Genomic DNA, 60,948 nt, shown 5'->3' with positions numbered 1-60,948 from the left:
TGTAAGAAGGGTTGTAGGGACTCAAAAGCTCTCAAGATTATGTCATCAAGGAATTGTGTGCAGATCGGAACCAGCTGATTCGAATGCAACACTAGAATCAGCTTTCTTCAGGTAGTGCCAACAGATAACGACAAAGGCTACGATCGGCGCTGGAACAAAGCATGTTGGACTCTACAAAAAGAGAAAGATTAGAGTCTAAGTTATTTTAAATTAGGAATGTTTTCTCTAGGGCTAAAGATTGTGATGAGTCATGCTTTGATAGGAGTCATGCGTAGGTCGAGGGTATAAATATCAAACCCCGGCTATTGTAAAAAGACACACAACCAATCAAATACAAGTTACTTACTTTTTTGGCTCTAGCCACCCCTTAGGAGTAGGAGTAGAGTAGATCTCGGTGAGGTCTTCAGCAAGTATGACTGCATCGATCCGGTCGACCTTCACTGCTTGTCTGTAAGTACTGTCATGGCTTATACTTCTGTCTGTACGGCTGCATCGATCTGGTCGACCTTCACTACGACTCTAGTATAAGTTAGTTATCGATTCTTATCTAGTTTAAGTAAGGCTGCATTGATTCGGTCGACCTCCACTACTCGAACTAGATTAAGGTCAAGTTATCGGCTCTATCTAAGGGTGGTGTTCCTTCAGATAGATTCATTAATTTACCGATATTACTTATTGCTTCCATTATTTATTTAATTACAGCAATATCACTTCGCCCAATTGGGATTAATCTAGATCGTCCTTATATCTTATTTAACCCATCGTTTGTTAATCTAAACTAATCTAATCTGCACTTTAATCGATGAGTTATGTTTTATCGACTATTTTATATCAATCTTGATCATGCATAGTGTACGGTTAAAGCATGTCTGATCTCGAGTAGATCTATTGGCTAGCAAAAACTATTTCATGGCCTATTATCATGGCATATGTGATTCTACCTCACACCCCACTGTTAGCACCACGGAGTGGGGATCGTTATTTGGAAGATCTGTTCCTAAGAGGGCATGACCTTAACTGTGCGCTATGCCTGAATCGGTTGTTTAAGCCGATATCGAGTGCTTTCATGAATAGTTCACGTCATGAGACCATTAAAGTAGAGATAGGTTGAAAGATGTGTTAGTCCTATGATCTTATTATTGTATTATGGCCTGTATGATTCTGCCTCATGCTCCACAGATATTGGTAATAAGTTAGGGTCGTCGAATCTATTGTTGTTTCTATGGCCTACATGATTCTACCTCATGCCCCACTGGTTATAGTGATAGATAAGATCTAATATGTTCATTAGATTTATCTTTATTAAATGGTTAAATGATGATGAACTATTTCTTTTATATGAAAAGGGATTTGGTTACTTGTAGTCATTGGCTTAGCATAAACTAATCATTGTTGACATCCTTTTGCCATTGACCAATATTTGTTTAAATAATGATATTCATCCTGAATGATAACCGATTCTTTTTACACAACCCCACAAGCTTTAACTGATTTATTCTTATGAATATGCTAGAATCGACTATTTAGTCGATCTCCTTTCATATCGGCTCTTAGAGCCACAAATTCGGGACTGTCTGGCAACACTAGCATGTTCCTCCCTAAATTACTGATAAACTTTCTCTCCTTATCAATTGTTGGGTCAAATTGACTGGCACATCTTGGGAGGAGTGCGCAGGATCGACCATCCTTGTGCTGAAGCTAGGTGAATCTTCAGCTCCATCGAGCGGACCCTTCTAGCTTGCTCGTGTGCCCTCGGCATGGGGCGAAATTTCATACTGACACACATTTCTAGCACACCCGGTGGGACCCCACAATCATCATGGCGGTTCACAACAACAATGACATCCTTATGGTACATTCTAAAGATCTACCTAATGGAGATAAAGATGTCATCGACAAAGCTATAGAAGAATTTGTAGACATATAGTTGAAGCTGAAGACATACAGTTGAAGCTAAAGACAAACGTTTCTTTACATAAATTGTAGACAAATTTGTTTGTGATGCCATATAAAGCCATAATGAAGCTTTCTTGGACATATTCCACAACGCCATGAAAGAGGCGATTCATGGGTTTCCAGTTGGTCAAGTTGGGCCAGCTTATTACAACATTCCACATCCGGTGACCCAAGGGACTAATCAAGTCAGTACCAGCCATCAAGAAGCAGCATCAACTGATAATGATGATGTCCAGGCAGTTTAGGGTTCATCTGAATAAGCTCAATGAACTACTACGAATTAGATATAGTATAATCATGCTTGTCTGTAAGTACCATCATGGCTTATACTTCTGTTCGTATGGCTGCATCGATTTGGTCCACCTTCACTGCGACTCTGGTATAAGCTAGTTATCGCTTCTTGTCTAGTTCAAGTACGGCTGCATCAATCTAGCTGACCTCCACTACTTGAACTAGATTAAGGTCAAGTTATTGGCTCTATCTAAGGGTGGCGTTCCTTCGGATAGATTCATTAAGTTAGCGATATTGCTTATTGCTTCCATTGTTTATCTAATTACAGCAATATCACTTCGTCCGACTGGGATTTATCTAGATTGGCCTTATATCCTTTTTAACCCATCATTTGTTAATCCGAATTTGATCTAATCTGCATCTTAAACGATGAGTTATATTTTATCGGCCATTTTATGTCAATCTTGATCATACACAGCGTGTGGTTAAGGCATGTCTGATCTCGAATAGATCTATTGGCTAGCGAAAACCATTCTATGGCTCGTTATCATGGCCTGTGTGATTCTGCCTCACACCCCACTATTAGCATCATGGAGTGGGGATCATTATTTGGTAGATCCGTTCCTAAGAGGGCATACCTTAACTATGCACTATGCCTGAATCGACTGTTTTAGCCGATATCGAGCGCTTTCACGAATAGTTCACATCATGAGATCGTTGAAGTAGAGATAGGTTGAAAGATGTGTTAGCACTATGATCTTATTATTGTATTATGGCCTGCATGATTCTGCCTCATGCCCCACTGATATTAGTAATAAGTTAGGGTCATCGAGTCTATTGTTGTTTCTACGGCCTGCATGATTCTACCTCATGCCCCACTAGTCATAGCGATAGATGAGATCTAATATGTTTATTAGATTTATTTTTATTAAATGGTTGAATGATGATGAGTTGTTTCTTTTATAAAAGGGGTTCGGTTACTCGTAGTCATTGGCTTAGCATAGTTTAATCATTGTTGACATTTTTTTGCCATTGACCGATATTTGTCCAAATAATGATATTCATTCTGAACGATAACCGATTCTTCTTACACAACTCCATGAGCTTTAACTAATTTACTCTTATGAATATGCTAGAATCGACTATTTAGTCAATCTTCTTTCATATCGGCTCTTAGAGCCGCACATTCGGGACTGTCCGGTAACACCGGCACGTTCTGTCCTAAATTACAGATAAACTTTCTCTCCTTATCAATTGTAGGGTCAAATTGACTGGCACGTCTCGGGAGGAGTGTGTAGGATCGACCATCCCTGCGCTGAAGCTAGGCGGATCTCCAACTCCATCGAGCGGACCCTTTTAGCTTGCTCGTGTGCCCTCAACACATGTTTCTAGCACACGGTGGGACCCCACAATCATCACAACAACAATGACATCCTTATGGTACATTATAAAGATCTACCTGATGAAGATAGAGGTGTCATCAGCAAAGCTATAGAAGACTTCAGAACAAGTGTTTGTTGTCCTACTCCAAAACACATGACAACACAATTGTTCAGAAATATCCACTACCAAGAGTTTTATTGTATGGGCAGACAGATACAATTGAAGCTAAAGACAGACGTTTCTTTATGAAAGTTGTAGACAAATCTGTTCGTGATGCCATATCAAGCCATAATAAAGCTTTCTTGGACACATTCCACAACGCCATGAAAGAGGCAATTCATGGGTTTCCGACTGGTCAAGTTGGGCCAGCTTATTACAACATTCCACATCCGGCAACCTAAGAGACTAATCAGGTTGGTACTAGCCATCAAGAAGCAGCATCAGCTAGTAATGATGATGTCCAGGCAGTTCAGGGTTCATCTGAACGAGCTCAAAGAACTACTACGAATCAGATATAGTATAATCCTGAACCGTCAATACAGCATGTGCAATAGCCAGTGAGGCAAGGTCAGAACTAAGTGATTAATTTTGGCACATCAGGCCACATACCGTTGTTGGCTCAAAAAATAGCACCATCAATGTAAAGGATCTATAGAGATATAGATCATCATGTCTACAATCAGAGACTTCAAGCAGCAAGCCAGCAAAGGACCCAACAGATAGAGATTCCACAAGGGTATCATTATGGCACAGATTATAACACCATTCACATGATTACGAATCTAGGGTATCAAGGCACATGAGATTTCAATCCACAGATGGGTCAGTAGGTGTAGGGAAAACCAAATTCACATGCTGACGAGTTGTTGCTAAAGGTGACCGAGGTGATGAAGGATCAGCTCGGACTGAAGCTAAAATGGCTGACCTTTTTGTACAAACGCCCATATCCAAAATGATATGATTTGATCGCTCTTCCTGCAAATTATATGCTTCCAAAGTTTGCTAAGTTCACTGGCCAAGATAGTACAAGCATGATAGAACATGTCAGTTGGTATCTCACATAATTGGGCGAGGCATCAGTTGAGGAGGTCCATTAAGTTCGTTTCTTCTCCTTATCCCTATCAGTGCCAACCTTCACTTGGTTTTCATCATTGTCGGTCAACTCCATTACCAACTGGGCTGACCTCGAGAAGATATTTCAAACATATTTTTATACTAGGACTAGAGAAAAGAAAATTACCAATTTGACAACTATAAGGCAGAAGACTAATGAATCGAGCACTGAGTTTCTTTAGAGGTTCCGAGAAACTAGGAACTTATACTTCTCCTTAAACTTGGCTGATGATCAGCTAGCTACTTTAGCCATTTAGGGATTGCTGCCGATGTGGAAAGAAAAGCTACTAGGACAAGAATTTGAGAACTTGGGTCAATTGGCTCAATGAGTGGCAGCACTTAATAGCCAATTCCAGAGTATGTGCAGAGATACCCAATTTTAGAAGAGTACCACAGTGGCCGAAGCTTATAATCCATACTCAGTCGATGATGGCTATGAAGATAAAGAAGAAGAGGTTGTTGCGGCTAAATGGAATTAGGGCAAGAAGACAGTAATGGTGCCAAATCCTTGGGGAAGAAGAGTCAAGGAGAGCTATGACTTTGATGTCACAAAATCAAACAAGCTCTTAGATTTCTTGCTTGAGAAGGGGCAGATCAAGTTGCCCGATAATCATGTTATCTTGCCCCCTGATCAGTTGAAGAATAAAAAGTTCTACAAGTTCCATAACGCTACTTCTCATTCCACAAATGAATGCAGAATTTTCCAATAGCATATAAAGAGGGTTATTCAGCAAGGAAGGCTCAAATTTGATACGCCTCAGAAAATGAAAGTTGATGATAATCCTTTCCCAGGAGATCAAAACAAGGTCAATGCTAGGCTGCTCAAAGGAAAGACTAAGCTCCTAACACCAACCAGATCAAGAGAAGCTAGAACAGTCGATCCCAAGATGCAAATATCGGCCGACGAATACAGGGAAATTAAAAGGCGTCGTGATAAGCAAAAGAGCCGATATGAGCAGGGGGAAACATCAAAAGCAAGGGCGACAAAGCCATGGGTTACATCTCAAATTATGTTAAATAAATGGCAGCGATAGAAGGAAAAGGGTTATCAGCATTGGTTAAAGGATCAAGAATACTAGCGTCAACTGGAAAAAGAGAGGTATGAAAGGAAACAAACCGAATCACATTGGAATTGTCCTTTCTTCAGACATTTCTAGAATGAAGGTTTAAAGTTGCCTACCAGACATGACTGTCCAGAATGCAGTGATCAATATTGGGAGTTCAGGCAATCTCAAACCAACCGCCGCTCTATCCATGCTCAAGATGCATATCACCATAATAACATGGATCAGCGTTTAAAAAATAAAAGTGTTCATGGTCAACTTAGAAAATGAGTTGTTGATCAAGACTGGGCTGATTATGAAGAAAAAGGCAATAAGAGAAAATATGTTTGGTAGGAAGGCCAATGGTGTCCAGAAGGTTTAACAAGAAGCTAGAAGAGAAGGATGCAACACCTAAGGAATAAAGAGTTAGAACAGACTCAGGCATACGGTAAACCTCTAGTATGGCATACTAAGCAAACAGCCGATAGAAAGCGACCATCAGCTAATATCCAAACGGCTTTTCTATTGCCATCAGAATTCAGAGCTCCGACAGATCAAGAAGTTTATTCGGATTTTGATGAATCAGAGTATGAGGAGATAGTTGCCAAGTTAACGATTGTACAACAAGCAATATTTGATAAACCAGTCAAGCATCGGTACTTAAAGGCTTTATATATGAAAGGTTTTGTTGATGGGAAACCGATGAAAAAGATGTTGGTGGACGAAGGTGCTTCTATCAATCTTATGCCTGACACCACTTTTCGTAAACTTAGCAAAGGACTAGGAGATCTGATGGAGACTGACATGATGCTTAAGAATTTTAGAGGTAATGCGTCTAAGACCTGGGGGGCAATAAACGTCGAACTAACAATCAGGAGTAAGACTCTGCTCACCATATTCTTCATCATTGATGGAAAAGGGTCATACAGTTTGCTCCTTGGTCATAATTGGATTCAAGTGAACTATTGTGTACCATCGACCATGCATCAATGTTTGATTTAATGGCATGGAGATGATGTCGAACAGGTTCGCGCTGATAAATCTATGACCATCGCAACAGTCGATCTAGTCTTCTAGGAACTAGGAGACTTCAAATGCTTTTCTGGCAAGTTATGGGAAGGAGACTTCATTAAGATCAACAATGAAAGCCAGCAGCCGATGCAAGCAATTGGCTCTGAGAGTTTGTTTTAGTTAGAAGTCATGGCTTCGCGTCGGTCGTTGGAATAAAGAAAAGTATTAGTTCTGAATATGGGTTTAGGTCAACGTATGAATGCTAAATGGAATCCTAAGTACAGGTCAGAATTGATGAATTTCTTAAATGAAGTTTTGTTGCACTTGATGAGATGCTTGCTCTGGATCGATCGATCGTTTAACCTTTGGTTTGAAGAGTTCTGGTGCAACCTATTAATAGCAATCGATGAAACATGTTTGAAAGAATATTATACTAGCATTTGATTAATACTTGATAGCCGATTCATTTAGTCATCGGCTCTAATAGCCGGTACCAGAAGGGTATCGCCTCTAGTTCAAAAAATAAAGGGTCTTCAAAAACATAAAAGCCAATACGATATGTATCGCCTCCAGAGCAAGAAATAAAAAAGATAGTTATACACAAGGGCATTGCACTAAGACACATTCATGAAAGAACATGAGTCTTTGTTCATCGGATTACCCTAAGTACAAACTAATCAAAGACCTTGTTCATTACATCCTGAGCGGATGTAATGTCCACAATGGCCTATGCAGCAACGATGAATTCTTCGAGCAGGTCCTCATGTCCCTCAGGGCCATCGCTCATCGGGAAGCCAGCCTCCATGGTGTGGAGGTCATACCCGGTCCGAACTTGCGCCACGGTTAGCGCCACCGACGCGTCGTGATAAACGCCATGGAGGGCGATCTCCTAAGTGTGGGTTGGGATGTCTTAGAGGCAAACATTGATGAGGGAATACCAAGCATTGACAATGTATATGGCCATGTTCACTGCCAGTTGGAGAGACTCCGACTGCACCGTTAGGGCTGGCAATCACAGAAGACTATCAAGATAAAGACGGTGGAAATCAGAATAAAAGCATTCTTGGAACTCGTCTTACCTGCCACCGCAACATCACACTTAGCCAGCTGTGCTCGAATGGCGCTGGCCTCCTCCTTGACCGCATTAAGGGCAGCTTGGAAGACCCCTAGACGGATCTCAAGCTGGCCATTTTTCTGAATCACCTCAGAATAGCGGTCCTCGACCGCCCTCCATTCTCAGAAGAAGCGCCAGGCTTTGTCGCCGTTATACGAGTTGGAAGAATCCGACAACGAAGCCGGCACAAAAGATGCAACGTCAGAGGGTTTGCTGGCCCTAGGATGGGACGGAGGCTATCACTCACAATGAACCTATAGGTGAGTTAGAAAAGATCATCATCATGAATAGAGGATGTCAATCTTACCTCATGCATCGGAGGCGTTGGTTCATCAGTATGTTCTCCTCTAGGACCTCCTCCGCCACACGCTTGCCATGGTTCTCGCTGGCCATGAAGTTGATCGAATCTACAGGAAGAGAGAAAGGCCTCTACAGAGTTCTGTGAGGGCGGAGAAAAGCAAAGAAACAGGAATGGTTGCAAGTGCGGATGTGTTCAAGGCTAGAGCCCTCGGCCAGTATTTGAAGCCATGGAACGAAGGGGTGGACGCCTTGGGTTGTGCAAAAGGCAATCGCAATTAATAGGAGGCGAAGCATCACCTTGCTAATATCAAAGAGAGTATGGTGCCGGATGACTAAGGATAGAAGATCGAAGAGCTCTCTTAATAAAGGCCATATTTTTAGACCTAAATAGAATTAAGACCGGGAGTCTAGAATCGACTATTTTCAAAACTGGCTCTTTAGCCAGAACAAAGGTGATCAATCGACTCTGATAGTTCTTTAAGCCTCTTGCCTGTTCAAGTTCCCCTTGGCCAAAAGAGTTTCATGATCAAACAGACTCCTCTAAGCCTGTTTCACCTTTAGGACCTGATCTTCAAAAATGGAAAAGGGAGACAAGACTCTGGAGAGGGCTAGGGATGGATTACCCTTGATGGCCAAGAGCAAAAGAGCTAATATGGTCACCTTATGAACTTGTGTGTAGACATAATGCATGTAACACCCCTGGTGTTATGAGCTCGTTTAGCACCACGATTTAGGCCTAAGTAAAATTTCTGAAATGAGTTTCTTGGATTTTTGGATTTAAAACGTACTCGACGTGATGAACGAATCCTGTGTGACTTAATTTTTGTGGACTCGAATCAATGTCCAAGTTAAATTACTCAGTATGTAAAAATATTTAAGAATGTCGAACAACAATTCTGGCCAATAGACAGCGAACGGTTTGTTCGGTTAGATTAAGCATGAAAAGCATTTTTTAAATAAAATAAATCCATTAATAAATAGAATGATATATATATATACTCATGGGTTTATTTTGATAAGCAAGAACTAACCAGAGAGAGAGAGAGCGCAGCAGCTTCATTCATTTTTCCCTGGCGTACAGCATACTCGTTGCATGGCAATTATTCACCGTCTCGTCTCCTATTGTGGCTCTGCACCCTGGCACGTCGATTTGCCTGCGCCATTGTCTCTCCCTCTCCAGCTTTATTCGTTGATCTAGCTACCTTTTCTTAGCTCCAGATGTACGTGCATGCATGCTTAGCTCTCTAATCATTCGTCTCATGTCTGCATGCACCTGCTATGCTATGACCAGTTCATTTGTTTGTTCGCATACACATATATTTGTGTGTGTATATATATATGATGGGGAAACTGACTTCATGGTGTGCTCCATCCTTCCCGCCAACTTCCTCCTCTGCTAGCTGCTGTGCCGAGTTTAGTCCCTGCAGGGTGTCATCTCTTCGGTTGTCTTTTCGTTTCTACTAGGTGAAGTGTTGTAATTTCTAGTATGTGAATGCGTGTCCTATAGCGCTGGACCTTTACTTTCTAGCAGTCAGTGCTCTGGCATGGGTATGATGTGTCCCTCCCTTGTGCTGCTTCCTGCTTCTTCCTTTTCTACTATCATGGAGGAGGCGCCCCGACTCTAGTCTACCCGTTCGGTCTTGTCTGTCCCTGCTTTGCTTATCCTTGCCTGCCTTAGCTCATGTCATTACATCGATGTGACCTTATCGAGCAGACCGGGCCACTCTGTGTCGCTACTGCTACCCCTACCTTGCTTCTTGAGGACGCTGAGCTACTATTCTCACTCTGATTTCATTGGCCTTCGTCCGCTCTTCTTCTCTTTACTGCACCATAGGGCCATGCCCGAGCACGCACCACCCATCACCTTACAAAGCTGAAGCCCCGTACTCTGCAACGCTCAGACCTCCATTCCCCGACCTTCCTTTCCTCGCCACTTCACGTCGGCAAGCCCGAGCCATGCGTGGCTTCTCGTCCTTCCTCCCGCGCGCTAGGGCCATGTTGTCGCGCCTTCCTCCTCACGTGCGCGTGCCTTGCCGCCGGTGCCGAGCACCCGCGTCCTGCAGCGCCGTCGTGGCTGCGCAGCTCCCGTCACCACCGTCCTTTCTCTCCTTGCGCGAGAGCACACGCCGCCCCCCTCTGCTTACCTCATGCAGGTGCCCCGCAAGAGCGCGCTGCTCATCCGTGCTTGAGCCGCGTGGACTCATGTCGTGCTACCCCGACGGCCACAACACCTCACCGCGCCGCCGTGTGCAGCGTCGGAGCCACCAATGCCCACGCCATCCTGAAACTAGCCGTGCCACCGAGCTCAGGAGCGTTGTTGCCTTGGCCTACTGCTCGGCCACCGCAGCACCTTATCGCTATGACCCGCACGCCGCCAGCACCTCCAGCATCGGAAGTGTTAGAAGAAAAGCCCTTGATTCCTCTCATTCAGCCATTGCCCCGAGAAGATGCAGATCCGTAGCCAAGGCAGTAGAAGAATCCACCATGCTCGGGAATGAAGATGCGTGGCTAGAGTAGCTTAGTTGCCTTGGGATGCTGTACCATAGTAGTAGTGCTTTTCATCGCTGTCCTCCGAATTATACTCTTGCCGTTGTTGTCATCTGTAGTTGTTGAGATCGTCTGACCGTAGGTGAATGCTGTATCATGAATGTGAGCCTGAGTGCCTATACATTGTACCCGTATAAGACTATTTAGAATATGCATTTTACTTATTTTATTGTGTTTATTACGTTCATCTATCTTAAGTTTTGTGAGACGTGTTTAGAGTTTTCAAGGGCGATGCTAAGTGAGTTACAAGAGAAGTTACCATCCAAATATCAGCGGACTAGCTGTGATTGGATAATATTGGACATTGTATCGATTAATTATGGATGTCCCAACAGAACACTTGAATCTCTTTAAAATCAAATCTGCCATTGGATTTGAATTCCTTGTCCCTTGTTGTGAAGGGAAGCCTTGTTGTTTGAATTTTTCCCTTGTAATACTCCCCTTATTCTGTGGTCTATGACCCCACCGCCTTCATGGCGTGTAAGTTGGTAATAGTTGCCTAGTCAATAGCTTCTAGTGCCGCGATGAAACTGAGGGCTCTCTGTGGAACACCTGCCATGTGTGACGTTGCTCGGTACGCGCTGGTATCAAGGTTGTTGACCAAGTACCTTTACCAAGTTACACCATCGTACCGCTTTTGCTACAAATAATTTCCTTGGACATGTTCTGGTGTTCAAACAGGAAATCCACAACAGGTTGATGACATAGTGTCCTCTCAATGTAAGCAAGAGGAGGTGGTTTTGGAGAAAGTGTGACATGGTCTCAGTCTATATGAAAGACGGACGTGGTCGAGTAAAGTAAAGAAAAAGAAGAGTAGTAAGGAAAGTTAGCAGTGGATAGTCGGGAGTAATTGAAAAGTCTAAGTGGATGTCATGTCCCAAGGCCTGTGTTTAGTTGACTACGTTATGCATGCTGGGTCATTTCGCTATGTGCCCTGCGAACGTTGTCTGTATCAGGCCTTTAGCTCCCTGCTCTCGCGTGGCCGTAGTCTCATGCCGCACTCGTCGTCTTTGTGCACTATGCGCTTTTTTTCCAACATCCGGTCGGCTCTCGCCTCTCATGCCTCGTCCCTCATACCAAACCCCCCTTCCCGCTCCTTTCTTTCTTCTTTTGGGGACACGACCGCCCACACGCCTCCCTCATCGAGCGTACCCTCTTATCTCCTCTCCTTTATTTCCTATCCACTCGCTTGTACAGGGAGCGCACCATGGCCGTGTTTATCCCCACGGCAAGACCTGTCTATGTATCCCAACCCCGCCATCTCCACTTCCGGTGTGTTGTGCCCCACCTCAGTTCGCCACTATAAGATACCCTTGGTCCTTGCTCTTCTTCTTCATCCTCATTTCCCTTGCATTCGGAGTAGAGCTACGAGGTCTAGTCGTCACTCGTGGAGCTAGGTTCGTCAGTCTGAGGTGATGGTGTAATCCGAGGAGAAGAAAGGATCTGGTTCATCGAAGAAGTTCAAGTCCCTAGGTTAGTTGACCTTAGGATTCATGATGTTTTACTACTTAGTCAACTATTTTTGGATCTATTGGTCATACGTCATGTTTTGGATACTCATTATCTTATTGTTTCTCCATTGTCCTCATCTCTCTCGACTTCTGGATTAAGTCTTGGTTGTACCAGGTTGCTCTTAACCATGTATCCCTAGAACCCCGTGTGGTTTAGTATTCAAAGTCATGTAATCTTTGTGTAATCCCTGATTTACAGAATGTAATCGTGTTTTTCCCTCTTCTGGTTCTTGCTTCGAATCTCAGGATGAGATTCTTTTTAAGGGTGGTTGGTTGTAACACCCTTGGTGTTATGAGCTCCTTTAGCATCAGGATTTAGGCCTAAGTAAAATTTTCAAAATGAGTTTCTCGGATTTTTGGATTTAAAACGAACTCAACGTGATGAACAAATCTTGTGTGACTTAATTTTTGTGGACTCGAATCAACGCCCAAGTTAAATTACTCAGTGCATAAAAATATTTAAGAATGTCGAACAATAATTCTGGCCAATAGACAGCGAACGGTTTGTTTAGTTAGATTAAGCATTTTTTAAATAAAATAAATCCATTAATAAATAGAATGATATATATATATATATATATACTCATGGGTTTATTTTGATAAGAAAGAACTGATGAGAGAGAGAGCGCAGCAGCTTCGTTCATTTTTCCCTGGCATACAGCGTACTCATTGCATGTCAATTATTCACCATCTCGTCTCCTATCGTGGCTCTGCACCCCGGCACGTCGATTTGTCTACGCCATTGTCTCTCTCTCTCCAGCTTTGTTCGTTGATCTAGCTACCTCTACTTAGCTCCAAACGTACGTGCATGCATGCTTAGCTCTCTAATCGTTCGTCTCATGTCTGCATGCACCTGCTATGCTATGATCAGTTCATTTGTTTGTTCGCATACACACACACACACACACACACATATATATACACACACACACACACACATATATATATATATATATATATATATATATATATATATATATATATATATGTGTGTGTGTGTGTGTGTGTGTGTGTGTGTGTGTGTGTGTGTGTGTGTGTGTGTGTGTGTGAGGGGGAAACAGACTTGATGGTGTGCTCCATCCTTCCCGCCAACTTCCTCCTCTGCTGGCCGCTGTGCCGAGTTCAGTCCCTGTAGGGTGTCGTCTCTTTGGTTGTCTTTTTGTTTTTGCTGGGTGCAGTGCTGCAATTTCTAGTATGTGAATGCATGTCCTGTAGCGCTAGAGTTTTACTTTCTAGCAGTCAGTGCTCTGGCATGTGTACGACGTGTCCCTCCCTCATGCTGCTTCCCGCTCCTTCCTTTTCTACTACCGTCGAGGAGGCTCGCCAACTCCGGTCTGCCCATTCGGTCTTGTCTGTCCCTACTTTGCGTATCCTTGCCTACCTCAGCTCATGTCATTACGCCGACATGACCTTGTCAAGCATACCGAGCCACTCCGTGTCGCTACTGCTGCCCCAACCTTGCTTCTTGAGGATGCCGAGCTACTGTTCTCGCTCTGATTTCCTTGGCCTCTGTTCGCTCTTCTTCTCTTTACTGCGCCATAGGGCCACGCCCGAGCACGCGCCTCCCATCACCTTGCAAAGCCAAAGCCCCATACTCCGCAACGCCTGGGCCTCCATTCCCCGGCCTCGCTTTCCTCGTCGCTTCACCTCGGCGAGCCCGAGCCATGCGCGGCTTCTCATCCTTCCTCTCATGTGCTAGGGCCATGTTGCCACGCCTTCCTCCTCGCATACGCACGCCTTGTCGCCGGTGCTAAGCACCCACGTCTAGCAGCGTTGTTGTGGCCACGAAGTTCCCATCGCCGTCGCCCTTTCTCTCCCCGTGCGAGAGCACGCGCCGCCCCCTCATCTGCTTACCTCGTGCAGGCGCCCCACGAGAGCGCGCTGTTCATCCGCACTTGAGCCGCGTGGACTCACGCCGTGCTGCCCCAATGGCTGCAGCACCTCACCGCCCAATGCCATGTACAACGCCAGAGCCACCGATGCCCACGCCATCCCGAAACCAGCCACACCACCGAGCTCAGGAGCACCGTCGCCTTGCCCTGTTGCTCGGCCACCATAGCACCTTGTCGTCGTGACCCACACGTCGCCACCACCGAGCACGTCATGCCTGCCCATCGTTGCCCTATTCCCCTCCCACGCACGTACCTCCATGGTTGCGCTGGAGCAGCAGCCGGTGGCGCTGTCCGCCCAGGTCCCTACCACCGTACGCGCAACGCATCCGTGCCGTAGCGCTGCCTCCTCTTCCTCCTCTACCTAGTCCGCACGCCTCCCATCGCAATGGCTGCGCATAGCTCTGCCTCAGTCCACTACCTTGGCCAGGCGCGCCCACGCCCCTATCCGACAGTCGCAGCGTGCCCATGCCACAGCGCTGCTCCTCTCTATCGCCCGAGCCTCCAACACCCCCGCATGCATGTTGTCATAGCCCCATGCACCGTTGCCGCCGCCATCGGCCAGCGTCTCTGTGTTGTACTCTGCTTTTGTGGATGACGGGAAGGGTAAGAGTCCAAGTAAAATTTTGTACAGGGTTCAGATTGTTAAATACGTGACTCATATGAATAGTACACGCTGGGCTGATGGTTTGTTTCAAGAAAGCATAGGGTCCTTTTTGCAAATTTACGCATCCTCTCTGGATCCTAGCCGTGTGGGTCGGCTGTTGGGCCATGACCTGCGTGCTTGGGCCACCACGCCGCTAGGCCATGTGCGCTGCACTGTCGGGTCGGCCTACCGTTGGCTGCGTGCCTAGGCCGCCCGCGCCGTTGCCGCGCGCCCTGCTAGGCCGGTTTGTGCCGCTCAGTTCAGCCGCTGACCGCACGCCGCACCTAGGCCGGCCGAGTGCTAGTCTTGCCTGGGCCGCGCGTGTGTCTACGGGCCGAACCAAGTTACTGGCCCCTTTTAGTTTTCCAAAAGTATTTGTTAATTTAGTCTCGGAAATAGACTTGTAAAAATTGTAGTAAATCATAGAAACATCATAAAAATGTCAAACCAGTTTTGTTGAGTTTCTAAAATCATGATCTACCTAGTAGTGTATTTTGTTCACATAGACTTGATATGTTTTTAGGGTTGCTCTAACTATTTTAAAATGCTTAATATTGTTAAAAGGAGAACTTGTAGGAATTTCCACGGTAAATTGGTAATAGTGTTGGATCTAAAATTTGTACAGTAGTCTCCTAGCGATATTAGGTACTCATTGTAATTTTTGTGGCTCCAGAATAATCAGTTTGCTAGGTAGTTAATGATGCCCTCTTTTAAATAATGATTAAATCGATAGAATGAAATAAAGAAACAACGTTGGTTTGTATAACTAAAATATTTGTTGGAAAATAACGCCTTATTCGATAACATGGATACGTAGATAAGTACGGTTGTCGTTAGAGCGAGCTCGTTAGCTTGTGAGGCGTGATCGGGTTTCTAAGCATTTCGGCTGTCGTTGATTATTTATATCTATGTATTTGTATCAATGCATATCATATAGGTACGATGATGGATCAACGGATCAATTGAAGGATGATTGAGAATCCAAAGATGGTATAATGGTATTCTCTTCAGGAGATGATGCAATGGGCTTTCTATTCAGATGATGATGGATGATCTGAAGATACAAATACTAACTTTTGGTTATATTTTACCCAGGCAAGCCCTGGTGCATAACCCAGGCAAGCCCTGGTACTTTTATGTAGTTTAAATTATATTTGTGCATTAAGTTTTAAGTAGTTGAATGAAACCCACTTGCATATATATATATATATGCAAGTGGGTTTCATTCAACTACTTAAAACTTAATGCACAAATATAATTTAAACTACATAAAAGTACCAAGGCTTGCTAGTATGACAGGATCGTGTAGATTGCTATGCTATAGGACTTTGGTAGAAGTCGAGTGATTGTCTATCACTCACGACATATAGGAAAATATGTTACTGTATTATTGTCACTAGGAAAATATAAATGGTGGAAATGATAAATGGTGACCGGATAGGGATATGGTTTGGGTATTGGTGGGTGTAAGAGGTTGTGTCACCGTGGACGCGGGGCATGGCTTGGTTACACTACTTTCCCTATCTGTGTCGGTTAAGGGCCGACCGTTGCATAAGACGCTAGGCAAGTCATAGATTTATTATCCCGAGCACATACTTGTGTATGGGCGCTTGGAAGACTTGTTGCTCTCTTGTCATGGATCTGACTCTTTCCGGACCAACTGTCAGGGTTTTATTTTTTGTGGAGGAGGTCCTTACACCGCACTGAGTTCGGGACTCAGGAGCGGGGGCTTGGAGTCCCAGTTTGGATGAGGACCTAGACACCCAGGATAGGAGAGTGATGGGTTGGTCCTACTTGTACCCGAGGTACAAGCAGGGCGTGTGTTTTCAGGGTACCCAGCTGGGGATATTGGTTCGCGAATCGCCGCCGAGTCGGTATGACTTGTCTTAACTCTAGCACCGTAGTAAGAACTAAAAGATGAAAGATGAAAAAAGAAAATCTGGTTGCTTACCACTTGCTTGAAAGTAGCACAGATGCTTACATAGAATGATTAGTTAATGAACCAATGAGGCTATTAATAAAAATCGAATATAAGGATGCACGCTTAGTAATGCTTCATGCAAATGCAATAAACCCACAAGCCAGATAGCCTTACATATCCTTAGAGTCTTTTCTTTTCTCCTGTCGGGTAAGTCTTGCTGAGTACAATTTAGTACTCAGGGTTTTATTCCTCCTATTGCAGGTTACAGGTGGATGCTAGAGCTGACCCTTGTGTGTGGATACCTTCTGGTGGGCTCAGCGAGGATTCCTTTACGCTGCGATCGTAGTTTCTATTTATAACTCTCACCAAATGCTTTTATAAATAAAAGTTTCATTATCTGTTGTCGTAGTTTATATATCAATACTTCATCATGTCATGATTAGATATTTATTTCCGCTATAATTCTGATCACTTGTTTATATTCCGTTGTTCAATTAAATTGTTTATAACTCTGATAATATGACTACATTCTGCTATTATAAATAATAAATATTATACTCTGATATTGTATTAAAAGTGATGTAAGAAATGATTAAGAATGCTATAATCTTTATTCTCTCATTTGTGATCCTGATAGTAAAAATGTGGATTTTTAGGTTCTCTCCTGGGGTGTGCCCGATGAGACTGCGTGATTTGGTGTCCTCCTTTGGGTACTTAGTATCTAATGGAAGACGAACACTCCTGAGAGGCATTAGATTAGGCGGTTTTGCCACAATGCAGTCCTTCCTTGGGAAGTTCAAACTGGATCGAGGCGTGTTATGTTGCAGAATGATTTGTCAACCAAAGCCTACAAGGATCTTGTGATAGATGACTTAGAGGATTTGAGTTACCTTCGGCTACGTGCTCTTCAAAATATTGAAGCCAATAAACTAAGGATTGTGAAATATTACAATAAAAGAGTCAAGAATAAGCAATTCTCTGAAGAAGATTTGGTCTAGAAAGTAAAAATGCCGATCGGGTCAAAGGACAGCGAGTTCGGCAAATGGTCACCTAATTGGGAAGGACCTTATCAGATCAAACGTTGTGCGCCTAGTAATGCTTATGTTTTAAAAACATTGAGAGGAGAAGAAGAATTCGGCAGAGCAATCAAATAGAAAATATTTAAAGAAATATTATCCTAGCGTTTGGATTAATACTTGACAACTAATTTGCTCGGTCGTCAGCTCTAATAGCTGATACCAGAAGGGTATCGCCTCTAGCGCAAAAATAAACCCGAAGGGGTAAAAGCCAGTACGATGTGTATTGCCTATAGGAGCAAAGCAAACACGGACAAAGTGATGCATAAATACGAAACAAAAGAAAATCATTCAAGATGGAGAAATTGTTTGCTAATATCACCTATTACAAACTACGGGCCAGAAAACACTTTGGCTACTATATCATCGGCCTGGGAAATAAAGGCTATGGAGTTAGCAGCGCTGAAGAAATCCTCAACCAGGCGCTCATAATTCCTAGGGTGCGTCGTGGCTAGAAAACCATGGGAAAGGAACCGAAGTTTGTGGCTAGAATGGGCTTCAGCAGAAGCCAACGCCATGGTGGCACCATGGCGAATGCCATGTAAAGCGACCTCCCTAACACGATTCGGGATGTCATGTAGGCGAACCACCAGGACGGTGCCCCTAGCGTTGATGAATCCCGCCGCGTACTCCACAGCCAATCGAAGGCTTTCCAGTTGAGCAGACAAATCTAAAAAGATTCAAAAGGAAGATGATCAGAATCTTGAAGATAAAATTGAAAGGAAGCAAAGGTTATGATAGATATCTCACCCACGATTCTGGCCTTGGCCTTGGCCAACCTATCCTCCACCGAATCGGCCTCGAAAGGTGATCGGCATTGAACCATGGCCAGAGCCAATTCTGCGAGGGAGAGACATTCAGCAAGACCCTGACCATGTCGATCAATGGAGGCAAGCAGATCATCATTGGCAATCCGCCTCCTCTGATAGCAAGGGAGTTGGTGATGAGCTGTTAACGAAGAGAACCCTAAAGACCGAACGGAGTCAGCCCTATTCCCCAAGGCAGTGGGGGCATCACGAGTCGTACCCTCCTAACAATGAAGATGCTGATGCGATGATGTAGATCCATTGAGGGCCTCCTCAGCAGACCACTTGTTGTCCTCCATGATCTCAAACCTATGGAAAAGCAGGAACTATACTAAGGGCACAGAAGGTTTGAGACGAAGTGAGTTGTTTTTTGATCCCCAGCCGTGGTCCGTATATATAGCCCGAGAAGGCGAGGAGATAGATTTCGCCGGGGGTGTGAAATTGAAATCAGATACGGAAACATATCAAGGCTCCAAAAATTCAGGGGACAGATAACGAAGAGATAACAAATTCGGACTTATTGCTTTCCCAAGTTATGAAATATCATGGGATGGATACAAAAGATTTACATTACCAGCAATCAGCCCACCAAGGTTTCTTTGGATTGAAGGGAGTTTGAATCCCCACAGGGCCAAAGGTCATCATGAACCGAGTCACATCGGCCCGTTAATAAAATTATGTCATAGAAGGGGAAAAGCCGCATGCCTAACAGATGCCCAGCTAATTTCTTGGTGACTGGGAAACCACGGGAAAGAAGCTTGTGGCTTTCCCGATGGGCATTTGGTTGAGCAAACAAGGAGAAGGTGTCCACACATTTTAGCCCTTGCAAAAACTAGAACAGTTCTACGAACATGGAGAGAAGACCTAGGCAATATCACAAGGATTCTTCTAACCACAGTAGCTGATTCTCTTGCTCGACAAGGTGCTAAGATAAGTGACACAATCACTATATGCACAAGAATTCTTCTAACCGCTTAAGATCTTCATAGCAAAAAGATAGACCATGGAGGATCCGGCGGAGTCAGAAGCACTCGAGGGGGCATATGGAAGAGAAACATAGCTGAATTGTTGAATTGCTCTCGCCATGGTCGAATAGACATTTTATAGCCGGCCTAGAAAGATAAATCCAAGTGCCCGTGAAGCAATGATGCTCTCACAAAAGTTTTGAAGCATGGGCTCATGAGCTGACATAGACGACGACAAACAGTAGACCCTAGATCAAGATTCTCTACCCGTGACTATGGACGTATCGGGGATGCAGACGTGATAATTTTGAAATAAAATTACTTTTATCCCAAAATTGGGGGGCATGTGTTTACACCAAAAATTGGAAGAAGAGTCGCAGGGACTCGAAAGCTCCCAAGATCATATCATCAAGGAATCAATTGCGTGCAGATCGAAACCAGCTGATTTGAATGCAACACTGGAATCGGCTTTCTTCAGGTAGCGTCAGTAGATAACGACAAAGGCTATGATCGACGCTGGGATAAATCATGTTGGACTCTACAAAAAGGGAAAGATTAGAGTCCAAGTTATATTAAATTAGGAATATTTTCTCTAGGGCCAAAGATTATGATGAGTCATGCTTAGATAGGAGTCATGCGTAGGTCCCGGCTATAAATATCAAACCCCGGCTATTGTAAAAGGACACACAATCAATCAAATACAAGTTACTTACTTTTTTCCGGCTCCAACCACCCCTTAGGAGTAGGAGTAGAGTAGATCTCGGCGAGTTCTTCAGCAAGTATGGTTGCATCGATCCGATCGACCTCCACTGCTTGTTTGTAAGTACCGTCGTGGCTTATACTTCTGTTTGTATGGCTGCATCGATCCGATCGACCTCCACTGCAACTCTGGTATAAGCTAGTTATCGACTCTTGTCTAGTTCAAGTATTGCTGCATCAATTCGGTCGACCTCCACTGCTCGAACTAGATTAAGGTCAAGTTATCGGCTCTATCTAAGGGAGGCGTTCCTTCGGATAGATTCATTAAGTTACCGATATTGTTTATTGCTTCTATTATTAATTTAATTACAGCAATATCACTTCGTCCGATTGGGATTGATCTAGATTGGCCTTATATCCTTTTTAACCCATCGTTTGTTAATCTAAATTTGATCTAATCTGCATCTTAAACGATGAGTTATGTTTTATCGGCCGTTTTATGTCAATCTTGATCGTACATAGCGTGCATTTAAGGCATATCTGATCTCGAATAGATCTATTAGCTAGCGAAAACCATTCCATGGCCCGTTATCACGGTCTGTGTGATTCTGTCTCACACCCCACTGTTAGCACCGTAGAGTGGGGATCGCTATTTGTAAAATATGTTCCTGAGAAGGCATAACCTTAACTATGCGCTATGCCTGAATCGACTGTTTTAGCCGATATCGAGCGCTCTCACGAATAGTTCACATCACGAGATCGTTGAAGTAGGGATAGGTTGAAAGATGTGTTAGCCCCATGATCTTATTATTGTATTACGGCCTGTATGATTCTGCCTCATGCCCCACTGATATTAGTAATAAGTTAGGGTCGTCGAGTCTATTGTTGTTTCTACGGCCTGTATGATTCTGCCTCATGCCCCACTGGTCATAGCGATAGATGAGATCTAATATGTTCATTAGATTTATCTTTATTAAATGGTTGAATGACGATGAGCTATTTCTTTTATAAAAGGAGTTCGGTTGCTCGCAGACATTGGCTTAGCATAGTTTAATCATTGTTGACATATTTTTGTCATTGACCGATATTTGTCCAAATAATGATATTCATTCTGAACAATAATCGATTCTTCTTATACAACCCCATGAGCTTTAACTGATTTATTCTTATAAATATGCTGGAATCGACTATTTAGTCGATCTCCTATCATATCGGCTCTCAGAGCCGCACATTCGGGACTGTCTGGCAACACCGGCACGTTCCGCCCTAAATTACTGATAAACTTTCTCTCCTTGCCAATTGTAGGGTCAAATTGATTGGCACGTCTCGGGAGAAGTGCGCAGGATCGACCATCCCTGCGCTGAAGCTTGGCGAATCTCCAACTCCATTGAGCGGACCCTTCCGAAATGCTCGTATGCCCTCGGCACGGGGCAAAAATTCCGTGTCGACAAATGCATAAACATGTGCCTATGTCTTATAGTGGCTTTTATATTTTTATAACAATAATTATTTGCCCCATATTTGAATGCACAAAAATTACATAAATAAATTAAATTAAAATATTTGCATCATAATGATTATTTTCCCTATATTGGAACACATAAAATTGCATAAATAAATCAAATTAAACTATGTTTGTATAAATGGAATTTTAGGGTGTTACGAATATCCACCTCTAGGTGGACGAGAGCAGCCAACATCCATGCTGCAATGAGCCCCACCATCGCCTCGGTCTGCCCCACCAGATCTGGTGCCACCATGCCTTCGTCCCACAAGATCAGGCTGCCCCACCATGGAAGACGTCTCGACGAAGGTAGGGGCAGCACTCGACATGGGACTACTCTTGGTGCTGGCTAGGGGTTTAGTTGCCGGCAACCCTCGATGGTGATGCGGAGACCAAGGGGGCAATCAGGGGGTGCTAGACTGCTGGTGTGTGAGTCATGGGCAGACTAGGTGAACTCCACCTAGACGCCTCGTCGCGCCACCCTCAACCCGCCCTTGCCCCTCGACCCCGCCGACCCTAATCCAAGGGCAGGGCGCCGACAATATCCGCAGCACGCCCTCATTGCCCACCCCGCCCAACCGACTTCTCCCGCCGCTCTGCTGCCATCTCTCTCAACACCACCGCCGTGTCACGGCCGCCTCCCCCCCCCCCCCCCGAACCCCCTTCTAGAGCCGCCGAGGAATAAAACCCTAACATCACCGGAACCCTAACACCATTGCCGTCTTCTTCCTCTCCGGCGGGGCGCGGGTGCGTCGGCGTGGGAGAGGGAGAGGGTGGGCCGGGCCACATCACGCTGTCCATGCTCTGTGCGACGGTCGCGTTTTTGTGTTTCGGTATTTTTTTTAGAGTAGAAGGCATGATTTATCCGTGTTCTAAATACTACCGTGAGAAGGTGAGATTGCTTTTTCATTTTGATTCATTGTCACAGGTTTATTCAGTTTCATCCAATGTCTCAGGTGACCCACTGGCTTGTAAATATAGACAAGATGTCAAAATTTGCATCTTTACGGTTACGAGAGATATTTATCCATGTTCTAAATACTACCATGTGATTGTTTACGGAGGTAAAATTGCAGCGGCTAGCAAGCAGGCTCATAGAATCGCTGAACTTTATCGTGCTTCTTCAAGCTTGTGAATATTCTTTTAAGCTTTGCTAGGCTCATAGAATCGCTGAACTTTAGCGTGCCTCTTCAAGCTTGTGAATATTCTTTTAAGCTTTGCTGTTATTATGATGCTCTCATATAGTGCCGCGGTGGTCCGCTCGGCCTGTTTGCTTGTTGCCCTCCCAGGCAGCAGAGGGCCAGCCAGGCATGCATCCTATCCCCAGGCGCACAAAATCTAACGCCTGGGAGCAGTTCTGGAGCCAGGCAAGTTGCCTGCAAACATGTAGCCGCTGGGTGCCGCCTCGTCCTCCACGGCGCCTCAACCGTCACGGGACGACCCAGAGGCCACTATGGCATCGCAAACCTAGGGTTTCGCGCCGCGGAGGAGAGATGGCAAGTGAGAGATAGATCGGCTCGCGCCGGTGTCGCAACTGGTGTCCCGATAAGAAATTTCAATATTTAACCCTGAGTTCGCAAGCCTCAAGCCTTACAATAACCCTGTGCACGTAGATTGTTTCAATCCGAGGGATTATGAAGGATTTCTCTCTTTTTCTATTTTTGAGCTGCCTCTTTACACTGTTTAGGCCATGGGAAATGATGATACTACCCTCCGCTATGGACCCTAGCCCAACGCCTCCCTTCCCTCGGTTCACACGCTTTTCAAGGCGGATGGGGAGGACGGCGTGCTAGCGTCGGGCCAGCAGGAAGATAGCACGCCGGGCCAGCAGGAAGACTGGCGGCGTCCAGCCTACGGCGTCGGACGAGCACGGCCGCCTCAAACCCTAGGGAAGGGCGGCGGGCGGCCGCCGGCAGCAGGCGGCGTCGGGTGGCGGTGTCTGCGAGCTGAGTCGCTCGTCCGTACAATCGTGGCTCGCGAAGGAGTGCGAACCAGAAACGAACCGCTGGCTTCACGATAGGATAAGGAGTCAGGGTAGTTCGATCATTTTCCCTGATTGAAACAATTCATTTGCACATAGTTAAATATTAAAAGACTGGTAAATTAGATGTCAAATATTGAGCGGCTTACGAACTCGAGTTAAATATCGAAATTTCTCCCGCTTGGACCCACTGGACGGTGAGAGTACGAACCGATGAACTCACGAAGTGGCGTACGCCCGTTTTCCAAGGACTCCACTGACATGTGGGTCTACTATGTTAAGGTGTGGGCCCCACTGGTCATAGGCCGCGATGCATCGGTACACCGAACACGTCTCCCATCTTGACGAGACCCGTCTTCCACCTCGCCGCCCGATCCGACGCGCTGGATCGCCGGCGACCGGGCGTTGTCGATCCGAAGTGCAGCAGTCGGCTCTTCCTGCCGATCCCCTGCGCTTGCGTCCCGTAATAACACGACCGGCGCATCTCGCCGGCTCAAGAGCATCCGTGGATCTGACCGGAAGAGGCCGCGGCTGCTACTAGCCTGCTGCTGCTGCTCCCTCGGCGATGTCGAGGGTTCGGGACAGGACGGAGGACTTCAAAGAGGCCGTCCGAGTCGCCGCGCTCTCCCATGGATACACGGAGGTGAGTTGCGGCCACAGCCTCTCCATCCACACCCCATCCAAAGCGTAGTGATGAAGCCTCACGAATTGTCCTCAATTCTTCACGCTCATTGACTCGTCGTGTTGGTTTGTGTATGCTATGAAGGCCCAACTGGCCGCGCTCATGTCGTCTTTCATCATCCGGAAGCCGTCACCCAAATCGGCGTTCACTAATGCCGCGATCAAGACGGTAGGAGCCTGTGGTGGATTGTGTTCCAGTTTTCATGTGGTGAGACAGGTTGCCAATGTAATTGTTTGATGGGTTTTGTTGATGTGTAGCTCGAGAGCATCAGGGAACTCGAGAGGTTCATAGTGAAGCATAGGAGGGATTATGTGGACCTGCATCGCACTACCGAGCAAGAGAGGGATAACATTGAGCATGAAGTAAGTTGCATATTGTGTCATTGTTTGTTTTGATTTGCTATCGCTTTTCCTGTGATGATGCATGCATGGAATCTTAAATGTGTGTATTACTCAACCTATGTGCTTAATGTTCATAAAAGAATCATCTAGTGCTTTGTTTGCCCATTTGGCATTTCATTACAGTTCTCTAGCATTTTAATATGCTTGGAGCCTTCATTGTTTGAAAACTTCAATAGAACATTTTATGCCTGAAGGCTGAAGCTCAATGGCACAAAATATATCTATTGCTGTACCATGCCATGTACCTTTTTGTAAAATATATACTTGGCTGTCAAGTTTTTTTTTTCACAACTACATAAATCTAATCTTGGATTACAATTGTCGAATACTTTAGCCCTAAAAAATATGTTGAAGAGATTATATATATGCATGATCATGTATCCTCCTTCATTCAGTTAATGTAGGTTGTGCATCTCTCTGTTAATACTATTAAATACTATTAATCTATGTTTGGATATAGTGATGTGGTGTTCCTCTTGTATAGACTATTGAGTTGACAACCTATATTCATACTGGCATCCGCACATTGATTCATATAACCTGCTTTCTATTCTCAATTTAGTACTTATTTGTAACTACTCAATGCATATTAGATTGGCGTTTTTGTAAAAGCATGCAAGGAACAGATTGATATCCTGAAGAACAGGATCCATGAAGAAGAGAAGAATGGAAGTGGAAAGACATGGCTTGGCACTAGGGATGAGAGTTCCCGGTTGGACTTGATAGCTCATCAGCATGGTGTGGTATGGTTATTCTCCTTGCCATTGCTGTTATAAGTTAAAAAAATCTGCTGGATTAGTTTGTTTTTTGAGGTAGTTAGCAGTAGAACTGACCTGAATGCATTCCATTTAGAGGATGAGGCAAAGTAATTCCTTAAGTGCCTGTTACGGTGCTACATGTATTATGATCCAAGATTTCCTTTTATTAGAGCCAATTGAACAGGTCATCCTGTCGAGGATTGATTGTTTTCAACATTTCCTTTCCAAATTTTTGAGTTGGGTGTATATTTCACTAGTTGGTAGTAGGATATCAGACTTCGATTGGTTGATTTCATTTGGTACGATAAATAATTATGCTGTGTGACTTTAGAGGACAGATTGCCCAGTCAAAACATGTGAACTTGAATAATATCTACTTTCATTTTCTTGTTCGCGGATGCATCAGGTAAGAGCATGTACAGGCGAACACCTACCTCTATTTTTCTTTGTTGTTTTTTCTCTATATCCAAATCTTTGTAGCAGTCAATCATCAGTTCTGAAGTCTGAACTACCCTGTTTTGCAGTAGTTTTAGGGATTTTCTTGTGCCCAGCTCCAATAAGCTGTTTGTTTATGTTACCAGGTTTTAATTTTGAGTGAGCGTCTCCACTTAGTAACTGCACAATTTGATCGTCTTCGGTCCATGCGTTTTCAAGATGCTATTAACAGAGCAATGCCAAGGAAGAAGATTCAGAAGAGATCAGAAATCAAACCTGCTGAACCATCCAGGTCCAATCTTGTTCTAAAATCTGATGTATCAAAGATTGTAGATCAGGAAGTATCCACAGCACCTATGAGAGTTCAAGAACAACTATTGGATGATGAAACAAAAGCCCTTCAGGTAATATGTGGATGGTATATAAACTATTATTTAGTGAAAAACTTGGTTATTTTACTTAAATTACCATGCATCATGTGTATCGTAAAACTCTTCTCAGGTGGAGTTGACAAGTCTTCTTGATGCTGTCCAAGAAACGGAGACAAAGATGATAGAAATGTCAGCACTTAATCATCTTATGTCAACACATGTTCTACAACAAGCTCAACAGATTCAGTATTTATACGACCAGGTATAGGATTCGTTTAATCATATTCTACTAGTTTATATGTTACTTGTGTTTTCCTATGTGAACATAAACCTATGGACTGTCAGAATCAACCTGAAAAGTATAATGGTCACATGAAGCTTATGTCCATGAAAGAGCTTTGTAACACAGTCTAGAATTAAATAATTGCCTCCATGGTCAGATCCCCCCCCCCCCCCCCCCCCCCCCCCCCCCCCCCCCCCTAACTGAAAGAACGCATGGTTTGGATATGCACTACACGAAACCTGATTGTTATCTGTATGTCCTCATAGAACATCTTCTGCGCAGGCTGTTGAAGCTACAAATAATGTGGAGCGTGGGAACAAGGAGCTATCCCAGGCGATCCAGCGCAACAGCAGCAGTAGAACCTTTCTCCTCCTCTTCTTCTTTGTTCTCACTTTCTCCGTTCTTTTTCTTGACTGGTACAACAACTGAAATAGTATACGAAGACATTGTATTTTGTTGATGGGAAATGATCAAATTATGAAGGCTGTCTGTCTATTTAATTTAAAGTCCTGGCCTTTTAGGTAGTCTGTTACTTCCCAAGCATACTGTTCAATGTGCTGTTCATCTGAATATGCCGGGATTTGTCATTTCATTTCTGGCGTGCAAGCTACAGAAGCGATGGGCACTGTACTAGGGCCATGTACGGAGCTTTCAAGCACTTGTTGAGAGGACAAACAAGGTTCGACGTCTCTCTGCAGAACCTGGCCATCAATTCCTTTACTGATCAGGTCATTAGCAGTCTCAAGTTCTCGACAGTGTCGTCGTCCAGAGTACCTTAAGCTGTTAAGCATTCAAGTCGATATTTCCTTTGCTCTTCCCTGTTAGCTTTGACGCAATCTTATATTGGCTCCGATCAGCGTCAGATGCATGGATCACATACAGAAGCAATCTATATTGGCTCCGATCAGCGTCAGATGCAGGCATCACATACAGAAGGAAAATGCACTTATGCACCTGCCGTCCTGGCTACAAAATTGTAGCGTCAATTTTGGAACAGGAACAGGGATTAGAGAGGACACAGGGCAGACATTGGTAGCCAAAACATCATTTTCGATTTATATACAAATCAAAAGGCCGTTTGGCAGTGACACCAACCAATGCACAACAGATGATGGTCAACCTAACATGAAGATATGTCAGGTAGGCAACCTAGCAGGCCGACAGTGATAGACCAGGGAATTGCTGACGTTATGAGAAGAATGAAATATGCATTTCACCTCCATGTCTCATCATATTACAACTCTATATCAGCATGCTTAAGCACATGCTTGTCGACACAGACCATTACCCTGTTTACTATACGCATCATCCATTAGTATCCCCCTCCCACTTTCAATATCTACAAAGAGGTATATAGAACAGTCTTGTCTCAGAACAAGAGCAGGCACAGCACCACAAACACAAAGAGGAAGAACCAGATCTGGTGGAGGGACCTCTCGATTTCCATCTGATGCCGCCTCAGCCTGGGGTTCACGTTCTCTGTCGCAACATGGTATGGGCTCGTGTAGTACAAGCTCGCTGGCAGCTGGCCACGGAACGCCCAAGGAAGCACAACCTCTGCCATCCCTCCAAGCACCCCACCAGCAGTTGAGTGGATCAAGCCACGCCCTACTGGTGCTGGAGGGTAGATGAAGTCAAACCCATTGGGAATGGGATGGTGGTGTGCCTGCAGCAATGGCTGGTGCTGAGGGTTGTCTTCCATGCTCTGGTGGTAGTGCTGGTCATTGACGTTGCTTTGTGCATTCTGTTGCTCAACAGTCTCACGGTGTACCATGGGGCGGCGCGGGATGGCCATGCCATTCAGTGACTTCTTTGAGTTCCCTCCCCGGCCATATAGTGGCACAAGGGTGTCCATTGAGAGTGTTGCCTTGCATACGGGACATTGGCGCCTTGCCGAACTGCTGTTGTCGCTGGCAGTTGACTCCACCCCAGGCCGCAGCCACTCATAGATACAAGGCCAGCAATAGAGATGGCCACAGAGAGTAACCACTGGTTCTGCTGCAAAATCAAGGCAGATGTTGCAGTCAAAGCATCCGCTTCCTGTTGTCGCAGGCATGTCCCCATTGGCTTTCTTCACTGGCTCAATATCAGCCATGAAAGGCTGGCTATTGATAGCAGCCATGCAAGGCTGATCCATTCTCCCAGCTTCCATGGCAATCGTGATGCTTGCTCTCAGAAACTGTTTTAGTTCGGTTATGACAGTACTGCAATAGACGGAGAAACCAAAAGAGGTCAGTAGGAATACATACAATTGATAAAGCAACACGCTAGAGGTCATTGCACAAAATGATAAGGGAGTCTAAGCATTGAAAATGTTCATGATATTCGAACACCTGCCTAACCGTGTGGGAGGACTAAAGAAGTACAAGAAAGAAGACTGAAAGCAACGAAGCAAACCGCAAACCACATTTCTAGTTTTAATATATGCTGAATTCTGAGGAAGAGGCGGAGCCAAGTGTACAGACAATAACAATTGAACTAAATAGAGGGATCCATGTAATAAGCAGTTTTTAGGCACACACCACATCATCCTGTCCTGGGGAGTCTATCCGAATAAATTGAACAAGTGTGACAACTGAAGTAGATGTTAGGTAAATCTCCAAAACGTGTTAACAGGCAAATGTCCTTGAGTCTATGCTGGTTGCGCTTTTACCCAAGAATCCATCGTCTTTCCTTGTGGCCCGAGTCAGCAGTGATAGATTCTCCAATATTTTAGTACCTAGTAGTGTGAGTCAGCAGTCATGGATTCTCCAATAATTTAGTACTTGGGACTACGACTGTTGCGCTTGGTTTCTATCCCTTTAGTTAGATAGTTATCCGCGTCCTACTTTTTGTGCCATTGATAAGTTATCCAAGAATCTATCTATCAGAGATTAGGAAACTTATGTCAGCAAGGAAATGAAACCACTCGCTTATCTGCAATGTGCATAGCAGCATAATATTGACTCCAAGACTTTGCCCCTTGTTGAAGGTAAGAACAATCATTGCCAGCTCGAAATTGCCTCGGGAAGAAAATAGAGAACTATTCGAGTTTTAAAAAGCTTGCAAACGTGGACTTTGACAAGGCTGGTAGGTCTGAACAGATTACCACAGATCCTAACAAATTTTATATTCAGACAAACGGCTGGGGAAGACCAAAAGAGCTGATAAACAAAGGAAAGTATGAGATAGACTAAAGGTGTCCGTCCTAATCTCCAATAAACAAGCCGAGGTGACATGTTGATATTTTTGTAGGCGAGGATAAGGCTTGCCACCGACACCCTTTCCCATACCCCGCACAGAGTGGCAGCTCTCTACACTGGGTACGCCAAGCTTCTTCCAAAGGAGCATAATTGAAAAACAACAACAGGTGGAGGTACTGATGTGGACTGCAACAATGGTAGAGTAGCTACAGGCTTGGCATATTTAATGGAACCAAACACACTGAAAAGATCATTTAAACATTTAGTAATCAACAAAAACTAGAATAACCCAGTGATAATTGCACCTACTGTACTCTGATCAGGAAACAATGAATAGTTTGTCCACCAGCTTCGTGGAAATTTCTAATTCGCTTCTGGTCCCAAATGTGCCATGACCATCATTTTTATATTCAAGCAAAGCTTCGGCAAGTCTTTCCTAAGTTAAAACACATCTTAATCACATCAAGTACCTACAAATGAAGCTCAAAGAGAGCATTTTCCTCCAGTTCTAGTTTTGTTTTGTGGTTCATGACTGGCCTAATAGATATGTACAGAAATAATTGGTACTGAAGGTGAAGGTTGTGCTTGACAAGCAGAAGCTGTGAAACTCCAGAAATAAACAAGCCGCTATGTTTGACGTGTATGAGCTACCATACTATGGATTTTAAGCACGTTTCCACAATAATTTGATCTAAATTTAGGCATGCCAGTGAATTTGGTTGCCTTTATTATATTCCATATGTACCGTGAATTCGTGATACTAGTAGGTTTCAGAAAATAACCACATGGGTATTAAGCATACGCACCTATACCAGAGAAATTTCTTCAGGGAAGAGGTATTAAATACTAGCTTCAAATAGATATATGCAAATTGATGCAATTTGTAACCCCAGGGAGATGGGTCGGATGAAACATTTTGGAACACAAACTAAACTGGTAGCTGCACACGAATCCAACACAACAAAAAGAATGAACGGGTCTGAGAATCCGTCTCAGAAAGGGAGGTTCAGATTTGGCTTATCAAGTACAACGAACGCGGAGACCAAACAAAACAGACTCTTGGAGCAATCCGTCCGATTACCGAACGAGGAAGGAACAAGCCGTGCAAGCCAAGGTAATAGGGTTCCTTACCAGCAAAGGAAGAAGAAATCAATCCGAGCTCGGATGGATGCGCGCTCCACGCAGGTGCATCCGCGCTCCACGCAGGTGCAGCACCACCAGCGAGGATGATGACGTCGGCGGCGGCGGCTAGGTCGCAGAAATTTGACACAACGCGCTTCCGGAGATGGGCTCGGCGGCGCGGCAAGAGGAAGATGGTTTCTGGGCGGTGGCGCGAGGCCGCGGCGATGCTTCGGGCGACGAACGCGGGAGCGGCGGAGCAGGACGCGGCGGCACGGCAGCCGGCGATAATGAGGCAGGAGGGGACAGGGCGATGATGAGAAGAGGAGGCGGATTTCGGTGGGAGGCTCCGTCAAGGGTGTATACAATGAGTTGGGGATTCGGGATTTTTTTTTTTTCCATCCTCACGCATGGCACACCTCCGTTTACCGGTTTTACATGCCATCGCCAACAGGTCACCTTCGCTGATGTGTCAGGTCAGATGGATATGCCAGTGAGGCTAGGCCCTTGATTGATTTTGGATTTTGGAGCTACTGTAGCACGTTCGTTTTTATTTGATAAATAGTGTTTAAACATGGACCAAATAGGTTTAAAACGTTCGTCTCGTAATTTCCCACCAAACTGTGCAATTAGTTTTTCTTTTCGTCTACATTTAATGCTCCATGCATGGGCCGCAAACATTCGATGTGACAGGTACTGTAGCAACTTTTTGAAGTTAGGGTGAAACTAAACAAGGGCTAGGAACCTCTACCGAGCATGCGAAAATTATTTGTTTACCCCTACTATTTCTCTCTCCCGACACCCGCTCACTTGTGGGCCCTCTTCCTCTCGCGGACACGAGGGCCCTACACGTCAGCTTCTCCAAACCCATCTCTTTTCCTTACCACGCCTATACTTGGCCATGCAGCCCGAGGCACGACGGCACGGCACGAAGTTCGTTTTTTTAGCCCAACACGAGCACGGCACGGCCCGGTGACATGCGGGCCCGGGCTGGCCCGGCCCGAGGCAGCAGGCCGTGCCTGGGCCGCTGCTCAGGCCTGTGGGCTGGCACGGCACGGCCCGACAACAGCCCGATGCAAGCCATGGCCTGCTAAAAAGGCCCATCGCCCTAACACTAAATCCCCCCTCCCAACGCGCAGGCGCAGCCCCGTCCCCGTACCCGCGCCGCACTCAGAGTCACGGACTCGTTTCCCACCTCCTCGCCACCACGCCACCTCGTCGCGGCTGCGCCCTGGAAGGCTGGAAGCACAGCCACCCATGGGGGGTTCCTCACCGCCGTGCGGGCGCACCTAGAAGCGCTGCCACCTGCGGGGGAATCGGCCTCGACCGCAGTGGCTGCCTCTGGAGCAAGCGCGCCGACCTAGGGGACGTCGACCCCGAGCTCTGCCCTACTCCCTTCTCCGCTCACCCCGACGGATCCGGCGTCGAGCGCCCTGGCTGCCTTCCCTCCGCCCGCGCAGCCCCCTCCCCACCAGGGCGAGCGCGCCGGCGGCGGCCGCCGCTTCCCGTGCGCCTCTTCCGCCTTCCCCGCTCGCGGCGGCGTCTCCCTCGCGCGCCGCACGACATCCGCGGCCAGATTCGAACGGCGATGGGCGGATTCAAGCATGCCAGCAACCACCGTCTCCTTACCTCCCCGCGCGGCCCCACATCCAGCCTCCAGGGCGAGCGCGCCGGCGGCGGACGCCGCTCCCCGTGGCTGCCCTTGCCTCCTGCTCTCCCCTTCCCTCTCTCTGTGGGCCTTAGGCCAGCCTGGCACGCTTGGCAGGCCGTGCCTTCTCAGGCCGGCCCAGCAGGCCGTGCCTGGGCCCTTGGTCAGGCACGACGCCCGCCTGGGCACGGCCCAGGAGGCCCGCGTGTCGTGCCGGCCCGACATCCTTCGAGCCGTGCCTGGCACGGGATCGTGCCGTGCCGAGCCGGGTCGGCCCAATGGCCAAGTATAACCACACCTCACCTCCATGGTCGTCGTCGTTGTCGAAGCAAAGGACATCGGAGGGGCCTCGTTCGTCGCTCCTCTGTCCCCTCCGACTGCACCACTGCCTCCACTGCACCGCGCCTCGCCTTTCGCGCCTTTCCTCCGGCCGGCTCGGCTCCTTCACCGTAGCTCGCCACCGCAGGCGAAGCCGCCATGACCACCGCGAGTGCACGCGGCCAAGCCACTGTGTGTTGTTCTAGGCTGCGCAGAAAACACCCATGGGCTCGGCGGGTGGTGGTGGTGCTTGCGCGCCGTAGCTCGCCGTCGGCCCCCACCTCCGTTAGCCGGGATCGGTCAGAGTCCAATTCGTGTGTGAGTTCACCTGACTCGGCCTCCACCGATCCATTGACGACATCCTTGCCCTCGCGCATAGGCATAGAGGCGTCTCGTCCGGGGAGGAGGGGGCCGGGAAGCTCTGGCTCTGGCGGCCTGTCCCCGCTCATGCTCTCGCGGGGAGAGCGCCACCGAGGCGTGGTCGCACAACGGGAGCAGAACGCACAGCGCGCTCATAGCCATGGAGGATCTGCTGCTCCCATCCTCGCTGTTGCCCACGCCGACGAAGAAGCCGAGGCCCGGGCTCGAGCTCGGCGGCAGCGGGACGATGCGGGACTCGACGGAGGCGGTGGAGGTCTCGGCCTCGGTGACAGCGGACGCATCATGCTTCCCCCCTGGGCGCGCCAGCGGTGGCGAAGGGCAGCCAACGCTAGTGGAGCTGCGCTCATCCGGGGTGGAGGGGGTCGGAAAGCACCGGCACTGGCGGCCACCATCACCGGCACTGACTTCTGCGCAGAAGAGATGGGGGTTGAAGGAGAAGCTGACGCCATTGCCGGTGGTGCACGTCCACGGGGGAAGTCATAGATTTCGGAACCGATAATAGGTGCAAACCAACCAACTTGTGTAAACTTGAAAGCTACCGATCACGACCACTAGATGTTGATCCAATGGGTGGGGTGAGGGAGCTTAAGCGTAAAAAAAGGGCCGGCGGGTGGGGGGGCTTAAGCGCAAAAAAATCTCACCTCTCACCACATCAATTGAATCAGCATCTAGGTAGTGTTTAGTTCCCAAAATTTTTCAAGATTCCTCGTCACATCGAATCTTTGGATGCATGCATGAAGCATTAAATATAAATAAAAAATAAAACTAATTACATAGTTTAGACGAAATTCACGAGACGAATCTTTTAAGCCTAATTAGACTATGATTGAACACTAATTGTCAAATAACACCGAAAGTGTTACAGTACCATTTTACCAAAAATTTCGCCAACTAAATAAGCCCCTAGTGATCCTAATTGATAGTTTTCAAATTTGCATAAATTAATTGATTTACACCTGATACGTTCCTCCGATAATAAGGCTGCTCCGTTCGTACTAATCGAACGAAGATAACAGATACTCACTCCATCCAGGAGAAAAAACCACACGGAGTAAGGCCTATCCGCTCCGGCGTTCCCGATTTTGCCATCTCTCGAGTCACCAGTCAACACCATTGCCGCTTTTTGAGCGCTGAGCGACATGAAACAAAGACGCCCTGGCCTTCCGGTAGTGTGCACTTGTGCTAAAATGTTCCCCAATGGGCCACTGCTGCCTCTGCTCACCTTTTGCACCGTGTGTCCCGTCCATTATCTCGAACCGAGATCGCATTACATACAGGAAGCAACAACATATACTTTATTTTCAAAAGAAATAATATACATTCGCTCACTTCGTTCCAAAAAAAAAAGGATGTCAACTATAGCAACTATAGGTTTAGTCTTTCTTTCGAAAGATCAACTATAGGTTTAGTCAGTCAAACTATTTCTAGTTTGTTCAAGTTTATAAACAGTATCAATAATTCTAACAAAATGTACTTCGTGACTAATCGTATGACACATATTTAACATCGTAAATATTTGTATTTGTTTTTGGACAGAATAGTATTTGTAGAATTTGTTTGCCACTAATGGAGCATTGGAGCCATGTAATCATTCCCGGTACATGCAATCATGACTCCTTTTGTTATCTTCTTGTTTTTTTTTTCTTTCTTTTTTGCCTTATGATTTCAGTGACTGAGGGTATGGCCGCGACTGCCACGGTACTGTGCATCCCCAATTGCCATACGGGCACAAGCAAACGAGCAATCTGTTCGCCGCATCATCAGATCAGACCAGATAGTAACAAAAATGTGGGGCTCGCGCGACCGGTGTGTGTGGTGTCAGGGTAAACACGAGCAAACAAGACACTCCCCGCATTGTCATTGTAAAAACTTACGCCCACAAGATTTGACGCTGGAAACGTTGGGGCCAGCCAAATTTTTTTTTTTTGGCAAAACGCTACTGTAGCATTTTGTTGTTATTTGATAATTAGTGTCCAATCATAGTCGAATTAGGCTTAAAAGATTCGTCTCGTGGATTTCGTCTAAACTGTGTAATTAGTTTTATTTTTTATTTATATTTAATGCTTAATGCATACTTCCAAAGATTCGATGTGACGAAAAATCTTAAAACATTTGGTAAAATAAAGTGGAACTAAACATGTAGTTGGGAGAAATAGAATACGGGCTGCGCAGACACGTACCAGTACGGCGGCCAGATAGGCTGACAGGGTCACAAGTGAGCTGTCGCGGTCAGTGGCGAAGAGTCCCCTGACCAATCAGGCACCGTCGTCTTCCACAAACCAGTGTGTCATGCCACTGGCACCACACGGACGAACGACGGGAAAACCCAAGTAGAACCGCCTAGTGAAAACTAGGGGTCTTGGCCACTTGGGTCCAAGTAAAGTAGACCGTGTCCAGCCATCTGGATGGCATTGGCGCCAGTGGCCGCCTCCGAACCGTGCCGGCGACGCCCGCGTTCCCGGCTCGGATCCGCGAAACCGCATGTGCGCGCGCGTTTGGCAGCGGGCCGCCGAATCCGTTCCGCGGCTTTCGTGGCCGGAGCGACACCAGCACGCCTTCGTTAGAAGCAAAAGCTGCTGCAACCGTCGCTGGGTTGCTCGAATGGTCAAACGGCCACCGGCAGATTCGCGTGGCCTTCAGTTCCGAATTTTTTATTTTTCTGCCTTCTTTTCGAAAAATATTTATAAATAGACCTCTGGACTCTGAAGGTTTGATTTTTGTTTATGGATCCTAACCTCGGCGCCATGGCTTTTGGCGTCGAGGAAACACGTCTTGGCGCTATGGCCAATGGCGGCGAGGCGGCGGACGTGGCGGTGACCTGACGTCGACATGGACAAGGCCTCGGCGCCGTAGATCTTGGCGTTTTAAATAAAACAAGTAAAATTGTTTCGAAAAAACACGCAACAACACCATTGCGGTTTAGCTGGTTAGGACGCGCGCGACTTAGCTAAATTTGTTTTGCTACATTTTTGTTAAGACTCATACTATATGTTGATGCTTTTTTTTACCTGCAATGACACTGAATGGTTTCCTTTTTTTTTGCTTGCATCTCTTTTTTTGCTTGCCCTCCTCTTTTAATTTTGGGCCGTAATCGAGTCGCGATCTGTGTCGTCCTGCTTGTCAAAAAGCAGTTAGGGGCCGGAGCATACATACTGGGAACATGAATGCCTAACTCCAACGCTACTCTGATGATGAAATGAAACCACGCATCATCAGCTAGCGTTTATGTTGCGTGTTGTTCCGCCACTAACCTCTCCGGTCTCCCCTCGATCGATCGAGCACCCCCACCATTTTGCAGTGTCACGGCACGGGTCATCTCTCCGGAAATTATTTAAAGCTTGTACTCCTCAGCGAGTCTCAGACCTTGCGTGACGTGACGACGGTAGCCGTATTTCCAGATGCCCCGGTCCCTCCCATTATTGATGTGCCACTGCCTCACCGGACGAAGACGTCCCTAACAAACAAAACTCCGTGCGTACAGTAATCCGGATGAAGACGAAGAAACGGTGTCAAATCGATCAGTAGCTATCCAGTAATCCGGGGAAGTGATCAGCTTCGAGCGTGGCTACTGTTGGTCCACTGCTCGATCGATCGCCTCAGAGCAGCGAGTCATCAGTGGATATATAGATGGAGCTTGACACAGCAACTACTCCCTCTTGCATTTGGTTGGTGGCATGAGCGGCGCCGGCTTAGTGGCTCATGGAAAATCTTGGCGCCGTGTCCACAGACACCACACGGTGCCAGCGCCATGGATGGCGTCGCGCGGCGGGAGATAAAACACAGATAAAAACCATATGCGGAGGCAACTATTCAGTGTCATTGCAGTAAAAAAACATCAAACATACGGTACGAGTCTTAACAAAAATGTAGCAAAAAAATTTAACGCTTGGTTCAAACCCAGGCCTTTGAGCTAAGTCGCGCGCGTACTAACCAACTGAACCGCAATGGCGTTGTTGTATGTTCTTCTGAACAATTATACTTGTTTCATTTCAAACGCCAAGAGCTATAGGGTAACAGCTCGACGCCAAGATCTATGGCGCCGAGCTCGGCGCCAAAATCTATGGCGCCGAGGCCTTGTCCACGTCGGCACCAGGTCACCGCAACGTCCAACGCCTCGTCAAGACCTCGACGTCATTGTTTCCTCGGCGTCAGAAGCCATAGCATCGAGATCAGGGTCTGTAAACGAAAATTAAACCATCAAAGATATATTTATGAATATTTTTTTAAAAAGGGCCGAAAAATAAAAAATTCGGCCTTCAGTCAGAGGCTCATAGCGTCAGACGGCCACCGGCTCCCCGCGCGGACCAGACCACAGCGCGGTGGTTGGTTGCCTCGCGGGTCACGGGCTCGCTCCTTGTCTTGTTTAATCTGCCGCCGTACCGGCCACCACGTCTAGTTTAAGCGCGGTGAGGTACGGTGCCTGCCGCATGCGTCGTTCGTCGCCGTCGCGGAGTTAGATAGGAATAGGATGCCGGCACCGAACACGCCCGTGGCGGTCTCATCCGGTCGGGCGTTCGTGGCGTGATAAGATATGGGGGCGCGCTGCCCTGCCCCGCGCACGAGCGATCATTGGCCTGGGTCCGGTCGTTGCGGAGAGAGCCCAGAGGGCGCGTCGCGACCTGCCACGTTCCGCAATCCGCCACGCCGGCGGTGGGCGGAGGCCACACCTGCCACTGCCAGTCGACGGTGGAAGGAAGGCTGGAGGGAGTCCAGTCATGTGATGGAAATCGCCCTGCCGGTTTTGCCCTGATCCTGTCGCCGACGCACGTTTAGCACCCGCCGGCACCGCGCGCGGAGGGAGGGCTCTTGTTTAATCGCTCCACAGGTGCGTGCATTTATGTGGCGACACTGTTGCAGGTTGGATGGCGCTACTAGTACGAGCACGTACCAGTTGGGTTCGGGCAATCACAGCACAGCTAGCCAGCTAGGCGATGGGACCATTAGGCCCGCATTGAATCTGGGGGACTACCGATCGCAGATCCAGACATACAGACCGCCCGCTGTTTTGCAGCATCTGCCCGTGGATTACACGTTCGCGCAGCAGTTCACTCAGGCCGCCGGACCACGGAATGGATCCACCGGTCGATGATTCTTCCCTCCCTCCCTGTGGTCCTCGGCCAAGGTTTCCACAAGTCTTGACAATTGACATGCCCCCAAGGGATTTACTGTAGGATTTAAAGCTTTCGTCCGTTTATTTGACTTATAAGCCGTACTTTTTCAGTCAACGAATAATATTTTTCTCTCACAACAAATCAGCCAACAGTACTTTCAGCCATGGCTTATCAGCCAAGCGAACAGGACATTTGTCCGTAACGAAGAAATTGTGTTTTAGATGAGTATATGCCCAATTCTTAGGTGCAGCTGTAGATTACGTGTTGCCATTCGGAATGCAATACGATCCCGGGTTCAGCACGTATGGCAGATGATAATTGGATGAATCTCGGAAACAAGTATATCTCAAACTATATCATATCTGGAAATGGCCATAAGGAACACATTTCTTATAGTACGATGTTCTCGGATCGTCAACGTTACACATTTCTTATAGCCATATCATATCTGGAAATGGCCATAAGGAGCACGTATGGCATTCTTATAGTATATATTATTAAATTATTAATATTAATATAAGATAGAATGATGTTCTCGGATCGTCCACGTTACACATTTCTGAGCCTCTAATAAAGAACAAGAAAATAAAACCAGGCTAGGGTGGACAATAATTCATGCCGCTTTCCTCAAACAATAACCGAATATATATATAATCCCATTATATACAGGTAGTTATTGTAGAACTGTTCTCCGTATGGCTCAAGTGGTCTCTACAGAGTCTTTTGAAAGGCAACTGTGCTGAAGAGATCCACTGCGCATTTTACACCTCAACGAATTTCTCGATGCATGTGACCAGTGTGCTCTCAGGCACAGCCCCGATAACCGAATCCTTTTTCTCGCCATTCTTGAATATCATCAGGGTGAGGATGCTCCGGACCCGTCCTGGCTTGCTATGACCATGAAGCCCAGAACTCAACAAGGACAGGAAGCTCGCTCTCAATCACAACTGATTACCATGTTGACTTTGGCCCCGTTCGGCTGGCAGAAACTTGGCTGAAACTGGCTAGTTGTGTAAGAGAGAAACACTGTTGGCTGATTTGATAAACAGTGCAATAGGAGGGGAACCAGCCAGCTGAACTTTTCAGTTCAGACCTGCGAACTGAGCGTTTGTCACATCTGGGACTACAATTAAAAAAGGGCGTACCCAATGCAGAGAGCTCCCGCTCTGTGCGGGGTCTGAAGAAAGGGTGTCAGTGGCCAGCCTTACCATCGCTTGTACAATGCGATGAGACCGCGACTCGAACTCGGGACCTTCCGGTCACAAGCGGTAAGACTCTACCGTTTACACCAGACCGGCCCTTCCATAGGTATAGTACAATTGAACAATTGGAAATGAGAAAACCTCAAATGATCCATAGGTATAGTACCAACAACGAAGGAAGAAATGTCAAGATATAACAACAAAGATAAAAGAGCTTCACGGGCAATTGAAACAAAATGGAAACGGCATTCAGCTTGCAGGGGAGGTAATTTTCTCACTTAGAATTTGTTTTTCGAAATACTACTAGTAGTAATACAGATTAAGGGGCCACTTTATACCTGTGCAACTACAGTCCTACTAGGCAGAGCAATAATTAGGTATGCCCAGGTTTAACCAACATTACTTCAAATGCTATGCAAATTGCAAAGGAGTGTTGTTGTTGTTGTTGTTTTTGCAAAGAAAAATGAAATTTAAGGAAATTAGGTTCTAAACAGAAAATAGTTTGCTTGAACCACATTGATTTGAATTAGCCATTTGACAAACATGATAAACCAGCCTGTTCGCTTGTTGGTTTCAGCCAGCCCAAACCAACCAGCCAACAGTGTTTTTCTCTCACAAAAAACCAGCACCAACCAGCGAACATAAAGAGATGGATGTATAAATGAAGGTGCTCAAATTAAAGTAAGGACAATCTACAAACACCAGTTGCCAAAATGGAAGCACGACATGATATGCTTGTCCCAGTATGATGCATCTAAACAGATACAATATGCCTCGCTTTGTGCAAAAAGCATGTCGCAACTTTGCCATAGTTAAAGCAAAACAAGCAAGGAACCTCCCGAGATACTATTCAATCATGGCACTAAGCATTGCTGGTTTTAATCTTTCAATTTAATTTACTAACAGCTTTTATGTTAAGCCTCAACAAAATCGTGGGTAAAACAACATGAGTAAAGGGACTGAAAGGAAATGCATTTGATCTTCTCAGTGATAAATAATGTGATACATGACAATATGGCATACATTCTCATCAAATCAAAAGGAGTTGTGTTTCACACGACACCATAAGTGAATAAGGCAATAACATGGCAAGATAACAAGGTTACATGACCCACGTGAATCATACATACATAAACCTATTCATTTAACTAGTACTGAACAATTTAGGGCTTATAGCAGCCCAAGTTTGACAATTGTATGCTTCCATATTTGGATTATAGCACCTTTCCACAAAAGGAAATGGGTGGTCAGCAACATTAGTAATTGTAATATTATATTATTATACCATAATAAAGCATGTCACCCATGCGCATGCATGAATCTCTGGATGCACCATAGGAGAACTGGAGGTGCTTTGGTGCTTTCCCAGCAAAGCAAGGTTCCAACAACATAAAGGTTGTTGTCTCCAACTCCAACACAACACAACACAGGTACTAGGTAGTAGATACCCATGTGCTTGACCTTCCCAAGGAAACACAATTACAAATCTACAATTCAACCCAATATGATATGTCGATCCCAATATTATGTATTTGAACAGTTCAAATATGCCTTGCTTTGTGCAAAAGGTGTGTTGCAACTGTCATAGTTATTAAAAAACAAGAAACAATCTCCTAAGCTATTATTCAAGGCTATGAAATAAGCATTGCTGGTTTTAGTCTTTGCAAATTTCATTTTAGCAAACAACTTTTATGTTAAACCTATAATTGTGGATAAAGCTACCACACTAAAGGGACTGATAGGAAAGGCATTCAATTATCCCAAGGATTAACAATGTGATACATCCTCATCAAACCAAAGGTACACAATGCCATAACAAATTGACAAAATAAAAACGTGTACATGACCCACGTGGGTCATACATGAATTTGTACATTTAAGTATTTAACTAATATCAAACAATTTAGGACTCCAAAGTTGTACACTTCCATAATTGGATTATAGCGCCCCTACTTGACAATATTAGTAATTGTGATACAAACCATAATAGCTTGTTCAGTTTTGGTAGGGATTGAAAATGATTGAGGGGATTAAATACCTTACAAGTCAGAACCCTCCTCATCCCCTCCAATCCTCTTGGGGAGGGGATTAACCAAACAACTGATAAAGCAAGTCACCGATGCACATGCATGAATCCCTGGATACACCAAAAGGTGCATTTAAAAGAACTGCCACTCAAACAGATTACAACAGTAGGCTGATTACAGAGGGAAAATTGCATGCACCAAAACGGGATGGGGTTTTGGACTTTGGTGCTTTCCCAGCAATGAAGACTTAAAGAGTCCATCGACATATTTGTGTTGCTGCCTCCAACACAACATAGGTACTAAATAGTAAATACACATGTGCTTCATCTTACCAGGGGGAACACAATTGCAAATCTATGATCGAAGCAAATGCAAGTAGATATGTTGTCTCTATCATAGGAACGCACTACATGAATACATGATGGTGCATGCATGAAGGTACACATTCACAAAAAACTAAAAGCACAGACGTCAATAGCTGCTCGCGTGGAGTTGCTATCCAGTATGCTGCGCAGTTGCGCCCTTGGTGTGGTAACCTTTGATCCCCTAGCTAATTCCTGCTATTTACTCTGAATAGCTGCCTATACATAGAGGAGACCACGCAACCTAAACGACACAGCATCCTCCTATCCTACTTGCGGATTCATAGAACCAAATGTGTAATCGCACTCCAAACAACCAAATCTATGTATCATTTCTACAATTCTACATACGGAATAATAATTAATCCTCATACACACGCCACTCGAGTACCTTGGATGGTCGCGTCCTAACCTTGGACGGCACACACTACGGGCGCACCATGGCCCATGCCCCGTCTGTTCCCAGAGAGGGCGGTTGTCGTGTGGAGCGGCGAGGATTTGACGGCGGATGGGATCGCACAGCAAATGCGGTGCGCGGGGTGGGTAGGTGAGGAGACGTAGGCGAGTGGAGAGGAGGCTATAGATGGCCAACGGGCCAGCCCCGCCTGGCCCGTCCCAGCATAGGCTCGTGAAAGCACGACCCGATAGGGGTCGGGCTGGCACAGCACGCCAGGCCTCCCGGGCTGTGCCTATTAGGGCCACGAGCCTAGCCTTCAGCCTAGGCATGGCACTATGGGCCATTTTTCATGTCATGCCGGCCCACGAAGCATGACCAGAATTACAGGTCGTGCCAGCCCACGGTCTGTTACCCTTGCATTCAAAGAATCTAACAGAATCAATGTCGAAATTTCCAATACATTCACAGATCATAGTTTCATACATTCATATAATCAAAGTCTAAATGTCTGATAAATTTATAGTCCAACAGAGATATCAAACTCCAAACTCTAAAGCCAACAAATAACAAAAATAACCTAAATGAGTTATTTAGTGCAATGCTATCTCATTTAAAACCTTTCTAGGTAAAACTCACCCTTGTGAGAAACCCTAGAAAAAAAGAGTATAGCCAGCTCTTAATGAAGTCTTACAAACCATTGTTCAAATGATAGACAAGTCTTTCACAGTCACACTCACTCTTTCACAGTTATAGATCACACACACACACTATCAAGAGTCAAGTCTCAACCTCACTAAGTACCAGGAGCACCACCAGCAGCTTCATCTTCATCAAGGTATAAGTTCTGGAATGAGTCTTCCAGCTCTTGGTTGTCAACAACATATTGTTGCCTTTTTCTCCTAACTCCCAGTCCTTTATGCACATTAGCATCTCCACAGTCTCTGGTGACAAGCGCCGCCACCGTTCCTCAATTATCCTACCTGTCAAACTAAAATAAGACTCCGAAGAGATAGTAGATACAGAAACTGATATGATATCTCTAGCCATTATAGACATGATTAGAAAGGTTAGCTTGTGGTCATGTCACCATAGAAGTAGATTAAAATCATCCTTATAATCACTGTCTAAGTAAGCTAAGAGCTCACAAACAGCAGAAATAGATGAAGATGAAGTGGTAGGGAGAGGGGAAGGACCAACAACACCTGATCCATGGTCAAAGATTCTTCCCCATGCCTGCTTTTTCTTACCTGTATGATGTGATGGTTGTGCAACCCTTTGAGACCTAGCTACACCAAACTTACTCTCATATTTGTTAAACAGTTTATGCAATTCAGTTTTGATATCAGCATAGTATGAACTATACTCAGAACCTATGTATTCATCAAGTAATTGCAGCACATTAAAGAAACCTCTCATCTTAGCTCTAGGATCATGAATGAATGCATATGAATATAACAGAGGTATGTCATGCCAATATTTAAGGAATTTAAGCTTCATAGGATATACAATAGCTCTTAGATTTTGATCTTTTTCACATACATACAAATGAGAAGCAATCTCTAGGATATGGTGTAGAACAAGTGAACTTGTAGGATAATAAACAACAGTGGAGTCATAGAAGAGTTCTAGGGACTCCAATAACTTCTCAGTAAAATACTAATGATTTGTAGTCAATAATTATGAACCATAATAGGAATTAATGAACACAGAAAAGATATTCTTGTATGAAAGCAAGTGTTTAAGCGTCAGGTAAGTAGAATTCCATCTAACATTCATATCCAAGCCAAACTTTCTAGGTCTAATACCCTTAGCATTATAATATTCCTTGAACAATGCAATTCTTTGATTAGAGGAATTTAAGAAGTTAATTGCAGTTCTAAAATTTTCTATGTAAGGTTTCAACCTCTTTAATCTAGATTTTACAATGAGATTAATGATATGACAAGCACAACATTAATGTACAAGATTGTACTTATGGTTATAGATTGTACTTACGGTTACTAGGATCTAAAGGATTAGGTGAAGGATTAGGACCTAAGTAACCAACAAATAGAGGTGCCAAAGTGTTTATAGCCTTAGCATTAGAAGAAGCATTGTCTAGAGTGATAGAGAAAATCTTATCAATCAGACAATACCCCTCAACCATAGCAGCAATTCTTTCAGCAATGTTTTCACCAGAATGTTTAACCTCAATCAGCCTAAGACCAATAACCATTTTCTGTAACTCCCAATCAGTATTCACATAGTAAGCAACAACACTAATATAGTCCTCCTTAGCATTACCAGACCAAATGTCTGAAGTCAAAGCAACAAAAGAAGCAGCAGGCAACACAAAATTCTTAAGCATATCATGGCGTTCAGTAAACAGCTAACCAAGATCTCTAGTGGTGGTCTGTCTAGAAACCTTGGCAAACCTAGAGTTATGAGCAAGAACAATATAATCCTCCTAGGCCTATGTCTCACCTATACCTAATGAAAGTCAAGCCTAGCAATCAACCGACACAACTTAAATCGAGCAACAGCAGGATTGTAGTCCTAGTTATGCATAGATCCATCAAGATTGAAAGAAAGCCTAGACTGAACCCTAGCAGCGTGATCGGCCTTTTTCCTACAAGATTTCTGGTGCCTAATCAAATGGCCAGTGCTAGCAGAAGATCTAGCAGATAATTTACTCTTATACATTTTATAGATAGCAGCAGTTCGAATCTTTGAACCATTCACAGTCTCATAGTGTCGGTGTTCCGGACCGAGGGGTCCTCGATCGACTAGTGAATTTGTTCTACGTGCTCCTGATTTCAGATGGTGATGCAAAGAGACACAAGGTTTATACTGGTTCGGGCAATCGGCGCCCTACGTCCAGTCTGAGAGATCGAACTTGTATTCCTTGCACCGGAGTGCTCGTAGTAGGGGGTTACAAGCTAAGGGAGAGAGGGAACTAGTCCCAGGTCTCGGCAGGGTGTCGTGTGGGCCGTCTGAGACGTTGCACTCAAGCGATTGGAATGTGCGTGTGTGTGTGTGTGTTATCCGGTGCCCCCCCCCTCCCTAAGTGGCCCAAGTCCTCTCCTTTTATAGTTGAAGGGAGGACGAGGTCAGTACATGTATCACTATGCGGCGTCGTGCTAATAGGAGTGGCACGTCCGAACCCTGTGGCCTATTCCTGTTGCGGCGTGGTCGTAGGAGTGATCCGTCCTTGAAGTACGGGGGCGGCGTGGTTGTCCCCATCAGATCCTGTGCGTTGTGGGAGCCCTGGGAATGTCTCGGAGCGGACGTGGCGGCGAACGTGCAAGCCGTGGTGGACAGATTGTGCGCGAGGCTGAGGCCCGGTCGGTGCTGAGGTTTGTACTACGGTGGGGGTCTCGGTAGGCACGAACCCCGAGATTGCCAAGGCCCCGATGTACAGTGCCGAGGCCTTGAGCGGGCGGCGGGTCATGGGTGTAGTGTTAGGACACAGTGGTCGGTAACCCCTGTCATACCCTGCCCCAGGCGCTGATCATGGACACAGTGCTGGGACACAGTGGCCGGTAATCCCCGCCGTGCCCTGTCCCGGCCGGTATGGCGCTGATGCGACTTCGGGTCGCGTCGGCCATTCTATGACGTTGAGCCACTATCGGCTGAGATTGCGGGAGTGGTTGAAAGTATTAATGAGACGTGACTTGCTGTCGGGAGGGTCGGCCGAGGCGGGGGGTGACGGACCGCGGACGAGCCGGCCTCGAGCGATACGGAGAATGAGGCCTCGTGCGAGACGGAGATTAGGCTCCTTGCCGAGGCCTCTCGCGAGAGGCCTCACGCGATACGGAGAATGCGCCTCCTGCCGAGGCCTTTTGTGGAGAGCCTCGGGCGAGGCGGAAGCGGTGTTTCCTGCCGAGGCCTTCCTGGGGGGGCCTCACGCGAAGCGGAGTTGGCGTCAGGATGCCGAGGCCTCCTGCCTGAGGCTCGAAGCGAGGAGGGGGAGGACCCAGTGGGCTCGGTCACGGTGGAGGAGGGGCCCACAACTTACCTTCTTGCTTTTATTATTTTTAGATGAGACCTTGGCAACCCGTTTGATGTTTTGCTAGGGGTACCTCATCCTAAGGTACCCGATAGTAGCCCCCGAGCCTCGGGGGGAGTGCGTGCACTCCCCCTGAGGGTTTGCCGAGGCTTGGTTTATACCTGCCCCGTAGGAATTAGGGTTTGTTTTTTGAGGTTCCGGTGGGTGCACGCGAGCGCACCCGCCGGGTGTAGCCCCCGAGCCCCCGAAGGAGTGGAGTTACTCCTCCAGGGGCTTTCTTTATTTTCGTGTTTGAACGAGTAGTTCTTATTGCATTTGCTGAGCCTCCAAGCGCAAGTTCGGGTTGCGAGGGTCTCAGCGAGGCTGCAGGAAGAAGTCCTCTAGCCTCCGCATGGAGCGAGAGGTTCGCCAGGGGTCCCCTGACTTTGGGTATGACCCTCACGCTTCCTTTCATTTGGAAGGAGGGGTGGAATGTGCCAGGCTACCCTCGATGGGCACGAGCGTGGACACTTCCGGTGAGCTGTTAGCGGGTAGTCCGAGTGGAGGCCCGAGCCCCATTCGCTGGGGGACGGCTAGTGGTCCAGAGACGCACTCCAAGAGTACCAGGGGGTTTCTCTAGTGGGCGTCGAGGCCGTTCATGGGCCTCGGTGGCTCGGTGCCTCCCTATGGTGGGATCCTATTCGGATACTTCCCCGCCGGTCTCGGACACGACTTAGGGCACCCCGAGCGACCGTTTGCTCAGGCCTAGGCCATTCGTAGGCTCGCCTCGCTGTCGTCCCTGACTCTGTTGCCCTGGGGTGGCTGTCGAAACCTGTTGGAGGCCCAGCCTTTGAACCCCTGGACCGTAACGGGCTTGATGCCCTTTTTATCGTGTTTGTAGTGAGACTTCTAGCGCGGTTTCGGACTGTTCGTCTTTGTCTTGGGTGTTCTGGCCCTTTCATCTGATCTTCACATGTCCTTTTCGTTCGGACGGAGGGTTAGTTTGCCGAGCCCATTCTGGTCTCGGCAAGGTTGCAGGAAGAGACCCTAGCCTCTGCGTGAGAGGGCCGTCGGGAGTTCTCCTGACTTTTTATACGCCCCTCGCGCATGAGGGTTTGTTTGCCGAGGCCCCTTTGGGCACGAGCCCGGGTCGTGGGGTCTCGGCATATTTGCAGGAGGAGCCCCCTAGCCTCTACATAGGGCGAGAAGGCCGTCAGGGGTTCCCCTGACTTTTTATGCGACCCTCGCGCTTCCTTTTCGCTCGGAAGGAGGGGTGGAATGTGCCTCGCTACCCTCGATGGGCACGAGCGGTGGCACTCCCGGTGAGCTGTTATCGGGTAGTCCGAGTGGAGGCCCGAACCCCGTTCGTTAGGGGACGGCTAGCGGTCCAGAGACACACTCCAAGAGTACCAGCGGATTTCTCTAGTGGATGCCGAGGCCGTTCGTTGGGCCTCGGTGGCTCGGTGCCTCCCTACGGTGGGATCCCATTCGGATACTTTCCTGCCGGTCTCGGACACAACTTTGGGCGTTCCAAGCATTTTCGCTCGTTTGGGTCTCGGCCTCGTACAGGCTCACCCGCAGTCGCCCCTGACTCTGTTATCCTGGGGCGGCTATTGAAACCCTTTGGGGTCCAGCCTTCGAACCCCTGGATCGTAATAAGCTCAGAGCCTGGTTCCTTCCTATGAAAGGAACAGGCCGCGGGAAATATCTTCCCTATCGGCTCGGCCGCGGGTGGCGCGCCTTTTGAGGCGGTTTCATGGGGAGGCGAACCGACGCCTGCTGTCGTAGTGGCCGAGCGCGACGTGATGGATGGGACGTAACTGTCCTCGCATTTAATGCGGGAGACGTGGGTGCGTGGGCCGCCGAAATCGGCTCGTGGTTAACCGCGCCGGATGGGGAAAACCTCCCCGATTTCATCGCCCATTCGTTTCACCTCCTCCCTGCATAAATACCCAAAGAGTCTCGTCTCTCCTTGTCTTACCTTGCCTGCCACCTCCGTCGAGCCATCGCCAGAGCAGCGGGTGCCGGGGAGAAGAGGAGAGAAGAGCGAGCCTAGGGAGAAAGCGAGAAAAAAGCGAGAGCGTGGAGGGAGAGAGAAGGACTCACCACCGCACCCGATTCCTCCATCGCACTCATGGTCGGCAACGTCGTCGTTGTCGAGGCGGACCCTTGGGATCCATCGAACGTCACCGAGGAGATGCTCCAGTCGCTTGTCGACGGTGGACTCCTCCGCCCGGTGACAGACCTTAGCAGGCCGGAGTGGATTGTTCCGTACGGCGAGCTAGAGCCCAGGCCCCGCGACGGCTATGTCGTGAGCTTCGTCTCCTTCCACGAGCGCGGCCTCGGCGTTCCGGCGGACTGGTTCATGCAGGCGCTCCCGTACTACTATGGCGTGGAGCTCCACAATTTTAATCCCAACTCCATCGCTCAGGCAGCTATCTTCGTTGCCGTCTGCGAGGGGTATTTGGGGATCGCTCTCCATTGGGATTTATGGCTCCACCTGTTCCGGGTGGGGCATACTACCAAGCCGACGGGCACGTCGGGAAAGAGGAAGGTATCGAGGGCCGAAGACTGCACTCTCCAAGTGCGTCAGGACCGCCTACACCTCTACATTCCGGCCCAACTCGCGTCCTCCAACCGCCGATGGTACATGGGTTGGTTCTACCTCCGTAATGACGACGGAGGACTTCCCCCTTATACTAGGCGGATTGTGGAGAGTTGCCCAGAGAAATGGAAGTGGGGCGTCCCGAAGGTCGACTAGCCCAAGCTGGAGCCGCTCCTGGAGGGACTGGCGAGGCTGCGGAACCATGGCCTCACCGTCACTGTGGTCGTGGCCGCCTTCCACCGCTGGAGGGTGCTGCCGCTGATGGCTCAGCGGCGGCGGCTGTTCGAGATGAGGCCGGGTGAGCCCATCGAAGGCACCCGGATGTCTTCCTCTGCCCTCTCCGACGAGGAAATTCACCGTCGGGTGGGGGAGACGGTAGATGTGAAGTTGAGGGGTGGCAACCTGACCCCCTTCGCGATGCGTCCGTCGCGGGGGTTCCTTTCGCTGGTAAGTCGAGCGCCGCTGTAGCCTCTGGACCTCCTCAGCCTCCCTTTATCCCTTGTTTCCTTATGCGCGTTTGTCGTTTCTTCAGGGGATGAGGGACGTGCGCTCCTCCCCGCTGCCTGTTCCCGAGGACGCGGGGCAGCGGGCGATCAACCGCGCTCACGCCGACGTGCAGAAGAAGCGAAAGGATACTAAGGCGGCGAAGCGCACGAAGCACATCCTTGCGCGTGAGGCGTTGGATAAGCACCGCCGTTAGCAACGGAAGGATGGTCTCCCGTTGGAGGAATCCCCGTCGACGTCGTTGTCGACGGAGGCCTCGGACGGGAATGACAAGGGCGAGGTGGGGCGAGGCCCCCTAGACCACCTTCCTGACATCGTGGAGGTGGCACCCAGGGCATCGGCAAGCAGCCCGGCACCCCTGGGAAGGGGAGCAGAAGCGGACCTGGGGCCGGCGGTGGCCCCCTCCGGGGCCGAGGCCGACATGCCCGAGGCGCGGTCGTTAGGCAAACGCGCCGTCAGCCCGGTAAGCTTGGCGGTCGCGGTGGAGCCAGTGGCGGTGGAGGCGACGCCACCGGCCCCGCAGAGGACCGAAGGGGCGTCGGGGTCCGCTGAGGACCGACCGGCGCCGATGGATGCGGATGCGGCGCCACTGCCGCCGCCTCCGCCGTCGCAAATGAGGTTTGCCGTGGCGAAGCTGGGGCTGCCCCGTTCGAAGTAAGTGTATTTTTGGCGGGGTTATGGTGTCTTCCGTTCGCTTTTTTGGTCTCGTGCTGACCCTGTAGGTTGATTTTCTTTTGTCGGAAGTGGCCTGCGGGCGACCTCCCCTTGGCACCCCTTAAAGCGCTTAAGGCGAGCCCCGGCTCCTCTGCCCACTGGGTGGCGGAGGCACAACCCGCCATCCAACGCGGCGCGGCGTCGGCGAGGGTCGACCCAAAGGAACCGGCTGCCCAAGGAAGGGTTGCCGAGGCGGCCCCTACACGGTCGGATGGGGCCATCGTGCCCTTTGCTGCCGAGGCTCCCGGGGCCTCTAGGGCTGAGGCGATGGAGGCCCCGGCGCCCATGACTGCCGAGGCCGCAGTGTTCGCGGTCGGCGCTTCTGCGTCTGTCGAGGCCACAATGACGAAAGCCGGAGTCCCCGAGACCACCGAGGCCGTGATTGCAGAGGCTGGAGCCCCCGAGGTCACCACGGCCGTCGTGATGGCAGCGAGGCCATCTACGCAGGAGGCGGAGATGCAGGCGGCGGAGGCCTCGGGCGTGCCCTTGGCTCAGGGCCCGCCGTTGTTGTGGGAGAGTGCCCGGGAGACGGAGGTCTATCCGATCTCCTCCGACGATACTTCCTGGGCACGGGAGGTGGTCAGCGCCGAGGAGACCGATGCCGTGGAGCAGCCGGTGCCGCTCTTAGACGAGGGAAGCTCGGCCCTTGTGCGGGTGCAACCCGAGCCCCACGGGTGGGATCACCCGCGGGTACTATGGCGGAGCCAGGACGACCCTGAGGGGGAGCCTTTGTTCGCCCTCGAGGACACGGCCGAGGGCGGGCGCTGGAGTACCTTCGAGCAGTACCGCGAGCTGGTGGAGCGGTCGCTACGGACGGCGCTGTCCGTGGTGGCCGACGAACTGCCCGGAGTCGCTCAGGTTTGTGTTTTCCTTTCTCGCGTGACGTTGTTCTTTCCTTGGTTTTGTCGCAATCGACGACCTCTGCTCTGCCTCCTCAGGAGCTCGAGACCCGGTCCCTCGGGAAGTCGGTCTTCCTCCAATGGGAGAGGGGAATTTGGGACCAGCTTCAGAGGCAGAGGGGCCTTCTTGACGATGCTAACGAGCTTCTGTCGGCATGAAGCGTGGAGGTGGAGGACCTCCGCCTTCGCTATGCCGATGCCAAGGTCGAGGCGGCCACAGCCTAGACGCAGCTCACCCCCTTGGTGGCGCAGATCAAGGAGCTAGAGGAGGAGCTTACCCGCGCTGTCAGCGATCGGGATGCCTTCAGGTCCCGAGCTAAAGAAGCGACGGCCTCAGGCAAGGCCCTTGCCGGGCAGCTGAGGGCAGAGGAGAGTGCGCACCGGCTGACCAAAGGCGCTCTGAACGAGGCCCTTACTTCGGTTGAGGCCTCACAGATCGAGGCTGTGGTTTTGAGGGGGATGGTCGAGGGTGAGTTTGAGTCCCCTTGTTTTGCTTTCTTCCTCTTATGTTCGCTTCCTAACTTCCTTGTATGACACAGAGCTGGGGAGTGAAGCCTCCAGGGCGGCCGAGGCCTCTTGAGTCAAGGCCCAGCGGTTGAAGGAGCAAGCCGAGGCCTATTAGGCCGAGACCCGACGCTGGGAGCTGAAGGCCAAGGGTGAGCTCCGTGGGCTTCCGTCCCTAACTTAGGTTGTTTTTTCTCTGGCTCGACCTTATTCCATTTTCTGTGGTGCAGAGTCAGAGGCGGAGATCGTTCGGGCCGCTGAGGCTTCCAGCGCGGTGCAGACGGTGCTCGAGACCAAGATCGGGGAGCACGAGGCGCTAAAGCGTGCTGCCCTTTCCACCTGCGAGGCCCTGGAAGTCGAGGGGGTTCAGTCGGGCAGCTCCCTTGGGAGCCGCTTGATTGCACTGAGTAGCCAGATGCGCGAGCGGCTCCAAGGGGCGCTGCACATGGGTGTTAAGCGGGCGATGGCCGTCATCTCCTCTTACTACCTTGGCGTCGACCTCCCGGCCATCAGTGATGGCTACGTTCTGCCTGATGATGACGAGGAGGCCCACGCGGCGGTCGCGAAGCTGCTGGAGGTGGCGGAAGGCCCTAGCACAGCGCTGGCGATGCTCTTTGAAGATGAGGTGGTTCCTCCCCTACCATCTGCCAGTGCTGGAGGCCCTGAGCCTTAATCTGGGCCCTAGGGGCTATGTAAAGATAGAATAAGGGTTATTTTTGTATCATAATGTTTGTGGCCATCGAGGCCTTTATTTCTGACGTATTTGTGCTTCTTAGTCATTTTTCTCATGTTTCCGAGCCTTTGCCCTCTGTTGCTCCTAATAAGATTTCGTTTGCAAAACACCCCTTTGGAGCCTAAGCCGTCCCTTGAGCGAGAGGTGGTGAGGGAGTGCCGTAGCCCGGGGGCGTAGGCTGTCTCGTGACTCTACCGGCCTCTTGCTTAGGAAACAGACCTTGGTTCGAGGAGTCTCTACAAGTGATTCGTCAGAGCTTGCTAGAGTCTTGGCGAAGGAATTTTTGTGAAAAAACACTAAGGAGTGGTGCGTGGGACCTAGGGGGAGTCCCCCATTTAGCCCCTGAGGGAGGCTTGGTTCTGCCGAGGCATAATCGAGTCTCCCTTGTCACCTTTATTGTGCTGCCGAGACCTACGATGGGCCCGGGGGGTTTCTCGAAAAATAAGACCAATTAAAGAACGCTTAGTAATTGTATTTCGAGAAACGACATATACAATGCTTGGAAATTTAGGGATAAAAGCGACGTAGCTGTTCTATATTCCAAGCATTGGTGAAGATTTCGCCCTTCTCGTTGGCCAGCTTGTAGGTCCCGGGCTTCAGTACTTGGGCGATGATGTACGGTCCTTCCCATGGTGGGGTCAGCTTGTGGCGACCCTTGTTGCTCTGTGCTAGCCTCAACACCAGGTCGCCTACCTTCAAGTCTCTGCCTCGGACGCGAGTGGGGTCATAAGTGCCTTCGTCGTCGGAGTCGGAGTAACCGAAGCAATAGTCGCTTGCGGCCAAGAGCTGGCGCAAAGCCCTAGGGTCGTGGAGCCCAGAGAAATCCACTCCGGGCCATGCCTCGTCCTCATCCATGGAGTCGGCATGGGTGCTTAGGTCAAGACGGAAGCACTGGCAGCGCTCTGAGGGATCCTCATGAGCGGCAGCGTATGCGTAGGCGTAAGAAGCAGTGGCATTTCTCAACCCAAAGGGGTATGGGGATGGTGCTGTCGCTAGATTCTGCTCCGCCGGGGTCGGTTCTTCAGGGAGTGGTGGAGCGGAGCTTGACAACTAGGCACCATCGCAAGCCACTGGCGTTTTCCCTTTGTCCAAGCTCAGGCTAGGCAGGTCCCCGGCCAGGGACCCCGTACTAACAGCTGGTCATAGGATATTGGCGGGGAGTGGCATGCCGCCCCGGGTTCACGTAGCGTCGGGGTGGCCTTGCTCGCGTCGTGCCTGACGAGCGCGGCAAGAGCGGCCGCCCGGGCGCCGCCTACGCCTGGGCTGCCGGTGCATAACTTCATCGTCGAATGGTGGGGCTCGGGGAGTGAGGAGTACCATGTCGTATTCATGCCCTAGAGACATGAATTCTAGGCTCCCGAACCAAACTACAGTGCCGAGACGCAATGGTCGTCCGGGGTCTGCCATCCAGAACCTGCTGGGATGACGAAACTGACACGCAGCGTCTCCTACCTAGCGTGCCAACTGTCGGTGTTCCGGACCAAGGGGTCCTCGACTGACTAGTGAATTTGTTCTGCGTGCTCCCGATTCTGGATGGTGATGCAAAGAGACACAAGGTTTATACTGGTTCGGGCAATCGGCGCCCTACGTCCAGTCTGAGAGATTGAACTTGTATTCCTTGCACCGGAGTGCTCATAGTAGGGGGTTACAAGCTAAGGGAGAGAGAGAACTAGTCCTAGGTCTCGGCAGGGTGTTGTGTGGGCCGTCTAAGACGTTGCTCTCAAGCGGTTGGAATGTGCGTGTGTGTGTGTGTTATCCGGTGCCCCCCCCTCCCTAAGTGGCCCAAGTCCTCTCCTTTTATAGTTGAAGGGAGGACGAGGTCAGTACATGTATCACTATGCGGCGGCGTGCTAATAGGAGCAGCACGTCTGAACCCTATGGCATGTTCCTGTTGCGGCGTGGTCGTAGGAGTGATCCGTCCTTGAAGTACGGGGGCGGCGTGGTTGTCCCCATCAGATCCTATGCGTTGTGGGAGCCCCGGGAATGTCTCGAAGCGGACGTGGCGGCGAACGTGCAAGCCGTGGTGGACAGATTGTGCGCGAGGCTGAGGTCCGGTCGGTGCTGAGGTTTGTACTGCGGTGGGGGGTCTCGGTAGGCATGAACCCCGAGATTGCCGAGGCTCCGATGTACAGTGCCGAGGCCTTGAGCGGGCGGTGGGTCGTGGGTGCAGCGTTAGGACACAGTGGTCGGTAACCCCTGTCATACCCTGCCCCAGGCGCTGATCGTGGACACAGTGCTGGGACACAGTGGCCGGTAATCCCCGCCGTGCCCTGTCCCGGCCGGTATGGTGCTGATGCGACTTTGGGTCGCGTCGGCCATTCTGTGACGTTGAGCCACTGTCGGCTGAGATTGCGGGAGTGGTTGAAAGTATTAATGAGACGTGACTCGCTGTCGGGAGGGTCGGCCGAGGCAGGGGGTGACAGACCGCGGACGAGCTGGCCTCGAGCGATACGGAGAATGAGGCCTCGTGTGAGACGGAGATCAGGCTCCTTGCCGAGGCCTCTTGCGAGAGGCCTCACGCGATATGGAGAATGCGCCTCCTGCCAAGGCCTTTCGTGGAGAGCCTCGGGCGAGGCGAAAGCGGTGTTTCCTGTCGAGGCCTTCCTGGGGGGGGGCCTCGTGCGAAGCGGAGTTGGCGTCAGGATGCCGAGGCCTCCTGCCCGAGGCTCGAAGCGAGGAGGGGGAGGACCCAGTGGGCTCGGTCACGGTGGAGGAGGGGCCCACAACTTACCTTTTTGCTTTTATTATTTTTAGATGAGACCTTGGCAACCCGTTTGATGTTTTGCTGGGGGTACCCCATCGTAAGGTACCCGACACATAGATCTCATCAAAATCAACCCAGACACTAGATTTACGCTTACCAAGAGATGAGATACCATCTATGTTGTTGGAGCCGACTGACGTCCCTATCGCCATCACCGACGGCGCCGGCGCTGCCCCTCCACCACCGTCGCCACCGTCTAGATCGATCAAAGAAGAGCCACTATCGATATCGATACTCAATAATGTAGCAACGTCATCACGAATGTCATCGTCGTCCTTGAGGACCAGCTAAAAGGTCCTAATGGCTAGAGGGGGGTGAATAGCCTATTAAGAATTTCTATAACAACACTTAAAAATCGGTTAGACAATTATGAGGCGAAGCAAGTGTTGCGCTAGCCTACTAAAAATATAAGCCACCTACCACAATTCTAGTTTATATAGTTTCTATTCACACAATAGCTATGACACTACACTAAGTTAGTGTGCTCTCAAAAGCTAACTAAAGAGCCACACTAACCAAACTAACAAGCTCTCACAACTAGCTACACTAAAGAGCTTGACAACTAGTTTGCGGTAATGTAAAGAGAGTGAACAATTTGTTTATACTGCCATGTCGAAGAAGGATCCAATCAATCACAAGAATGAATACCAATAAAGACCAATCATCTTGGAATCAAATGATGAACACAATTATTTTTTACCGAGGTTCACTTGCTTGCCGGTAAGCTACTCCTTGTTGTGGCGATTCACTCACTTGGAGGTTCACGAGCTAATTGGCATCACACGCTAAACCCTCAATAGGGTGCCACACAATCAACACAAGATGAGGATAACACAAGCCACGAGCAATTCACTAGAGTATCTTTTGGCTCTCCGTTGGGGAAAGGTCAAGAACCCCTCACAATCACCATGATCGGAGCTGGAGACAATCACCACCCTCTGCTCGACGATCCTCGCTGCTCCAAGCCATCTAGGTGGCGGCAACCACCAAGAGTAACAAGCGAATCCTGCAGCAAAACACGAACACCAAGTGCCTCTAGATGCAAACACTCAAGCAACGCACTTGGATTCTCTCCCAATCTCACAAAGATAATGAATCAATGATGGAGATGAGTGGGAGGGCTTTGGCTAAGCTTACAAGGTTGCTATGTCAATGCAAAATGGCCAAGAGGATGAGCTTGACCCGGCCATGTGGCTTAAATAGAAGCCCCCACGAAATAGAGCCGTTGTACCCCTTCACTGGGCACAACACGAAGTGATCGGACGCTCCAGTCATATTGACCGGACGTTTGACCTCAGCGTCTGGTGACGCGATGCGTGCCACGTGTCCCCTCTCTTTAAATGTTGATCGCCCAATCTCAACGGTCAAGTGACGACCAGACGCAATAGCTTAAAGTGACCGGACGCTGGACCTCAGCGTCCGGTCGTTTGCAGTAAGCATCCAGAAACGATTTTTCCCGACCGGACACGTCTGGTCATGCTCGACCAGACACACCCAGCGTCCGGTCACTCGATGACTCCTCTGTCCACTGCCACATCAGTAGGACCAGATGCACCCTGTCAGCGTCCGGTCACTGAGTGATCCAGCGTCCGGTCAGAGACCGACGCTGCGCGCCCTCTGCTGCCACTGACCGAACGTGCCAGTCCAACTGAGACTAGCATCTGGTCACTTACAGTGACCTCTGTCTTTTCTGTCTAGGACGCTGGTGGCACCGTTGGACTGTCCGCACTCTATGGGCGGATACTCCACCGGTGAAGTTCCTAACCCTTGCTCAAATGTGCCAACCACCAAGTGTATCACCTCATACATATGTGTTAGCATATTTTCACAAACATTTTAAGGGTATTAGCACTCCACTAGATCCTAAATATATATGCAATGAGTTAGAGCATCTAGTGGCACTTTGATAACCGCATTTCAATACGAGTTTCACCCCTCTTAATAGTATGGCTATCAAACATAAATGTGATCACACTCTCTAAGTGTCTTGATCACCAAAATAAAATAGCTCCTACCATTTATACCTTTGCATTGAGCCTTTTGTTTTTCTCTTTCTTCTTTTCAAGTCCAAGCACTTGATCATCACCATGGCATCACCATCATCATATCATGATCTTCATTTGCTTCACCACTTGGAATATGCTACCTATCTCATGATCACTTGATAAACTAGGTTAGCACTTAGAGTTTCATCAATTCATCAAAACCAAACTAGAGCTTTCACTAGCCCTGCCGCGATCAGGTCATCGTTGCTGATGAGTGGATAGACAACATCATCGTCATCCGCCATGGTGACCTTGACCGTGGATGACTAATCTCTAGCACCGTTCCTCAATGGTGAGTGTGGCCACCATGCTCGGTCTATGCCATAGGAAGAGGACGAGGCATCGGCAACCGACCTGCGTGGAGGAGAAAAATAGAGAGTCAAAGAGATAGAGATCCAGATCTAAGGTCAGTCGCTTAGTCTCAAAGACACAAGAAGACAGATCTAGGGTTAGGGTTAGGGTTCGTGGACTACCTACACAACCGGAGCTTGGTGCCGGAGATAACAAGGGCCACCCAGAGGAGAGACACCGATTAGAAACGACGACAAACGGTGGAGGAGGGACGGATAGGAACACGGTCGTGAACTCACATAGTTCATCGAGAGCGAGAGGTTGAGAGGAGAGAGGGAGAAGGGAGGAGAGTGGAGACAGGGTCAGATAGGTGGATTGAGGTTACTGAAGTCGGGGACGATGGACGAGATCACAAGAGAGCTCAGATTCGCTAGATTGTGGATGCGGCTTGGGCTCAAGCTGATGCTCCCCGCTTATATATGCGGGGGCGCAAGGAGGGGCACGGGGAGGGGGGAGGCTGGGCCGCCAGCAGGCCTCCGGTTGAGGAGCGGGCCATGTCGTGCCGGCCCACGTGCCTAGGGTAAGGCCCAGGCATGGCCTGCTCCTTCGGGCCGTGCCAGCCTAAGCCCGCTAGCCGCCGGGCCGGGCCGGACTTGGGCCAGGCAAAAAAAAAACGTGCCTTGGCCCGGGCCGATGGGCTCGGGCTGCATGGCCATATATAGAGGAGGCCATAGGGATAGGGACAGGGAAGGCGAGGCCAGCGGCCATGGCGATCCGCGACGGGGACGGGGGGAGAGTTCGAGAAGGCACATTTTTGTTGTGGTGCGGGTGCGATGCGATGAGATCACGAGAGGGAGACAGGGGAATAGGAGCGAAGACAAAGAAAAGTAGAAGAGGCTTTTCCCTATGTGCCATTATAAAAGATGCTCCATTTCTACGTGCCACTAAAAAGTTTATACAGACCCTGATGTCATGACGCTAAACTTTCTTGTCCTCCACGCCATTTTGTCCACCTTTTATTAGATTTCCACTGTTTGCTAGCTCTGACATGTGGGCCTGACCAGGGAAAATATACAAGATGCCCCCCTCTCTCCCAATCCCTCCCCATGCACGTCGCGCTCCTACGGGCCTGCCCCTCCGGCGCCATGCCTCAGGATAGAGGAACTCGAACGCCGGCAAGGCGGGTGCGGTCAGCACCTTGTCGGTGGTGTAATGGAGAACGGAGGTCGGCAACGCGAATAGGTAGACCAGGGTGGGGCCATTCGCTGCCTGCGGATCCAGCGACGCAGGCACCGCCACCGTCGCCGGGGCCAGGGCGAGAGCCTTTCGCCAGCACCCGTCGCTGGCCCGATGGCCGCCAGCTCCGGCGACCACACTACTAGTGGCGGCAACATTGGATGCGCAAGTGGGGAGGAAAGTGCATGCTCCACACCCTTTGTAAGCGGCGCCGTCCGGCCCCGACCGCGACCCGTCGTTATCCGCTGTCGGTTGCTTCTATAGCACGTCGTCCAGCCCCGCCCGCGACCCGTCGTTCTCTGCTGCCGGTTGCTTCTACAGCGGGCCGGGGAGCCCAGCACGCGGTGGCCCCAGCACTGCGGATGAGTACGACGGCTGCAAGTTGGGATTCGACTTCGACTTCTCCTCGCGCTGCCCGTCTCCCGCCACGGCTGCGATGTCCTCTGCCGATGAGCTCTTCCACAATGGCTAGATTCGGCCAATGCGGCTCACGTCCTTCCTGCTCCGCCCGTAGGCACTCCCGCCTCTCGACGGAGATGCCCCCCGCCACCGCAGCCGCCGCCGCATGAGCGTGGCTCTCTTCGTCGGAGCCCACCCGAGCACCGCCGGTACCGCTCCCTCTCCCCGTTCCGGGCCCGTTGGCTATCGCCATCGTCGTCGCCTGCCCCGACGGCGAAGTCTGTGGAGCCAGCAGCGACGGGCGAGGCCTAGGCGGCCCCGTCGGCGTCGCGGTCGTCGTTGTCCTCCTCGACGACGTCCTCTGCTTCCTCCTCCTCCTCAAGAAGCTACTACCGCAGGTGGGATCTCTGTTTGTAGTAATCTTACAGTGATGTATTTTTAAGTGTTGATGACTGGTGAAAATGTTGATCTTCTACTGGTGATTCTTTGGTCTGGTCGGAGTTCCTCTATCCTGAGGCATGGCGCCGAAGGGGCAGGACCGTAGGAGCGCGACGTACGTGGGGAGGGATTGGGAGAGAGGGGGCCATTTTGTACATTTTTTCTGGTCAGGCCCACATGTTAGGGCTAGCAAACGGTGGAAATCTAACCCAAGGCGAACGGAATAGCGTGGAGGACAAGAAAATTTAGCGTCATGGTAACAAGATCCGTATAAACTTTTTAGTGACATTGCGCGTGTTTAGTTCGCGAATTTTGAAAATTTGGTTACTGTAGCACTTTCGTTTTTATTTGGCTATTAGTATTTAATCATGAACTAATTAGGCTCAAAACGCTCGTCTCGCAATTTCCAACCAAACTGTGCAATTAGTTTTTTTTCGTCTACATTTAATACTCCATGCACATATCGCAAGATTCGATGTGATAGCTACTGTAACATTTTTTAAAAAAACTTTTTAGAAATTAAACAAACATATAAAAATTAAACATCTTTCGTAATGACACACCGAAAAAGCCTCAAACGAAAGCACGTGGGCTACTAGTTCCGATCCGGTTCCCCTGTGGTGCGGCGCGGCGCGGCGGTGCCACCTCGCCCTCGCGCGTCGGCTGGGGCCACGCCGATGGCAACTTGGCGATGAGCCCGTTGCTCGGTTTTTGTTACTAAACTAGTATGGCGCGACAAAACGCCTCGAATGGCTCGTTTTCGGGTTCGAAACAACGAAACTGAAATCGTGTATTCCCATTCCCTGCACCTGCAGCAGCCCCGTTAGGCCACGCACAAGTCGCATATCAGCCAGTTGAGGGGCGCCGCGCGAAGAGGATGCCGGCACCTGAACCTTCCCAACCTTGGCTGAGGTTTTCAGCGTTCAGAACAAGTCACATAGCATTCGCACTCACAAACTGAAGACAAGAACGTTTATTTGTGTCTATTCGAACATCTGCACTGCTAGCCTAGTAGTGCCAAAAACCCCGTCGCCGTGCACATCTACTGGTACTTAAAAACCTAGCCGCAAACAATGTTATTACGATTCAGAGCAGTGCGCTGGATGTATTTCTGGCAGTTTATACTGCAATGGCTGCAATTGTATTATCATCCAACTCAATGATGAATCTTTACAGCATGTTTACTGTACTTGCACCCAGCTCAATGATGAATCTTTACAGCGTGTTTCTTTACAAGTTTCATTCATCAGATTATTCCAAATTTGAACTCCATAAATGGTAAGGCTTCTACATCCCTGTCAGAGTTCAATGAATAATTCGAACTCTTCATCACCCACCGTTAGAACATGGGCACCCAATAACAGTACCCTTTTGCCTTCAGGATTGGCTGCGCTCATATGCTTGCAAGGGTCCACGGTAATCTCCACATTTGATGCACTGCCAGCCGCCGTGTGGACACGCTCAAAGCCAACCAGC

General features: G+C 48.6%; 3 protein-coding genes and 1 pseudogene across 3 annotated transcripts in view; 2 read left to right on the top strand and 2 right to left on the bottom strand.

The window, feature by feature from the left end:
• The first annotated feature begins 23,983 nt into the window (after window positions 1-23,983).
• LOC136491026 (syntaxin-81-like) lies at window positions 23,984-27,554 on the top strand. The gene is made up of 7 exons (XM_066487231.1): window positions 23,984-24,339; window positions 24,463-24,546; window positions 24,636-24,740; window positions 25,373-25,522; window positions 26,119-26,376; window positions 26,474-26,605; window positions 26,909-27,554. The coding sequence occupies exons 1-7, from the start codon at window positions 24,262-24,264 to the stop codon at window positions 27,053-27,055; spliced, it is 954 nt and encodes a 317-aa protein (XP_066343328.1). The 5' UTR covers window positions 23,984-24,261; the 3' UTR covers window positions 27,056-27,554.
• Window positions 27,555-27,659: 105 nt separating this feature from the next.
• On the bottom strand, window positions 27,660-31,073 carry LOC136491028 (E3 ubiquitin-protein ligase RMA1H1-like). The gene is made up of 2 exons (XM_066487232.1): window positions 30,940-31,073; window positions 27,660-28,830 (listed from the first exon to the last, which is right to left on the bottom strand). The coding sequence occupies exon 2, from the start codon at window positions 28,776-28,778 to the stop codon at window positions 27,996-27,998; it is 783 nt and encodes a 260-aa protein (XP_066343329.1). The 5' UTR covers window positions 28,779-28,830; window positions 30,940-31,073; the 3' UTR covers window positions 27,660-27,995.
• Window positions 31,074-58,749: 27,676 nt separating this feature from the next.
• On the top strand, window positions 58,750-59,451 carry LOC136492084 (uncharacterized; annotated as a pseudogene).
• A 1,190-nt stretch (window positions 59,452-60,641) lies between these two features.
• The window catches only part of LOC136493275 (probable beta-D-xylosidase 6), a 3,560-nt gene continuing 3,253 nt past the window's right edge, over window positions 60,642-60,948 (bottom strand). The window contains exon 6 of the mRNA XM_066489342.1: window positions 60,642-60,948. This exon is cut by the window's right edge and continues 421 nt beyond it. Coding sequence (XP_066345439.1) covers window positions 60,771-60,948 — 178 coding nt within the window. The 3' untranslated portion in view covers window positions 60,642-60,770.

The sequence above is a fragment of the Miscanthus floridulus genome, chromosome 11 (assembly GCF_019320115.1).
Source record: "Miscanthus floridulus cultivar M001 chromosome 11, ASM1932011v1, whole genome shotgun sequence".
Lineage (NCBI taxonomy): Eukaryota > Viridiplantae > Streptophyta > Magnoliopsida > Poales > Poaceae > Miscanthus > Miscanthus floridulus.
Note: the sequence above shows the minus strand (reverse complement) of the source record. Positions and strands in the feature narration are given on the sequence as shown.

Coding starts and splice junctions, on each gene's coding strand:
- LOC136491026 (XM_066487231.1), top strand. CDS start 24,262: ATGTCGAGGGTTCGGGACAGGACGGAGGACTTCAAAGAGGCCGTCCGA. Junction 26,377..26,473: donor ATGAAACAAAAGCCCTTCAG/GTAATATGTGGA, acceptor AACTCTTCTCAG/GTGGAGTTGACAAGTCTTCT. Junction 26,606..26,908: donor TTCAGTATTTATACGACCAG/GTATAGGATTCG, acceptor TCTTCTGCGCAG/GCTGTTGAAGCTACAAATAA.
- LOC136491028 (XM_066487232.1), bottom strand. CDS start 28,778: ATGGAAGCTGGGAGAATGGATCAGCCTTGCATGGCTGCTATCAATAGC.